General features: G+C 41.2%; 1 protein-coding gene across 1 annotated transcript; it reads right to left on the bottom strand.

Annotated features, from left to right (window-relative positions):
- Positions 1 to 25,984: 25,984 nt before the first annotated feature.
- On the bottom strand, positions 25,985 to 51,891 carry LOC147426721 (uncharacterized). The gene is made up of 3 exons (XM_086498234.1): positions 51,580 to 51,891; positions 51,311 to 51,505; positions 25,985 to 26,251 (listed from the first exon to the last, which is right to left on the bottom strand). The coding sequence occupies exons 1-3, from the start codon at positions 51,889 to 51,891 to the stop codon at positions 25,985 to 25,987; spliced, it is 774 nt and encodes a 257-aa protein (XP_086354360.1).
- Between the last annotated feature and the right edge of the window lie 20,198 nt (positions 51,892 to 72,089).

The raw sequence follows: 72,089 nt of genomic DNA, 5'->3' as shown, positions 1-72,089 counted from the left end.
AAGATTTTGGTTTCAGCAAGATAGTTTGATGATCTTGGATACACTACAATGTTTGGAAATAGTTCCCAGATAATTAGAGAATATAATTTGGTCATGCTCAAAGGCCAAATTCTGGATCATTATATTCCTTGTAAGTATCTTTTGTGAAAGAGAACTCAATCTATGTAGAGTATCTACCTTCTACTGAGTTGTGGCATAGCTAGCTTGGTCATATGAGTCAAAAGGGGATAAAGCAGCTACAGCACTTTGGCTATATCCCTATGTTAAACTATTCTAATTTAAGTTTATCTGAGCATTGCATATATGGGAAAAAAAATATGCTTACCACTTTGCCATTAGATCAAAAGTTAGAGAACCCTCTAGATTTGGTTCATAGTGATCTATGCGGGCTGATGCTACATAAGTCTCTAGGGGGGGGGAATTATATTTCTTGAACTTCATAGATGACTCTACTTGAAAGGTGTGGGATTACCCCTTGAAGAGGAAAGATGCAATCTTTAATATCTTCCATAAGTTCCTAGCTATGGTTGAGAATCAGTCATGCAAGAAGTTGAAGGCTTTGCGCATTGACAACGAGGGAGAGTACAACTCCATTGACTTCAAGAATTTCTATAGCAAAAGAAAAATTTGGAGGCAGTTTACTACACCATATACACCTACTCAGAATGGATTTGATGAGCAAATGAATAAGACTATTCACGAGAGGATCACTTCCATACTATCTAGGGCAAATTTACCTCAAGAGTTTCGGGGAGAAATTTTTATAGCAATGGTGCATATAATCAATAGATCACCTAGTACGTCACTGAACTGTAAGATTTTTCAAGAGATATGAACAAGAAAGAAGCCTAATTATGATAGATTATGTGTGTTTGAGTGTGAGACATTCTCATATGTGTCTAAAGAGCTCCAACAAAAACTGGACCCAAGTCACACAAATGCATCTTCATTGGCTATGGTGCAGATGGAGAGATGGGTTATCGTCTTTGGCACCCAGAATCTTGGAGAGTAATTCATAGCTCATGTTATCTTTAATGAATGAAAGATGCACAAAAAATCCATGAAAGAGGTTGAATATCGGAAAGTAATATTTGGGGACGTACACTCAGGTCTAGTTATGCAAATAGCTCAGTCTACTAGTGATGTACCTACCGCTAGTAATGCTCCAAAGAGAGCTCGTGATGCTCCTAAGAGTCAAGCAGTGAGAAGCTCTACGTGAGTCTCTCATGCCCCTGAGAGTTTTTAGCCACGACTAGCCTATTTGTTGATCACTGATTGTGTGGTAGGGGCTGACTATCCAAAAGTATATTCATGTGGGAAAGGAAGCCTAGGGATATGAAAGGTCATGGGAACTGGGAAGTTGAGAGTCATAAGACATTGAGCTATTGGTTTTGGAACTCTTTAAAAAGGATCCTTTTGTATTCCGTTTGCATGTCACAAGGAGAATGTGAAGTTACTTTGTGCCTTTCCGTGGTCTTTCTTTCTCTATGTGAACACTAGCAATCCTACTATTGTTTCCTTGCTAATGGAGGAGTTGGAGCGGACCTAGCTTCTCTGGTGAAGAAGAGGAGTAGGTAGCCCATCTGTGCTACTATTTTGCAACACACACACACACACACACACACACACACGCTTTGTCACAGCAGTTGACCATGATAACCTACTCATAGCCTAAAGATTTCCACAGAAAAAAAAAACTTGAAATGGTACTTATTGCTAGCCTACTATGCCATTAGCATGGCTGAATAAATACCACAAGGACATTTAGCTTGGTGGGTGTGAATTTAACTTCACTTGGTTTACTTGGGTTGATATTAACCATTATATTGGAACTTGGGCTAGCTTGTGTGTACAACCCCCTAATATCTCTCTTACCAGATTTAGTTAGTGCCCAACCTTTGGCCTCTTACCTGGGCGGCTTAAGATTTGATTGTTTCTACTAGGTTTTTTTTACATTGTCGCGGCACTTATACTGACTCACGGCCTCGTTCTCATGACCTCGCGTTATGAGGGGTTGCTTGGCACGGATTCTCTGCCTCACGCTCATGGAATCAGTCTTAGTTTTAATACCTCTTGCGCTCGTTGTGATTGATCGACGCCAAGCAGCTGCAACACCTCCACAACTGAGTATATATTTGGGAAATCTTCCCTGCCTCTTCCACTACGTAAAAGTGAGGGGTTCTTCCCTTCACTTTGACTTGGTCTCCACGGGTACTTTGGAGATAATCTCGGTGTGGTGTCTGCTCACAGGTTTTTTATATATTTTTTCTCTCAAATATTCAAATAAACCCCTGCTCTGTTGGGTGATTATAGACAGATTTTTTAAACATTAAGATTATTAAGAGAGAGGTTCTTTTGGAGTTCAGATTTTCACACATTATGAAGGGCTTCTTTGCTTCTTGTGTGGTACTGACTACATACATACTTAGTCTTTTTTTCTGTAAAAAATTGCATCCAGTCTCACATACATATGGATACTGTTCTGGGTTTTGATACTAATGATGAGTTTAAAATTGAAAGCCTGATGGTGACTGATTTTTAAGGTTGGTATACCTCTGGAACATTGGCAGAACTATACATTTGGGATTTTACTTCGTTAACGAATATGATTTGGTAAACCTCGGCACTGATAAGTACACATCATTAGGGGGGTTTTTTTGCTTGGTACTGATTACATACACTCACTCTGGTTTTCGTTGGTTGCTTGACATAAAAATGGCATCAAGTCTATGGTTATTGAATGTGGTATACTATGGTCATATGGGGAAACTGATCTAACTATGCTAATCACTGGTTGATACTCTAATTTATTATGTGATGGTTCATATTCTGGTGGGTTATGAGGAGATTCATGGAAACTTATTATGGGAAACTAATGATTTTTTTCATTAAAATCGATACTTATGGAGAGTTTGGTGTCATTGCTGGTTATGCTGCCAAATTCAGATAGTTGCAGCTGTTTATGATACATTCAATTTACAAAAAATTGGAGAAAATGGAGTTAATACTTGATGGTCTCGTCTGGTCTAACTTTATACCTTCTGCTAGATCTTGGGTGTATTTGGAATCAGCCGGATCTGGATTTCCATTATACTGATATGGTCTGATATAACTAATTGTAGCCAGGCTTTATACCTTCTGCTTGATCTTGGGTATGGTTGGAATTAGCCGGATTTGGCTCTGGTGCTGACCTAAAAAAACAACTAACCTTGCTTGGATATCTCGCTTAGATCTAGCTTATGCTTGTTGCCTGGTTGCCTCGCTTAGTTCTAGTCTTTTTGCATATGAACACTACATCTAGTTCTTAGTGATGATACTACCTTAAAAACCTCATTGGAGTTTGGCATAAATTATGAGTCTGAACAATATGGGTATAGTGGATGACTCGATTAATACCTATTGATCTAGTCCAGGTTTGATAAAACTGAAAATACAAAAATCTCTATATCTAGCAGGGGGTACTGGTCCTTTTCTCACTACATTTGGTCTTCTAATCCTACTCTCCACTTATGGATAATGATCTGGTACTTTAGATACATAAGCTTTTTATGATATTATGATTTGGGGAGACTATTTTGACTTACAAATCTGACCTTCACCTATTGCTTGGTTGTCGGGCTTAGACTGGTTGTAACCAGACTTTATACCTTCTGCTTGATACTTAGATTTTTGGCTTAATACTGGTCCTTTTTTCATTGAATCTGGTTGGAATCTTTCTAACCAACTATGGCCTAAATCTGGTTAAAGATACTTTGGGCCTGCTCACTAAAGCTTGAGTAAAAATCTATCTAAAAAAGTTTTGTTATACATTATTATTGGTTCGTTATGACATTAATTAAGGGATGACTTGAAAGCATTTTTTACATTGAGAATGTGCTTCATTTTGACTCTGGCTGACACCTTCTGGGCAGTCCAATCTAGCTGCTGTTTTGATACCAATCTCTTTATGATACTTAAAAGGGTGTTGATAGGTAAGTAGGCCTATTACTAAAGATTACTCGTGTAACTAAGGTTTTTGTTGGCTGACCTAAACCGGGTTTTTTTCATACATTGTTTAAACTGAGGAAATTACATAAGATGATATGGAGTTGTCGACTTCCTCTCACAGTAAAAGGTTATGTTAAACATATGAAGGAATTTTGGTAGGATTACTTTGTATAGGACAGTAGCTAGTCTAAATACTTTTTAAGTTTGACATGGATAACACCTGATAGGTTCTTTGAATCCTGCCATACTTAGTCAAGTCTAACATATCTGTTGTCTTGACTATATGGATGCAGGTGAGATATCTATCTTGGCTTAAAGAGGTTTAGCTTGCTACAGTAGTCCGACTTTGGAAACATTTAATGATTCAATTGGGATAGTTTTGATAACTTTGTACAAATTCATTTGGAATGAATTTTTTTTTTGTGAGAAAAATATTCTTCTATTAGTTACTGAAACTGCCCATAGGGCTACAACCACCTCTTCAAGAGAGGGCTACAACAACCATGGTGGGAGACTCTCCCAATGAAAAAACCAACATATGTACAATGGGGCAAAATCAAGAAATGGGGGGAGGTAAAAGCCACGTAGGTGGTCCATAGTGCCATCAGAGTACACCCTGGACCATGGTGTTCGATGACACAAGTCCTCCCACATATGCCCACTTCTCGGATTCTCTAAAAGCATCACTCTGCCACCTATAGGGCCTCTACTGCAACTTGTTGTAAGCGTCCCCCACCCTGAAGCTCAAAGAAAAGGGATGGAACAGTCTCTGAGCAGGCCCTGACTGAGAGGATAACCTCCAGCCGTGTGAAGGTTCCCATCCACCTGGGTGCTACTGGCTCAAGAGGCGTGAGCCACTCAACTGGAACTGCCTTTGAGATGTCCTGGCACATGCTCTGCACCCCTCTCATGCCCTGTAGAGCTGGAAACCTTGCACCTCCTCTAACAAGCCTATGAACTCTAACCAATCACCTAAAGAGCGCATTGGACCCGCTGCCATGGGACCCCAGGAAACATGAGGCCGACTACCAACCAAGTGGCCTCTCTGAGTTCTAACCATGGGGTTCCAAACAAGGGGCTGCCGTAGGCGCTCCTCCGTACATGTAGGCTGTCTCTTCTCCGAGCGTCTCCACAAGAGCTCCCAAGATCGAAGCAAACTCACAGCGAAGCGGTCCTCCAGTCTCCTACTCAAACCAACTCTGCGCATCTCTGTGAAGATCCATCGGGTCGAAGGTCGCCAGGGGCCTCCAGCCTGAGGCACCCTAGCACGAAGCCACTGTAGCAAGAACTCCTTCCATGGCTCCTCACCTGGAAGAAGTCCTCTGACTATGAACTTCCCAAGAAGGGCTCTGCTCTGCTGTGCTGGGTCAATGATCCCAAGCCCTCCCTGTGAACAAGGAAGAGTGATGACCTGCCAAGCCACTTTGGCTCGGGCTATCTGAGTTTCATCTCCTGACCAAAGGAAGTTCCTGATCAGCCTCTCTACCTAGCTGATACAAGAACTCGAGAAGATCCAGCAAGAACTGATGTACCACATAGTCGCCAACAACACCTGGTTTGCCACTACTACTCTGCCAGCCAAAGAAAGTTGTGTTGAGCTCCAGTGTAACAACTTCCTCCTGATAGACAGGAGGAGGGGAGCAATCTGTTGCTCAGGAGCAAGTCCAAACCAACCTGACAACCCAAGTACCAAACTGCAGTCCCTGGAGGAATCCACCTAAAATCCTCTCCTGGCATCCAATTGGACACTAGAGCACTACCAACCGAGAAAGCCATTGTCTTTTTCCAATTGATTAGTGCGCTCGATGCACAACAGAAGGTCTCTAGAGCTTGCTCACACCTATGAAGTTTGGCCTCCTGGCCATCTAAGTACAAGGCTGAGTCATCGGCAAACTCAGTGTCCGGTAGCTAATCTCCCCGAATAGGGAGTGCTAAGCCCCGTAGACCAACCTGCTGCGAGACCAAAAACCCGCTCATCACCTCCGCATAGAACAGAAAGAGGAAGGGGGCAAGAGGACAGCCCTGTCTGACCGAACATGTGAGCATGAAGCGATCACCTCTACCTCGTGCCAAAAGTACCTGATTGTGAGCGTGTCGGTACAAAGCTGACATCCCTCTGATCCAAGCATCTAAGAAGCCCATCCTGTGTAGAGTGCCCTCTAGAAAGTCCTAGTCAACTCTGTCGTATGCCTTCTCAAAATCAAGAAGAAGAATCACTAGGTCCTCACCATGGAGCCGTGCTAGGGCAAAAGCCTCCCAAAAAGTAAAGATGGTTTCAAGGATACTGCGTTCCTTGACAAAACCTGTATGAGTCCCATGTATAAGGCTCTCTAGTGGCTGAATCCTCAAACTCAGAGCCTTGGCAAGAATTTTGTAGGCTGAGTTGAGGATGGTGATGGGGCGCCACTATCAAATCTCATCCAAGCAGCCACCCTCCTTGGGAATGAGGTATATCAAGCCCTTAATCATACAGTAAGGCATCACTCCTGTGTGCAAAATGTACTGAAAAGCACTACAAAGATCTGGGCCAAGCAAGTCCCAGTACTCCAAGAAAAAACTGGGAGTCGGCCCATCCTCACCTGGATAGCTACCATGAGGGAGGGCCCTAAGAGCTGTGTGCAGCTCCTCAAGCTGAAGTGGTAGCTCAAGCCTCTAACGCATCTCCTTAGTCACAAGACAAGGCATTTGTGCCCAAACCTGCTCCCTGCATGCATCCTGACGCTCTGACTAGGGCTCTGTAGACAGTAACTCATGCTAAAAGTCAGTAGCAACTACACGCATATCCTCGAGCTCAGAAGCAACTGACCCATTGGGCCTACGCAACTGACTTACCTTGGCATGCGAATGCCGAGGTCCCACTGCCTCAAAGAAAGCACCAGTCACTCTGTCGCCCACCTGTGTCCATTGAGATGCCTGTTGGTGGAAAGGAAACTCGTGTCGCCTCTCCTCTGTGCTAACAAGCTCCTGTCGAGCCTGCTGTAGCTGCTCCTCCAACTAAGGACTATTTGGATGCTGCTCCTGCATCCTCTGTAACAAATCAATGCCCCATCTGAGAGGCTACTCCTCCTCTCTCGCTACAGCCCGGTGAGCCAAAGACTCCTGGAGAAAGAAACGGCTAATCTGAGCTAGTCCTGAGGCCACTTTGTCAGCAGGAGAATCCTGCCTGTCCAAGCTCTCTGTCCAAAGAGCCTCTACTCACTCTCTGAGTGCACAGTCCAACAAGACCCTCTCTGAGATGCGAAGTATCGTGCTCCCTCTCCTCTACCTGTCTGCCACTGTGAGGATCACTGGTGCATGGTCCGAGAAGGAAGTCCCTGCCAGAATGCCAACTGTCCCTCCCAAGTCATTGAAATGGTCACTAGTGTAGAAGGGATCTATCCTCAATAGATTCACTCCTCCCATTCTGCGGTCCGAACGAGAGAAGGCAAGGCTGTTTAGGGGCCTCACAAAACTAGAGTGTTTCCAAACATCCGAGACCATCAGTCATACAAAACCTCTCCCAAGCTGCCAGCTTAACCCCATGCATGGCTACCACCAATCCTGTGAGAAGGGTCCTCTAACATGTTGAAGGCCCCCCCTATGCACTAGTGTTCTACCTGCGGCGGTTGGCAGACACTCAACTATCTGTGACCAAAACTCTGCTCGAGCACTTGCCACATTGGGCGCATAGATGTTCAGGAATCCCACAAGGCAACCCTGAACCTGCATAGTAATCCACTGAGCCCTACCTGGCACAATAATCCCTCTGCCCACAATGGCCTAATGCAAAGAGTCCGCAATAGTCATACATACCCACCCCACCCTAGATGCCTCTAGGTCCAAAAGCACCTGACCAAAAAGTATCATATTATCCATGCAAGAGCTGACCACAACGTCTAATGTGGATCTCACATAGATGGTGCTCCTGAAGCATAAGAAGATCAATCTCTCCTCCCACTAGGCAACTCTGAATCTCCTGACGCAGTCGGCCCCACTGATGCTAAAATTGGGGCCCACCAAGTCCCTGCACGTTCCATGAGATGATCCTTATGGGGAGCGAGAGAGAAAATATGCTGTTGCAATAGCTAAACGGGCTATCTTCGAGGCTGGCTTGGATGGGGACTAATTCTCATCCGAGCGTCCTCTAGATAGACGTGACTGCAATGAGTGCCTGGTCCAAGCCCAAGCAGAGCGAGCCATACGCAAAGCAACCTCCTCTGTCTAGGAGTCCTCATAAATGTGTACATAGCATGGAAAGCACTGTGTATTGGCAAATAAGTAAACCACAATTTGTCTACATCCTGCTGTACCCGGAGTTGTCACCGCAAACTTGGCCAATGGCCACAAAGTCTGAAGCATGTCTGTAACTCCTAGTTCTCTCATGTGGTGAGAGAACTCTAGGACCTGTGTGTGCAACCATCCCAACACTGAGTCAAGAGTCCACTCAGTCAAGTCCCTGCCGTAAAGGGGAAAGGAGAATCCAACTATTGAGTCCAAGGCCTCTGTCCCCCTAGCTGCAAGGAACATAACATGGACCCTAAAGCAGGCTTCCTCATGGTCTATTGAGGGGTCACCGAGAAAACGAGTAAAGTCGTAGACAAAGAATTCTCATCGGCGCCGGATGTCGATGCTTGTCAGCAGACCACGAGGATAGCTGCAAGGGGAGACGTCTGTACCTGTAGAGGGGGTCACAAGAAAGGCTCTCCCTCTCTCGCCAAGTGACTTGTGGCAAAGGCGCTGCCAAGAGATCTCCTAGCAGCCAAAGGGGGCCCTGCCCCCTAGGTCGACTGTGGAACTGGAGTGTGAGGGGAGGGAGTAGGAGCAGGGGGGAGCTATGGAGAAGAGGGGCGGGGGGAGCGGCAGAGGTAGAGGGGATGGGGGAAGAGGCGGCGGGAGCAGGAGGCGGGGGGGAGGATGATGAGGAGGGGGGGAACTCTGGGGGGGAGGGGATGTCGAGGGTGAGGCTTGGGTGGGGGCTGGAGAAAGGAACTCATCCTCCTCAAGAGGAACGAACCGGTTCCCCATGGGAACCCACTGCTGCTAGGTAGGCGCCTAAGGACTACTCTGAGTGCTAGGTTGTCGTTGTGGCCCCTGCCGTCATTGACCACGGTCCTGCTGCCATCCCTCCTCCACTGGAGCCTGAGTGTCAGAGGGTGGCTCTGCATGTGTGCGTTGTGTCTCTATCTGTGGCTGCTCGCCAGCCCTTGCAGGCTGGGGCTGAGTCTGTGGTGTAGGTCAAGGTCTCCTCCATGGAAAGGCCTTCGTAAGATGGCCATCTGTCGACAAATGAAGCACTGGTTTGGGAGGCCCGAATACTACACACTCTGTCTAAACCAACCCCCACTCACCCGAGGCAGAAGAATGACCTTCGGGAGCGTGTGAGTGTCTCTGACCAAAACGCAAATTGAGGGAATGCCAACCGCCTTGGCAGCTACTGAGGCTGTCGTGCGAGGTGTCTCCAGGATAGTCCCAATGGCTGAGCCTATCCTAGACAAAAGTGGTAAGTACTCCCTCCGCAAACCCGGAAAGCAGACGGAGCTGGGAAATTCTGCCTCCTCTACTAGAACATCTGAAGTAGGTTCGAAGCCATGTCTCCACTGTCGAAAGTCGGCTCGTGCTACTCGGATGGTCAGTGGACTCATGGCGATGACCTTGGATGCCATCTCGGAGGTCTCAAACTCGATCTGATATTAACCTCGTCCGAGTATCTATACGTCCAAGATCTTCCCACCTTTGCGAGAATGCGGGCCTGGAGAAGTTCACGCAACTCTCCTCTGCTAGGTCCGGTGCCGAGAATCTTGCAGATGACAGAAGTTGCCTGCAAGCGCTCTACCTCTGTGGCAAGGCTTGCTTGCTCTGTCAGTGAAAGAGCAAGTTGAATCGTGGGCTCAGCGGGGTCCCGGGCGAGGGGGCTTTGGACGAGTCCCTCTATGGCGGAGCTGGAGCCTCCATCTGTGTCTACTGCTATGGCGAAGAAGCGGACGGAGGAAAAACCTCTGCAACCGAGCGCGCCGAGCACTGTCCAAAGAACAATGCCGCCAGAGCAGATGGCAGGGAGACTTCGGGAAAGAGGAAGGCGGGGGGGGGAGAAGCGGATAAGGCGGGCAGGGGGCTGCAGCTCAAGAGGCAGCGGGAGGGGGGTGGTGGGGTGAGAGGGCAGCGTGCGGGAAATGCAGGGCGTAGCAGGGGGGGCGGGTTGGGCTGTCACGCACGAGGGCAGCAACAGAGAGTGGGGGGACAACGATGGCGCAAGGGGGGGTGTTAGCAGTAGTGAGCTTCCTCATTTGGAATGATACTTCATTCTTGTTATGTTGTACAATTATGAATCAAAGACTGAGTTTTTTCTGTACTTATCTTTGCCTTGACATCTTTAACCAATCATCGTTTTGAACACCCTGTTCATTGGCGTGTTATTTATTTAAGTTAAACAACTACACACACCCCCAAACAATAGGCCCTCCCAAGCAACTGGGAGGACCAGGACGCTGGATTTAGATATGTTTGTGTCTGTAGGCTTTGAGTGACCCACTGTCTATAAATCCTTAACTAGTCGACAAGTGTTAGGTGGTCTCTCCTTGAATATAGATTGGATTCCTACTCACGACTATTGTAGTCTTTATGACCGAGTAGATTTTAAGTAGCAGGTTAATCCAATTCTACTTACCTATGCTTTTGCAAATTGTATTTTTGACAATTACAGGTAGATGCTACTTATATGTTGACTTTTTGGAACAAGACGACTAGCTTTACGTTTTTCTCCCAACGGCTACTCAATGACAACCATACTTATTTCAAATTGGATGACAAAGCCTTAAAACTCCTACAGGAGTAATGTCTTCCTTGAAGAATTTATTTGTTATTGTACAAACATTTCCTCCCTTTTCAGGGCCACTCTCATTTAGCCCTTCTATGCTAATGAAATTAAAAAATTCATCTTTCTGATGAGGCAGTAGGCCCATACACAATGGGCCTACTGCCAACACCCATTGGGGCGCGTACACACACAAAGACACACACTGTCACAGCAGCTGATCATGATAACCTACTCATAGTCTAAAGATTTCCATGGGGAAAAAAAAAACTTGGAAATGGTACTTATTGCTAGCCTACTATGCCATTAGCATGGCTGAATATATACCACAAAGACATTTAGCTTGGTGGGTGTGAATTTAACCTCACTTGGCTTACTTGGGTTGATATTAACCATTATATTGGAACTTGGGCTAGCTTGTGGGTACAACCCCCTAATATCTCTCTTACCAGGTTTAATTCGTGCCCAACCTTTGGCCTCTTACCTGGGCGACTTTAGATTTGATTGTTTCTACTAGGTTTTTTTAGACTCTCCGCGGCACTCATACTGAGTCACGGCCTTGTTCTGATGATCTCGCATCATGAGGGGTTGCTTGGCACGGATTCTCTACCTCATGCTCATGGAATCAGTCTTGGTTGTAATACCTCTTTCACTCATTGTGATTGATCGATGCTAGGAGGCTGCAGCACCTCCACAACAGAGTATATATTTTGGAAATCTTCCCTGCCTCTTCCACTATGTAAAGGTGAGGGGTTCTTCCCTTCACTTAGACTTGGTCTCCCCGGGTACTTTGGAGATAATCTCGGTGTGGTGTCTGCTCACAGGTTTTTTATATATTTTTTCTCTCAAAGATTCAAATAAACCCCTGCTCTGTTGGGTGATTATAGACATATTTTTTAAACATTAAGATTATTAAGAGAGAGGTTCTTTTGAAGTTCAGATTTTCACACTTATGAAGGGCTTCTTTGCTTCTTGTCTGGTACTCACTGCATACATACTTAGTCTTTTTTTTTTTTGTAAAAAATGGCATCAAGTCTCACATACATATGGATACTGTTCTAGGTTCTGATACTAATGATGAGTTTAAAATTGAAAGCCTGATTGTGACTGATTTTTAAGGTTGTTATACCTCTGGAACATTGGCAGAATTGTACATTTGGGATTTTCCTTCATTAACAAATATGGTTTGGTAAACCCCGGCACTGATAAGTACACATCATTAGAGGGATTTTTTTTTTCCTGGTACTGATTACATACACTCACTCTGGGTTTTTTGGGTTGCTTGACATAAAAATGGCATCAAGTCTATGGTTATTGAATGTGGTATAGTATGGTCATATGGGAAAACTGATCTAACTATGCTAATCAGTGGTTGATACTCTGATTTATTATGTGATGGTTCATATTCTGGTCGGTTATGAGGAGATTAATGGAAACTTATCATAAAAAATTGATGCTTTTTTGAATTAAATTCAATACTTATGGAGAGTTTGGTGGCATTGCTGGTTATGCTGCTAAATTCTGATAGTTGCAGCTATTTATGATACATTCAATTTAGAGAAAATTGGAGAAAATGGAGTTAATACTTGATGATCTGGTCTGGTCTAACTTTATACCTTCTGCTTGATCTTGGGTGTGTTTGGAATTAGCCGGATCTAGTTTTCCATTATATTGATTTTGTCTGATATAACTAATTGTAGCCAGACTTTATACCTTCTGCTTGATCTTGGGTATGGTTGGAATTAGCCGGATCTGGCTCTGGTGCTGACCTAAAAAAACAACTAACCTTGCTTGGATATCTGGCTTAGATCTGGTCTGATATAACTAATTGTAGCCAGACTTTATACCTTCTGCTTGATCTTGGGTATGGTTGGAATTAGCCGGATCTGGCTCTGGTGCTGACCTAAAAAAGCAACTAACCTTGCTTGGATATCTGGCTTAGATCTGGTCTGATATAACTAATTATAGCCAGACTTTATACCTTCTGCTTGATCTTGGGTATGGTTGGAATTAGTCGGATCTGGCTCTGGTGCTGACCTAAAAAAACAACTAACCTTGCTTGGATATCTGGCTTAGATCTGGTGTTTTACAAAACTTATCCCACTACATCTTAGTGATGTTACTACCATAAAATATATTCTGGTGTCTACTGTTTGCCTTTTGTTTGTTGCTTGGTTGCTTGGCTTAGTTTTGGTCTTTTTGCACATGAACACTATATCTAGTTCTTGGTGATGAGAATGCCTTAACAACCGCACTTGAGTTTTGGCATAAACTATGAGTCTGACCAGTATGGGTATAGTGTATGACTCGATTAATACCTATTGATTTGGTCCAGGTTTGATAAAACTGAAAATACAAAAATCTCTATATCTAGCAGGGTACTGGTCCTTTTTTCACTACATTTGGTCTTCTAATCCTACTCTCCACTTATGGATAATGATCTGGTACTTTAGATACCTAAGCTTTTTATGATATTATGATTTGGGGAGACTATTTTGACTTTCAAATCTGACCTTCACCTATTGCTTGGTTGTTGGGCTTAGATCTGGTTTTTCCATTATAGCTAGTAAATACTGATCTGTCTGGTATAACTGGTTGCAACCAGAATTTATACCTTTTGATACTTATATTGTCGGCTTAATACTGGTCCTTTTTTCACTACATCTCGTTGGAATCTTTCTGACCAACTATGGCGTAAATATGGTTAACACTAGGTTGGTAATGGAACACTTTTATGTCCTGTTAAGTGACCATTTTCCTTGAATTATGTCAAGAGTTTCAAAATGGATTTTGAGGTGCTATCTGTCTAGAAAGTTGTATTATGAGCTGAAAAAAACTCGACATTTTTTTGGAATATCAATTCCATCTTTAACCTTGTCCTTGCACAACATTTCACAACCTTAACTGTGTGAAAAAACGGGTCTTGTTTTTGGCTTTTTTCAACTTTTTGCACTTATACCACTCTAGAATTCATGTTTGTGAGGTCTATAATGCTAGAGAACTATCTTTAGTAGTCCTCAACATGTCCCGATGCTTCTAGGGAGAAATAAATGTTAAAGTTGTATGTTATGACCAAATTACAAAAATTGTCAAATCCTGTTTTTTAGCCAATTTTAGCTCTTCTATGATTTTTTTGGTGGCTTTCATGATATCCAAATGTAGTTTTGATTTTCTATGTCCCATATTGTAACATAAAACTAATATTCCTTGAGTTTTGGGGCACCTAATACCCTATTTTGCATAGTATACAGCGATGGTTGATTTTTTCAATTATAGAAGAAAACGAAACATTCTAGTATATCAAGTATAGCTTTTTCAATATTGTTAGTTTATTGTGACAACTACATGCATTTTGTAGGTAGTAACCATATCTAGTCATAAGGATCATATTTGGCTAGATATTGAATAGTTTCTATGGGATTCTACAACTCATAATGTTGAACCCAGTTTTTTCATGTTTGCTGTATTTAGCACTTCATCTTTGTCCCCAAGATTCCCCTTGGTAAGAGATGTATTATTCTTCTGACATGCTCCATGGCTCCTTATAAACCTAAAGGACAATAGTGAACTAAGAAAACATGCATATATTATTTGTATTGAGCGTGGCTATAGAAACTTTGATGATAGGTTTGGAGAATGGTAAAAATTCAACTTTTTTGTACCTATTTCTTTTGGCAAAAAAAAAAAATAGTGAATGAAAAGCAATCATATTGTTTTGATCACCAACCCATTGAAGTTAACTAGGGAATTTAACTCAAGTCCTACAAAAATCCCTAATCTTATTTTTATGCAACAAAACGTAAGAAATGACTATTTTTATGAAAATGTACTGGTTGATGACTTCGGAGGCTTGGTGTGACCAAAAGATGAGAAATTTTACAAGTTTCTTATTTTTTACATGTGTCGTAGGCCTTGAACTATAACCTCATGAAAGGATTTTACAAAATGAGTGGATCTACTATGGTTTTGGAGGTTTTTTTCAATACCCTGAAAGGACACTTTTATGTCCTGTTAGGTTACCAACCTAGTGTTAAAGATACTTCGAGCCTGCTCACTAAAGCTTGAGTAAAAATCTATCTAAAAAAATTTTGTTATACATTATTATTGGTTCGTTATGACACTAATTAAGGGATGACTTGAAACCATTTTTTACCATTGAGAATGTGCTTCATTTTGACTTTGGCTGGGCAGTCCAATCTAGCTGCTGTTTTGATACCAATCTCTTTATGATACTTAAAAGGGTGCTGATAGGTAAGCAGGCCTATTACTAAAGATTACTCGTGTAACTAAGGTTTTTGTTGGTTGACCTAAACCGGGTTTTTTTCATGCATTGCTTAAACTAAGGAAATTACATAAGATGATATGGACTTGTCGACTTCCTCTCATAGTACAAGGTTATGTTAAACATATGAAGCAATTCTGGTAGGATTACTTTGTATAGGACAATAGCTAGTCTAAATACTTTTTAAGTTTGACATGGATAACAACTGACAGGTTCTTTGAAGCCTGCTATACATAGCCAAGTCTAACATATCTGTTGTCTTGACTATATGGATGCAGGTGAGAATTCTATCTTGGTTTAAAGAGGTTTAGCTTGCTGCAGTCCGACTTTGGAAACATTTAATGATTCAATTGGGATAGTTTTGATACCTTTGTACAAATTCATTTGGAATGATACTTCATTATTATTATGTTGTACTGTTATGAATCAAAGACTGAGTTGTTTCTGTACTTATCTTTGCCTTGACATCTTTAGCCAGTTGTTGTTTTGAACATCCTGTTCATTGGTGTGTTATTTTTAAGTTAAACAGCTACACACACAAACACACACACACACACACACACACACACACACACACACACACAGGAGCCATGGCGGGTAGGCAGAGGTGGATTCTCATAGCAAAGATGAACCATACACAGAGGCGGATCTTTCACAGCAGGCAAAATTCCCGCAACTGGAGGTACTAAGTTTTAGATAGCTAATGGCTCTTGCGACAATAGAAAGCACAAAAGGAGTAGGTCTAGAAGTGTAAAAGGAAGCAAGGTGCATTGAGAAATATAGTGCATTTGAAAGAAGTGGAATAACGGTGTAAAGACGTCACAATGCCTGCGCACGAGTGAAGAGGAAGGAGTGCTCAATCCCAGATCTAGAAACAATATTGCGCATCTTCTGTAACAAGAGCCTCGATGGGTAGATCTGCTGTGAAGACCAATACATCAGAGGTAAATGGCATAACAACCGCTGGAAGAGTCTCTACAATAAGAGCATTTGAAGACTCTAGCACATTGATCTACTCTAAGTTTGCTTTGCCCTTGTTTGAATCATTAGACTTAGAAGTTTCACCGGATTGTTTATCCTTCTTGCTTTGCTGCTATTTCCTGCAATCCTTCTTCACATGCCCTTTTTTATGGCAGTGATAGCACTCGACATTACGCATAGAACCCCGAGACTTACTACGTGAGCCCCCATGTTCCTTGCTTTTGGCACGACTTTGAGTGCGACCCTCTTTCTATCACTATCAACATACACATCACCATCCTTCTTGCCGTCGAGAGATTTTGTGCGAATCTCCTTAGTAAACAGACTCCCAAGGAAGTCATTGTACACTAGACTGGTACCAGGTGCTGAGTTGCTAATCGCAGTACAGAGCGTACCCCAAGACGAGGGTAAACCGCGTAGCAAGAATATACATTTGATTTCCTCATCAAAGACCAAACCCTGAGTGGTCAACTGAGTGAAAATGATATTGAACTCATTAATGTGAGTAGAAATAGTGCCCTCTTCCTTCATATGAAGGTCAAACATCTTCTTCATCAAGAAAAACTTATTAGTGGCACTTTTGTTCTCATAACTGGAACACAACTTATCCCATACATCTCTAGCAGTCCTTTCTCCAACTATAGTAAAGTACACAGATTCGACCAAATGCAAACGGAGGGTAGATTTGGCCTTAGCATCAAGTTTCTCCCACTCAACATCTGTATACTCGCCCTCTGGCCGCTCCATGATAGGATCCAGCTGGCCTTTTTGCATAAGAACATCTTGAATCTGCTCTTTCCAGATAACAAAATTTGTCCCATCAAATTTTTGGATATTGTAAATATCCTTTTCACCACTAGATGACATGGTTGCAAGCTAAAGATAATATGGCGATAAACATTGGTAATTTTGGAAAAAATTCGACAGACTTTCCCCAGAAAAATTGACAGAATCTCAATCCAAAACTATCACAAGAGATCAGTAACGCATAAAAAGTAATGCTCTCAGAGCATAAGACAGGCGCATCAACCACTAATTGTGCATAAAAAGTCAAAAGCTGACCCAAGACTACCAACACAACGTCAAATGCACCTAGCCCTCTCTATACATGTCATATGGTGAGGCCACAAAAAAGGGGTACTCCAGCAACCTGTATCACCGAAAGGATCTCAACATTCGAGAATCCCCTAGCTCAAGAAAACCTCATACTATCGACCCTCACAAAAGGTTATGCAGACAAGAAACCAGCCCAGTCTCAGAAAGGGCATCCGAACCGAGTCTCAGAAATGGTCAGGACTGCCAGAAACAAGCCAAATCGGCTCCACAAAAGGTACATATGGCAGTTTCCGCAACTCAACGTACATCCACTGTCAACAATACTGCAAGGTGCAGTATACACACTCAAACAGGCACCAAACAAAATGTGCAAGCAGTAAACAAATCCCTGCAGGGAGTAAAACCACTCTCAAAAGAGCTCAAGCACTATCAAAAGTGCCAAAAGAATGCACATGTGCATCAAATACTCCCACTAAAATCTGTGCTGATGCTAAACACTGCAACCCGTAAGAAACCTCGATGTCCTGTATGTATGCAAGAACCTGTGAGGAGATGGATGCCTCAAAAACCAGAGACAATGTCGATGCCGAAAAGTGCTCCTAATCAGCCCATAAACACCATCTCAATAGCACATAATAGCCATAAAGCGGCTATATACCATCCCAAAATAGTCTCTGAAAAACCTGCACCTGTGTCTTGTACCTGTACCTATAGCTGTAGCAAAAGTGGAGTTGAAAAATATAACTTCTGAAGCGTAGCTCGGATGAAGCTTTTGACTGCACAAACAGATTCAAAAGGGGGGTAAAACGTCAGGACACCTGGTGGAAACGCTCTTGGAACGCTGAATTTACCGATGCCGAAATCAAAAACCTGTTTGCACTTTTGAAAGTGCGTGCACGCGAATCGAAAATGGAAAGCACAAAACCTACTCTAATACTAGTTGAAGGTGCCGCGGGAAGTGTGTGCCAGTGCAAGTGCGAGAGAGAGAGAGAGAGAGAGAGAGAGAGAGAGAGAGAGAGAGAGAGAGAGAGAGAGAGAGAGAGAGAGAGAGAGAGAGAGAGAGAGAGATGCTTTGGGTGGAGCGCACAACAACGTTATCCTATTGTTGCAGCTCCTTATTTTGTTGTATGAAAGAATAAGTGTTATACGGTTAAGTTAGTAGATGGGTTAGTAGTAAGTGGGATGTCCGGCCAGTTGACCTGAATCCCAACAGGGCCTACTTTGGAAGTAGATCAAATAAAATGGATTTAAGCTAAAAGGGACTTAACTAACCACCAATTGGAGGAGGTGAGGAAGGCCAAAATCCTATCTAGAGAAACCTTTCTTCAATCGGAGGAGGCCAATCATGCACACTTCTTTAAGGCCCTCAAAGTCAAAAGAAATAAGGGTCTGGTAAACTTGCTCACTAATGGAGATGGAAAGGAGGTTAAGGATCCAGATGAAATGGCTCGGCTAATGTTCAACCACCTTCTTTAGATCATAGGCCAACCCAAGGATTTCTCCCAAGAGGTGGTGGGTGCCAGATTGACTCTCCTTGGGAGTTTCAAAAGAACAATCTCCCTCTCTGAATCCAACCATTTGGAGAAGGCACTCATCGAGGACGAATGCTCCCTAGCATTACAAGCCCTAGGCAAAAAATGTCCCCTTGCTGGGATGGATTAACTATTGAAATTTGCAAAGAATTTTGGGATGATCTTAAGTACCCAATCATGTGAATGGCCAATCAAGCCTTGCTTGATGGGGTGCTGGACCTGAGCATTAAAAGAGGCATCATCAAGCCCATCCCTAAACAAGTATAATGTTCCCATTTGAAGCATTGGTACCCCATAACGATGATGCCAGTTGCCTATAATATTTTTTACAAATCTATAGCCCTCTGGCTCTCCCCTCTCTTGGACAAAGTCCTCACTCCTCACCAGCATGGATTCATAAAGGGAAGGTCAATATATAACAACATTCTAGCAGCAATGGTTGGTATTGAATATGCTTCTATCACTAAGAAAGAGTCTGTCCTGTTGCAATTGTATCTGGATAAGCCCTATGATAGGATCACATGGTACTTCATTGAAGATGTGATGAAGTCTCTAGGATTTGGGCCCCGTATGTGCCGATTGGTAAGCACTCTTTGTGTTGGGATCTAGTCGCAACTCCTTTTCAATGAAAGGATTGTGGGGCCTTTGAGGTAAAAAGATCTATTAAGCAGAGTTGCCCCCTTGCCCCTATAATGTTTTCCATTGGATCCCATCCATTGGTAACATTAGTCAAAGATAGTGCGGCTAAAGGGGAGATTCAAGGACTAACTCTACCTAGAAATTACCAAGTTTTGGCTAAGCTCTTTGCGGATGACTCCCTGCTCTTTCTCAAAGCATGCCCTCAGGTCATTAGGAAGGCTCTTGAAATTGTGCAAACGTATGTCTTAACATCAAGGTGAAAGTGTAGCATTGAAAATCCGAGGTTGATCTCTCTACCCAAAAATGACTCATTTCGTCCTTCAATATGGACAGGGGAGATTGTAACTAAAGGGAGCATCTTTCAGCACCTCCTTTGGGGGTTGGTGTAACCCACAAGTAAAGATTCCTATGGGTGATGAAGAAGGTGAAGAGAAAGATGCAAAGGTGGGAGTATGTGCTCCTCCCCTTTTCAAGTAGAATTAAGTTTATCAATTCCTTCTTGCCCCCTTATATAGCCTTCAATGGGTCATTGCTTAAGTTGGCTAGGTGCAAATGGAAAGAGTCCTTAAAAACAATTAAGAGATTCCTTTCAAAGAACAACACTAAAGACTCAACGACCTGGTAGTGGGCTAAATGGGAGACCGTTGCCAGACCTATGGAGCAAGGTGGTCTCAAGATTCTTAATCCTAGCACTCAAATGGAAGCTCTGTGCACCAATCTTGTGGTTGCACTCACAAAATAGGACTAGTCTTGGGCCATTAGGGCTAAAAATATGATTGATAACTCTAAGATACACTCGAAAGGTGGTCTGTGGAAAGGGCTTGAAGTGCACGGCAAGCTGCTTGCCCCTTGATGGGCCGTTCTTAAACTTGAGGGTATAACATGCGAGCTCACTTGGAAATGCAACAAGGCTACGTAGTCCTTTTAATGGGGAGAATTGTTTAGGTACTTTTTAATTCCATAACTCACTAGTCCCCTTGGCTCTCCAAGGCTAGAAGCATCCAACTGACGCCTTTCTGGAGAGACGTTTCCATGAAAATTAATAGCAAAAGTATTAAACATCTTGGTCAACTCTAGCATTATAGCAATTGTAATTGGAAAGGAATGGACCATCTGGCTCTTCAATTTAATCTGAATAGGACATAAAGATTACTGATCAATAGAAATCTAGAACAGATTAACAAGTTGTGTTTACTGGACTGTGAATCCAAGTTCGGGTGGAAAGCTTGGCAGTGGCCTAAGAATAGACACTTCCTTAAACCTCAAACCAAGGAAGTGTACTATACACATATATTTGAAGGTTTGGTTCTCACCGCTTAATAAGCAATGGGGCAATCATTGGTCGGAGTCAAGATGGGAGACGGTTGTAAACAATATTTGGCGCCCACCATGGCTGCATAGGATGAAGGTTTTCATGTGGAAGATTCTATGGGGAGTCATTCCAAATGGGGTGAAGGTGTTTACCAGGGAAATTGGTCCAGACAGATGCCCACAATGCATATTAGCTACAGAATATCTCACTCACCTATTCAAGGATTGCAGAACAATTTGCGGCCTAATGGGAAAACTCTGCAAATCGGTACAAAAAAACTTGGAAAATAGGATTATTCAAGAATGACCTTTTCTTGGGAGGGAAGCTGTTCAAGAGTCAAGCGCTACTCATAGTCATACAAATTGTGAGATACCGCTTTTTCCGTCATGTTTGGAAGGCAAGGAATGGTCGGATATTTGAGAGCACACTGGAAACAACTAAATTCACGAAGATAATTCAAGAAAGTAGGGAGACGGTCATTGCCTTCTAGAAATAGATCAACTCAGATGGGTGAAACAAGGCCTCAGGTGCCGTTATGACTGACTCTCTTGGGTAAACGGGTGGACTCGTCTCTTTCCATGGGGTGGCTCCTCTATCAACCAATGCAAATATGACCCAGGGAATCTATCATGGCTCGACATGAGGATGACATGAACTTGTACTTTTTTCTCTATATTAATATAATCTACTCACAATTGTAACATTTAATGGCCTAGTAACTTGTGTGTAGAGGAAAATAGCATGAACATAGTGAGCATTTCATTAGAATAGATTCCTAATGAGAATAACAAGAGTGCTTGGGTGGAGAGAGAAACAAAAAGCGTAACACCTAGTTAGATAGCATGAACAATACTTCAAAAGAGAGAGAAATTAAGCAATTGACAATAGTTGAGGACCGGATTTCCCCCTCCAAAAGGCTTTGTATTATGGTTTCTCCCATCAAGAGAGACATTTTACAATAAAATTCTTTGTGTTCCTTCAATACTAGCTAGTGCTATGAAGATAGAAACTTCAACCAATAGGCACAACACTTATTAAACACAACATCAATTTCCTCACGGTCTCATATCCAAGACCTCACACACCTTCGAAGATAGTGAGAGCTAGCGGGGTATGAGGGTCGATTGAGAGGAAGAACGAGTATTCTTACAAGAAAGATATACATCTCCTCACATAATCACTCTTATTAGCATAGCTTAGCTTAGTAATTAACATGGTAGAGGAGATGAGCATGCATTGAAGCTTGGCTCTTGGTTGGATTTGAATCACAAAGCCAAGAGTTGTTGGTGTAGGTCTCCCTTCTGAGAAGCTTGAAGTAGGTGGTAAGCTTTCCATTAAAGCTTGCGAAGGAAGGAGAGAGTCTTCTTGATTCACACATAGATTGTGTGAGTGTGTAAGTCAATAATGCCCTTGAAAAATCAGCCCCCTCTCTCTCTTGGTCGACCCCTCTTGCTATTTGCTCATCCTCACACCTCATTGGACCTCCATAGGCCTAGCCAATGGAAATTAAGCAACATAAGTGATAGTCTTCTGACACGTGTCCCCCTTTCCCATTTTGTGAGAAGCTTTAGGTAATTAATTTTGGAGCCCTTTGCCTCGTGGCCAATAGGAATTAGGCAAGCCATTGGGTCATTGAATGCTCATTGGACCCCTTGGGAGACTGCCCAATAGTCTTCTAGAGAGCTTAATTATTATTGGTTATTTTATTATGTGTTTTTAAATTAATTAAACTAGATTTACTCTAGTCTAATTCTCATTGGTCCACCTCCAAGGCCATCCAATAGGAATTGAGTACACCTTATAGGCATCTGGGCTAGGGAGCTGACATGTGTCCCTCATTCCCTTTGTGTAAGGGATCTTGTGTGTGTGTGTGTGAGTTTCTCTCTCATCTCCTACTTATAGGGCTCGCCCCCTCCTATGTAGGGATGGTTGAAGACTTTTGGGACACACACAAAGCATCCAATTTCCCTAAGCTTTGTCCTTTGAACACAACCTTTGAATTTTGGAACCTTAGCATTTTGGAAGTCTTAATGGGCTCAACCTAGGGTCTTTTAAGCCCATTGTTGCACATTGCTCTTTTGGAGATGGCCCCCCCTTTGGATTCCTATTTTCCCTCCTTTGGATCCCTAGCTTAACCAATATTTTAGCTTTTTCTCCTCTGGCACTTTCCCATATTAAATGATCAGTTTAACATGAGAAAATCATTTAGGAGAATTAGATATTAGTTTTTATGACAACAATTGTGAGTTCTACACCTTGCTCAAAAATAATAAATTTGGGGGCGGGGGGGTGTCTGTCATCATATTTAGCCATTTTTAGAACGCGAAGATTGCATGAGATTCCTCATGGAAAGATGCATTAGAAAATACCAAGATGTATAATTTTTAGATTTTAGTGACGGTTATTTAATCGAGAAAATTAAAAATTTTAAGTGTTTTAAGAGATTAGAGACACTTAAGGCCCAATAATGGTACACCTTTTAACAAATCACAAGAGGACATAAGCAAGATTACAAACATATTCTAAAATTTTTGTCTTTAAATTGGAGGGAGTGTATGTTTCCCTTTTTTTTCTTGCAAAACTCACAATTGTGAGTGGATAGTATCAAGAACATCAGAAATATACACCAACCTCGAGCTCAGACCGAGCCTTCAGGGTCAAAGGATTACAAGTTTTCTGCTGACAGAGAAACCACAATTACTCCTAGGCTTTACTTATTCTGTTTAGCCAATGAGACCATAAATTTGGCACAAAGGGCCTCAGCATGGGATACGGGGTTAAGAATGCCAAGCCCTCCTTGGTCTACCGGGCGAGCAACTACCTCCCATCTAACCCACTGCCATGGCCGAGAGGTTTTCCTGTTGTTCTTCCAAAGAAACCTTTTCACTAGTTTTAAGAATTCTTTCCAGTTACACTTAGCCATCTTGAGCATGGGGCTGAGGAAAGGAATATACGGGATCATAAAAGCATTAATCACTATAATCCGGCTTTGGAAGGGGAGGAGAACCAACTCCCATCTTCTCATTTTTGAGATTATTTTTCAAGTACCCATTGAAATCTTTGCCTGTGGGTTATGTCCACCCCTACAAGGGCTCCCAGGTGTCTGAATACACTCCCTTTTGAGATAATCTCTTCTGTCTAGACTGCAGGGTCAAAAGAGTCGTTCTTCGACAGGGAGATAAGTCTTGATGTCTCTATATTGCACTTGGATCCCGAGGCCATGACAAATGTTTGCACAATCTCCAGAGATCTCCTGACAACCTGAGGGCACGCCTTCAAGAATAGGAGTGAGTCATCTGCGAACATTTTGGCCAGTAGCTGGTCGTTGCCCGGTAATACCAGACCTTGAATCTCTCCCCGTGCAGCACTGGCTTTGAGCATCGTAATGCGACTCGGTGGCAAAAAGCAAGGGGGCCAGGGGACATCCTTGCTTAATAGACCTTTTAACCTCAAAAGAGCCCACAATTCTGTCTCATTAAATAAGAGCTGTGATTGGCTGCCAACGCCTAGTGTGTGTATGAGGCGACAAAGGCAAGGCCCAAAGCCAAGATCTCCCATGACTTCTTCTATGTAGGACCATTCTATTCTATCATAGGCTTTGTCAAGGTCCAGCTGCAACAAGATGCACTCTTGCTTGGAGAAGGATGCATACTCTATTCCTACCAGTGTTGCCAAGATATTGTCATATATAGATCTCCCTTTAATGAACCTCTGTTGTTGGGGAGAAATGATCCGACTTAGGAGGGGGGCAAGTCTGAGAGCTATCGCCTTGGCAATAATTTTGTATGCTACTGACATCATTGTAATGGGACGCCAATGTTTAAGTTTTGAGCAGTAGATCTGTTTGGGGATGGGCTTGATAAGCCCTCTCTTAACACTTGCATCCAATGACTCTTCGGAAACATCTTGATTGGCCATCTGTGTGATTGGACCCTTGAGATCATCCAAAAATTCACTGAAGACTTTAGTTGTCAGTCCATCCCAACCGGGGGACTTTTCATTGCAAAGAGCTTTTAGTGCCGCTGAGCATTCCTCCTTAGAGAAGGCCATTTCCATGCAGTTGGCTTCCTCCTGGGGAACCTTTTCAACACTCCCACGTAAAGATGCTCGAGCTTCTTCCACTTCCTGAGATTGGGTCTCTGGCTAGCCGATAATCTAGCTGAGATAATTGAGCATAATTCCAGCCATCTCATTTTGGTTTTGAATTGTATTCCCTTTCTCATCATCGAGCACTTGCATGCGGCCTCAACTCTTCCTCGCTTTCAGAGCCCTAAAAAATGTGCTTGGTTAGAAGGCTTTGGTTGAAGGAAAGTTTCCCTAGAGAGCAATCTCGCCTTCTTGATTTCCTCCAGCTGTTTGTTGGCCAGGTGAGATTTAGCTTCAATCAATCGCTTGTGCTCATCCTCGGTAGCCAGTCTAGCAGCCTTCCTGGAGGCTAATTGTGCTACCTCCTCTGTGAGATGTTTGGTATGTGCCTCATTGGATTTTTTAACCCGAGGACCCGAAGTTTTGATAGCTTTTTGTACACACCGAACAAATAGATTCCAAGCACTAGGTTTATTCATCCTCATATCTTTCTTGATCTTTCCCAATGCTTTCTTCGTGATGCTTCTGAAGAGAGGGTCTTTGAACAGGTGTGTCCCTGTAACCAGAAGCTTTTTCTCCCCTCTCGGGGATTGCTCCCCCCCCCCCCCCCCCCTCTCCCCAACCCCCATCTTTCTTGAGTTGTTGTAAGTGTAATGGCATGTGATCGGAGAGGCTTTTTGTTGAGATTACCTTCATCCCTGACGTCGATAAGATCCAGTCAGCTTGATGAGAGCATTAGCACCTGTCCAGCCGGGAGGCAGTGCGGGCATACTGAAGGCTTGTGTAGGTGAATCCAGGCATGCTATTCCATGGGCTCACTTCCCACAAGTCAATCATGGCCCACTTCTCACATAAGCTCAGCCATTTAGACTTTTCTGAGCCAGCCAGTATATTGGCGGAGCCTATTGTGTCCTTGCTTTTCTTGATCATATTGAAATCTCCAACCATCATCCACTCCCCTTCGATCGGAGTATCCTTGAGCTGCATCCGCAGTTTAGCTCTATCCTTTGTGTTGCAAGGGCCGTAAACAGTTACTATGGTGATAGGTTGATCGTCCCATCTGATTCTAACACCAAGGACTCTTCCAGAGGGGTGGTTTAGAACCATCTTTGGCTCCAAATCTCTGTCAACAAAATGAACAAGACACCACTGAAACCATCACTTCCTTCCCCATAAAAGATAAGTTTTTTTTCCTACAGCCCGTTTTCTCTTGCTACGAGCATCCAAATGGTGCTCTTGGATGGCCCAGCAATTGACTACCTTCTCTTTCTTCACTTCTTCCCAGAAGAGAGTGCCCTTGTTCCGGGTTTTTAATCCCTTCACGTTCCAAGATAGAATAGGGAGAGTATCCATCGTTGGGAAAGGGAGACAAATTCTTCTGCCTCCAGGAACTCTTCAACAGAGTTCTCATTCAGGTTGTCCTCTTCCATTGGCTCCTCTTCTGCTGGAACATGCATGGTATCCAGCTTGGAAGTGAAAAGGTCCTCTTGATTCGTCTTCCCCAAAACTTTGAATAAGGTGTCATATAGGAAAGGAGGCTTTGGGACATCCGCCGGGAGACCTTTCATTTGTCCCAAGGCCCTAGCCTACGCTTTGAACCGTATGTAACATCAAGTTGACGTATGTTTCCCTATTGAAGCATGTCTCACAATCGACTCTTTTACAACAGGTCAATGTGATGTTGCATTGCTAGTCTTCCTTTGAGTAAGGCGTATATATATATATATATATATATATAGCGTGAGTGTATATACATACTAAAATAAAAACCAAAAAATTACACTAAACTTGTGCTCACAACAAGTCACAGATGCAACGAGTACCATCATGACTGAGTCCATGAACCATGGCTTTTTACGGGAAGCCACAAACCCATACAACTAGATACATAAAGCCGATAACGACCATTTAGGTTGCCACCACTGCTGACCCTCTCCCACATAGCAAACATTGCAAGTATCATTAGATTTTGACATTTTCGAGCTTCACAGCATTGAAACTTGAAAGATTTGTGTTGTAAGCTTGTTCCAAGCATGAGTTTGTAAGGTTTTTTTTTTTTTTGGGCAGCAATACGAGCATTCCCACTCGTGCTGAAAAAGATGTACATAAGCGTTACTAGGGTTGCTTGGTAGCACTTGAACTCGTGCTTGTTCCAAGTATGAGTTTGTAAGCTTATGTCAATTATGAATTTGCTTGGTAGATTGTAACTTGTAAAACAAGACTATCTTTCGTTGTCTTTTTTAAAAATAAGTACTCGAAGCAAAGTCCTTCCAAAGAGTGTGCAAGAGGAGATGTAACCATTGGAAACTGACAATAGCAACGCGCTAAAAAGGTATAAAAAATGTAAGAGGCAGGCCGGAGGAATTTTGTTTGTTTTGGTTGCATTGAAAATCAACCTCAAGCCCAGTTATCAATAAATTTCAGCCGTGCTCAGTTTGTACATTTCGTTATTTTTTTCAATAAAACAAATCTCATATCACAAGAAGATTTAGAAATTTTTTCATGTAGGAAAAGGGAGCCTTTTTCAATGTTTTTCATACAATGCATAACATCATGAGCTTCTGCTCGGGAGGCACCACATACCTAGCTAGGTATGCCGTGCCTCCCTCACAAAAGCTCATGATGTTGAGGTAAGTCATAATGTGGGAATTATTGTGAGAATCTGTCCAAAACTTCTTGTGATATATCAAGTTGTCCTCTTTGATTATATGGACATTGGGATTATCGATACTTCAGCTTCTATGTCAATTAGTCGTTGGTTCTATCTCAAGTGTGGGTACCCACAAATATGTCGTCCAACTTTTGATAATTTTGGTTGATCAAAGTTTGATCTTTGGATTCCAACTTTAACAAGATAACAACTAAGGCAGAGAGAGAGAGAGAGAGAGAGAGAGAGAGAGAGAGAGAGAGAGAGACTTGAGAAACAACAAGCTACATTGTTTCAAATGGACATGATGGCAAAAAAATTAGTGTACATGTGAAAATTAGTACAAAATTAAAAGTTGTCATGTATTTGTGAAAAATATTGAGAGAGTGACAGATAGCGTAACGATGAGATCGTTAAATAGGTCCCTATATGTATTTGGAATAGCACACCAAAGCATTGGGTTTGGGATTCAAGTCATCTCTAGCAGGATTCCATGTTCTAGAACGGCTTTTGATACACATACGTCATTGTCTAAACAACAACCCCCCCCCCCCCCCCCCCCCCCCCCCCCCCTCCCCTCTCTCTCTCTCTCTCTCTCTCTCTCACTCTCATGGGTGTGTGTGAGGATGTAGTGAAGCTTCCTTTATTCTCTATCAAGATATTTCACCCAATAAGCTACGAATCTTTTCCTTGCGCGCTCCATATGTGTTATCTGTTGGGCTCGAGGATGTGTTAACAGGCTTTACCACCGCATATTCTTCCTTGTTGTTTGTCATCGATTCAAGGTGCTATATGGGCTACATCCTACACGTATGGAACTAGCTTGTGGCAAGCGGTCGAATAAGGAAAGGGCATGTGTATGGTTGATTTGTTTGCTAGATTATTGCAAAAGGCTCATTTAAAATTGTCGATGTCGAGGTGTGCACGATGAGGAATGGAAACCCGGGCACTAGGCAAGGGTGGTTCACATGAGGCAAAGGAGAATAGGCTCCAAATATCTGTCGGCAGCTTGTGAGGTTCACACATCGCAATGGAAGATGCAAAAGCTCTGACACGTGTAGATGGTTACACAGACTATGCACTACAATCATACTGGATGGGGGAGCATATGAATCCCTGCAAGCAAGTTGCTGCCAGCTTTTTGAGTGGCAGCCTTGCATTTCTGAGGGGGGTGGTCCGAAAGAAGTTGGGGCAAGGTGGAAGGTTTTTCCTCCAACCATGACAAGCCAAGTGGCACCCCGCCATATTTATCTTCCTTTTGCCACTTCCTCTCAACCCACCCTTAGGTCACCTTTTGGGTATCTGTTGATTAAAAGGGCATCAGGCTGTTACATAAAGGTATTCCTAATGGCTTCAAAAAAAATTAAAAGCTATTCTTAATTCAAAGATTTCCTCAATAATAACAAAAATGATGTGTTAGTCTATAGCATGCAACGACTAGCAATGCACGAATATAACATTGCAAAAGAGAGAGAGAGAGAAGAAAATGCTAAAAGGAAAATAAAAGAGAAGAGAAACACAAATATACAAAGTTAAATTGATGGCCTCTTTCTATGGACACAAAAGTCTTTTGACTTTCCATCATATATCTTTTAACTTTCCACCTTCACCTGTGTTTTCATTTTCTAAACTCACCCTTCACTTAGGCACTTAATATGTTTTGAAATAATTTTTATTTTTCCAAGATTGGGAAGATCTAATAGCTATAAGAGACGATGTGAAATGCTATAAGTGAATGTGAATAGCCATACGGTTTTGCATAGGCCAATCATATTATTTTTGTGTGGAAACACAAGCATTAGGTTTGTTTCTAGCTTGGGAAAGAAGCTTGTTTTTACAAAGAGGGTGGGGATGGGTACAGTGGTGTAATGACGATTGTGGATAGGGACGTGGAACCTAAGGTGGTGCTGAACCATCCATCTTGGAGAGCTTTGGGAGTTAAGATCAAGTGGGGGGGCAAACATTTTACCATTGTCAATATATATGGGCCCTACGTGGCAAAGGAAAGAGCAAGACTATAGGATGACTTGAAAGACGTACACGTGGAAGGGGAATGGCTTATGATGGGAGACTTCAATATGGTGGAGAAAAGAAAGGATAAAACAGGCTCATTGAGCATGCTTGTGGGCTTAGAGAGATCTCAATGGCAAAGATTGTGTGAGAAGTGGGCTTAAATGGACTTGTGGGAGGTGGGTCCATGGAATAGCACGCCAAGATTCACATATACCAGCCTGCAATATGGTGGCACTACATCTCGTCTGAATAGATGCTATTGCTTCCCTCAAGCCAATTGGTGGATGCCATTGCTTGATTTGAGGGTGGAAACATCACAAAGCCTATCGAATCACCTACCGTTAAGCATGACATTCCAGTAAACCAAGGTAGAAGGTCACTGCCCTCAAGGCTCGAAGAAGCTATTGACAACATGGATGCATCTCTTTATAGACCCTCTCTTCAAAAGCCTGGTAATAAAAGCTATAAGGAAACTCTATAAAGATGTCGATTTAGTAAGCCCAAAGCTCTGGGATATCTTCTCCAAGAATATACAAAAAGCAATCAAGACGGTAGGCCCTAGAAGGAAGAAACACCGCGAGGAGCAATTAAAGAAACTCGCAGATGAAGTAGAGCTATTAACCATCAAAAAACAAGAAGGGTCGGCTTTTTAATCCGAGCACAAAAGGTGATTGGAAGAAAAAGGCGACCTAATTGATCAACAACTAGAGGAGGTGAAGAAGCTGTCTAGAGAAACTTTTCTCCAGCCAAAGGAGGCTAATCAATCTCACTTTTTTGGACCCCTCAAAGTCAAGAGAAATCAAGAGATCGTCCCAACGGGGAAGGGAAGGAGATTAAGGACGCAAACAAAATGTCTCATATGATGCTTAACCACTTGCAACAGATTATTGGGTAGCCTGACTCTCATTCCCCGAAAGTGGATGGAGCCAGAGGTGTTCTTTTGAGAAGCTGAAAAAAATGGTTTTTCAGGAAGACGCCAACATATTGAAGAAGGCATTCTCTGAGGAAGAATGGACTCACGCATTGCAAGCGTTGGGCAAAGATAAGTCTCCTAGGTGGGATGACATGAATACAGAATTATTCATAGAATTATGGGAGGAGCTTAAGTCCTCGATTACAAAAATGGTTATCCAAGCTCTGGTCAATGGTGCTCTAGACTTGAGCGTCAAAAGAGGGCTTTTCAAACCAATTCCTAAACAAGTTTTCTACTCCCAATTAAAGCACTGGCACCCAATAACCATGATGTTAGTGGCCTACAAGATAATCACCAAAACGGTTTCTCTCAAGCTCGCTCCTATTCTCGACAAGTTCATCACACCTCACCAACCTGGATTTATTGAAGGAATGTCTATCTACGACAACATTCTGATAGCAATGATCAGCATAGAGTATGCATCATTCACTAAGCAAAAGTGTATATTACCTTAATCGGATTTAGATAAAGCATATGATAGGATCACATGGTCTTTTATCAAAGATGTCATGAAATCACTGGGCTTTGAGTAGAGGATGTGTCGGTTGGTTAGCACATTGGGTTGTGGTAGCCAATTTGAGCTATTATTTAATGAGCGGATTGTGGGGGCTTTTGGGGTAAAGAGATCTATTAAGCAAGCATGTCCACTAGCTCCCTTGTTGTTTGCCATTTGGATCTCATCCCCTGGTGACAATGCTTGAAGATAGAGCTACAAGAGGGGAGATCCAAGGGCTATCCCTTCCCAATAACAACCAAATTTTGGCGAAGTTGTCGGCGGATGATTCACTACTCTTTCTCAAAGATTTTCTTCAAGTGACAAGGAAGGCTCTAGATATTTTGCAAATGTATGCAATTGCGTCAGGGTCGAAGTGCAATATCAAAAAATCTAGATTGATCTCCCTTCGTAAGATAAATCGTTCAATCCAAAAATGTGGTCCGGGGAGATTGGAAGGGTATTTAGGCACCTGGAAGCCCCTCTAGGGGTGGATATAACGCACAAGCAAAGATTCTCATGGGTATTGGATAAGATAAGGAGAAAGTTGCAAAGGTGGGAGTATGTTCTCCTCCCGTTTGAGAGGAGATTGAAAGTGATCAACTTGTTTATGCTCCCTTACTTATCACAGTGAAGAGATTCATTTGGAAAAACAACCAATAAAGACTCTCTTCCTTGGCAATGGGCGAAGCTAGGAGGCCATAGCGAGGCTGATGGAGCAAGGTAGCCTCAAAATATTAAACCCTAGTACTCACGTGGAGGCCTAGTGTGCCAAGTTTGTGGCTGCAATCACGAAGCAAGAACTAGCCTGGGCTGTGATGACTAAAGCCATGATAGACATTGCTAAATTGTACTCACAAGGTGACCAATGGAAAGGGCTAGATCTACACGACAAGTTACTTGCCCCTTGGTGGGATAACTTGAAGCTTGGGGGCTTAAGTGGCGAGTTGGCTCAAAAGTGCAAGAAAGCGGCGGAGGCCTTGGAATGGGGAGAGGTAACTAGATACTTCACAACTTGATGTCTCATTGGTCCCCTTGGTTTTCTAAGGCGGGAAGCATCTTATCGAACCCTTCCTGGAGGAAGGTGGCCAGAAAGATGAACAACAATGGACTCAATCATCTAGGCCAATTTTGGGACTTTAGTAGCAGGGGCTAGAAAGATTTCGACCAAGTAGCCTCCCAGTTCTTGCTCAATGAGACAAAGAAATTGCTGGCCAATAGAGTTTTAGAATGGCTGAACAGATGTTTCCTGCTGTCTGGCGAATCTAGGTTTGATTGGAAATCTTGGCAGTGGCCTATATATAGACATTTCCATAAGCCACACACCAGGGAGGTGTACAACAACCTCATGGCTTTGTTAAATTGGTTCTACCCCCTGAACAAACAATGGGACAAGCAATGTCCATATACAAGATGTGTGACAGTTGATGAGAACATCTGGTGGCCAAAATGGCCACTTAGGATGAAGGTCTTTATTTGGAAAGTGCTCTGGGGGGGCCTACAAACTAGGGTGAAGGTCCTAGATAGAGGGATTGGGCCTGATAGATGTCCACAATGCAGGTCTGCAAGTGAGAACCTCCCCCACTTGTTCAAGGTTTTTTCGAGGATATGTGGCATGGCAGGGAAGATTTTCAAGTGGATTCAAAAGACATGGAAGATTAAGTTATGCAAGAACGATCTTTTTTTGGGGGGGAAGATGATCGGGATCTAACCACTACTCATCAGTACGCAAATTGTCAGGTTCTACTACTTTAAGCACGTATGACTTTTCGAGAACTGCACTGAAACATCAAGGTTTACAGAGATTGTGCAAGAAAGCGAGGTAGCAATTATTGCCATTGGGAAAACGAGAAATTGTGAAGAGTGGGACAAGGTTGTAACTACAACATGGTAAAAGTAAGAGGCGGTTTTTAAGCCAGTCAAGTTTTGCACCACTACCATGGGGTGGTCCCGGTATTAGCCAATGTACTAATCTTGTTGGGAGACATCATGGCTCGTAATGAGCATGACTAGTATTTGTAATTCTTTTGGGTAGCTAATATAATCTACTCACAATCATGAGTTTTGCAAAAACAAAGTTTGCTTCTAGCTTTTGCCGACTGATATTTAAGGACCTCATAACAACTTGTTACTATGGAATCTAGCAATTTTGAGTCAAACGGGTTGGAATGTTTCATACAGTAAGCAATACTCATTAGGGCACATGGTGTCATACAATATGCCTCTCCCTCTCTTGCCAACAATAGAGCTAATAACACAAAAGACAACATTTCGTAGAGTAAGGTCTTTATAATCACAAAAATTCAATGTGAAAGGGGTAAAGGAAGAGAAACAAAGCCAAAGTTATTAGACCTAGGGTAGAGGATAGTGGAGACATCTAGTTGTAAGGGGTAGTGTTCGGGAAAAGTGTGACTCAGCTGGGGCTTGGGCTGGTTGAAAAATCAAAATGGCCGACTGAAAGAAGGGGAAGAAGGAGAAAATTTTCTTGGAAAATTTAAGAAAATAGAGCGAAATTGCAAAAAATGCCAATTATTTTGAAAAAATTCCTCTTTGAATCTACCCATAAGGGAATTTTATATGTTTGTGAAATTGATTTTTCTCGAACATTAAGGTGGGGGGGGGGGGGAGGGGGGTTGTTTTGCATATCTATTCCTTTTTGAAATGTGAGGAATGTGTTAGATTCCTCATGACAAGACAAAATAGATGTGCCAAGTTCAATATTTTTTATTTTATCTCATCGCTCTATTGGAGAAAATTCAACTTTCCAGGCTTCTTGAGAGATTAGAGATAATTGTTGGCGAACAGTCATAGCACACTTTTCAACCAATCATTGAAGGGACTGTTGCTTTCGAAGCACCTTGATAGTGCTTAGAGTATAGGAAATAGGATAGAGTAGACACATATTGATAGAGACTCAATGTGTATGTTCTTCATTAGAATAGTCTCTAAATAGGCTTAGAGGTTTACATCAATTGGCTCGAGAAGATGCATCCTCTTCTCATTGGTCCAACTCATCTAATCACATGTCTAGAAGGCTTTCCCATGGAAGCCACAAGTTGGGATTACCCCAACAATTGCCTCCTTAAGCCAAACTTGGAGCCTTTTATAGAGTGATTGTACATCTCATGGCCCATGGTCGTCATATTATAATGTACTCCTAGGCTATTGATTCATCTACTTGATACACCATTACGGTTCGATTTGATTCATCACCATGGTTCAATGTCCCATGATACATCATAGCGGGTCTCATTTGGATTCATCACTATCGTTCACAAGTGAGATTTATAAGTAGCTTAACTAGTAGGCCTAGGTAGCACTACATCTTTTCATATAATTGATCCATTCATTAGTGAAGAGGGTTGCTTGAAGGCCTCCTCTTCACGTCTGTTTTCATGGTTCTTGTTGTCGTCTTCATTTACGTGTTGAGGTTGATATTTTGATTCTTAATTTTTGTTGGTCCGTTTGGTCAAGGTTTTCAAAACTCCATCCCATTTTTAGCATTAAAAACACTCATACATATCATATGGTTGTGTTGTTTTGTGTGCATGCGGCGGTCTTATCCCATGCATAAGCATGAGTAGTGCTTGTAAGTTGTAGTCCCATGTGCTTACAAAATGGAGATGAATTGAATCTTAGGTGCGCAATTATTACTGCATGGACAAGTTGTAAAGGGATGATCATGGAGGTTCATCCATATCATCACTCATGATCTTGTTTTCTCAATTAGAATGGAATTTTGAAAAAGAATACGTTGCCATTTTTGTTTTTGCTCCAACACGGGCACAAGTGCGCTCTTCACATGTGCCACATATTTAAACCCCTCTACTTCCAAAACGTTTGACAACTCATATTCAAGCAACTAGACTTGGTCTGATTGTCACAATTGCAACAGCCAACACAATTTAAATCCCCCCTATTGTGCCCAATATCTCCCGATTGTTGTTTTCGTGTTGCTCGAGCAGCATTTGATATAATGCTAGTGGACCTCCCCCTTTATCATCCGTCATTCACGACCATCATCAATGCGAGTTGGGGCGATTGTGATGTTGCTTGCTATTGATGAATGGTGGTGATGCTCTACCCCTTTCACCCATCATTAATCAATCTAGATGGCTCCTTCATCAACCCACCCTTTTGTTCTTGGGGCGGTCTCTTATGTTGTAATAAGCCGTGCACATTGAATTCTACATGAAATTATGGAATCTTTTCATGTATGAGTTGTAGGTCTAGTGTATGTTGTGCATTGCATATGGATTAAAGCATTCAAATTTGGCTATAGTCTCATTCCAACTATCCTCTATGTTGAAGTAGTCTACTTCCAAAGGATTTAGGAATTGTGGTAGCTCATCTAAGGGCTTCATTATATTTCAAGTAGAAGTAGTATATAAGATGCCAAAGTGATTCAATAGACTTGTTCTAGGCTTTGGCTCAAGTTTGTAAGCACAATAGAGAACATAGATCAATGATAAGTTGGTTGATGCAAACTCTTGCACTAGAAAAAAGTGGTAGTATATTGTAACAAGTATTAATGGATGTGCAGGTTCTGAAAATCATATGAAAAATGGATATGCAGGTTCTGAAAATCATATGAAAAATGGATGTGCAGGTTCTGAAAATCATATGACCTATGGATAAGCTAATGTATGATTAGGGATTGGGGAAGTTGCAAATTCTTGGGGACGTGTGCATTGCCTTTGTTTCAAATCTCTTTCTGCCTATTTTTCTCTCCATGCATGAACATTGTAGGTAGTGCTAGGTCTCTCTCTTCATCTTTATCTATCTAGCACTGCAACAATGGAGACATGGACCTAATTGCTAGCTCATTCTCCCATGGTGACAAAGAGAGAACCTCATCGTTTCTTTGTAATTTGTCACTCTTTTTCACCCCACCTTAGGGGTATAGTTCACCCATACTTAGGATGAAGAAAAGGTTCCTTGTTATGGTGTTATATAGTGATGAGGAACACCCTAGCCTACCCAAAACCTTCATTTCATAGTTTCTAACATTTTTTTCCATGGTAAACCTTATTGTTATTGCATGCAAGTCTTGTAGATGCCAAGTCCTATATAATTTCTTATATAAAAACTATTGAGTACACATCGTTGCATACCATATGACCGATTGGTACCATGCATGCTTACTTTGTTGTGTACAAGTGTTCTAGTGATAACATTGGAGTAGAGAAGGAGGTGTGCCCCCCTCAACAATATGGAAGAGACAATGGCCGGAAGAACAGTGGAAGGAAGTCATGGAGAACATCTGAAAGTGGCCGCAATGTATGAAGATATTTTTGTGGAAGGTGATGTAGGGTGCTCTACCGATGGGCATAAAGATCCAAGAAATAGGAATTCGGTGCAATCCATGCTTGGGGTGTAGGATAGCTAGTGAAAATTTGGCCCACCTATTCATGGAATGCTAGGTAATTAAAGGCCTGGCAAGGAAAATTTGCAAGTCGGTCCAAAGGACTTGGAAGATGGGGTTCTTCAAGACTGATCTATTCCTTGGTGGCAAGAAGATGGGAAGTCCCACTCTCCTTATTTGCACTCAAACTATCATATACTTGTTCTGTCACCATGTATGGTGGGCAAGGAACCGTCGTGTGTTTGAAGGAGACCTTGATGTGGCAAGGTTCTCAGAGATTATACAAGAAAGCAGAGTTATGATCTATACGCTTGAAAGAAAGCAAGGCTAGGAGACTGGTATAGGGATTCCCATATATGCCATGTTGTCAACCTATGATAGGTAAAAGCCTAGATCTATACTTCACCTACTTTCTAAAGCCGGTTATGATTAGCCTTCGTGAGAGGCGGTAGACATCCCATTTGTAATCTTCTGTACCTCAAGGCTCGGCGTGAGCTTAAGGTTGTTTTGTGATGTTTATACTATGCTTAATACAATTCACTCAATTGTGAGTTTTGAAAAAAAAAAAAGAAATGGAGGTCTTGGCTCTCCTTGTCATCTACATTACACATGATAGAAATCATGACTTCAACGTAGCATGCAAGATTCAATTTATTGTCATGGATGTATCTCTACTATAGATAATGGGGGGAGGGATTTCACTCCCCCCTCCCGGCCACTATCATCAACAACTCACTCTAGCAAGCTCTGGCAAGTGTGCCCTGCCACTTGATAACACACACAAATGGAGGCTTCGTAAACACACGCACACACACACGCACGGAGAGAGAGAGAGAGAGAGAGAGAGAGAGAGAGAGAGAGAGAGAGAGAGAGAGAGAGAGAGAGAGAGAGAGAGAGAGAGAGAGAAGACTCATAAAGGCCTGATCATTGCTATTGCAATCATGGAGGCCTCTTGAGTATTGTTGTAGTCATACACAAGAGAGAGATTTGAAATTTGCCACTTTTAACAACTCCTATGCACAATCCCTACCATGGCTCTCTTTTTGACACTGCACTAGACCCCTCCGTTACTTGACTTGACTGACGTGCACAAGCCACGTGTAACTACTCCTAGGGCTAGCCGTTAGAGAGAGAGAGAGAGAGAGAGAGAGAGAGAGAGAGAGAGAGAGAGAGAGAGAGAGAGAGAGAGAGAGAGAGAGAGAGAGAGAGAGAGAGAGAACACTCTTCTAGATGAAATGGGAAAATCCCACAACTTTGGGACTGATTTCAATGCTTATGGATTCCTATTTCCCATTTGATTTGGAAATTTCATTTAATTTGGGGATGTTATAGATAAGTTTTTTGTTGAGCACTTGTGCTACATTAGACAAATAGATAGGTTCTCAATAAAATGATGGTGTTGAGAAACATCTTTTTTTGTCCTAGCCATAGTTTTATTTTCATGTTGGTGTTAATTAATACTTTATAAAATCATACATAGACATGAATAACAAGAAAAACAGTATATGAAAATGAAATGTTATTTAGTTTCTCCTATATTTAGTTTCTCCTGTTAAGCTAGCTTGTGCTTTCTCCACAACAATAAAATTACCATTTTTTAAAATTTTGGATCCACATAGATGATTATATAAAATTGACCTATGAAAGATAATGCATTAGAGAACTTATTCATTTTATTGATTGAAAAACAATGCTTGAATGAACAATCAAGTCTCTAAATCTTGTTACATGTCATGATTAACTGTGAAAAAATGTATAGATGAGAGTGATTACTTTGCAATACTTTGAAATGTCTGGGTTGCAATCTTAAAGAATCTAATGAAATATGTGGGGCAAGGCTGACAAGCTCTTAAGTATTTTGAAGAGATGTGCCATGAGGACATTCTTGTAATTGAGATGGCCTATGCTTGTATCCTTAGACCCTATGTTGGGATTGGGCCCATTGAATGGGGAAGCATGTCCATGATGAGACTTCTAGTCAAGGTTATCTTTATGCTCTTTGATGTCAAGGGTAGGTATCCTAGAGAAGCTTCCTTCTTGAAGGGATGTCTTGTATGATTCTTTAATAATAGAGCTTCCTTCTTGTAGAGTTGTCCCTTATGATTCTTATATTAAAAAATACTTCTATTGGGCCAGGTCAACAAGATCTTGACTATTTTGAATATGCCCCATGAGAACATCCTTGTAATTGAGACGATGTATGCTTGTATTCTTAGAGCCAATGTTAGGACTGGGATTATCAAAGGGGGGAAATCATGATATATCCATGTTGAGATTTCTAGGAAAGGTTTTTGTTTTGGCTGTGGTGATGTGATCAACAAGATAGCTAATCCACAATTGTGTTTTAATGTAAATTTTTCTCATCCTATGTTTGGTGGTGAATATGTATGTTGAATGTGGTAATCAAAACTAGTTACAAATGGTGCTTTTTTAAATTACATTTCACTCTAATAAGAGAGTGCTTAAGCTTACATTCCCTCAAGCATAGACATGCATTCGAGCTCATTTAATTCTTTGGTAATTGAAGGAATGTACAATCCAATGTAGACTTTTCTCATGCCACAATGCTATTTTAAGATATTATTGTTGGTTTGGTGCTCTCATAAATAAATCATGAGCCACTTTTCTAAATCCTAATAGGTACCACCTTACATTGGTGCTTAAGGGGGATCTTGAAACTGGGGCAAGGTTGTTTTGGTCCATGGCAATTTGTGCCTCTTTTACCTCAACTTATGTAGGTGCAAGGCTCACCTCAATAGGTAGCCGTGGTTGGTATGTCCTACAGATTGCTTCTCTTGTGGCTGCATCTTGGGGATTTCCTTGGAACTCTTTGAATTTCATATTTTGCTTCAATCTACTTGCAGCCCTTCAGAGGCATGTTGATGGTAGTGGGGCAGGGTCATGGGCATGTTGGTACCCTGGAAGGTTTGTGGGTGATGGAGACTATGATCCCACCCCTTCTCAACATTATTTACAATATTCTTATTACATCGGATTTATGGGTTGTGTTTGGGATTAATTGTATTTAAGGTTGTGGCTCTTTATAAAAGTGAGCTGGTCAAACTCTGATGTAGCTATTATGGTTGTCTATTTGGAAGCCATGGCTCGTTTTATGAGTAGGGTTGTAACGTTTTGGCTTTCTGAAGTCTGATATGCTTTAGGGACACCATGGCTCTTTTTGAGCATGGATTTTAATGTATTCTTTTTATTAAGGTAATATATATATATAACACTCACAAGTACTGCAAATAAAAGAGCATTAAATTATAGTTTTATAGAAATGCTATTTTAGAAAAGTGAGTTCTCTCTTGGTGCGATATAAGAGTCTGAGTGCGATGGCTCTTCTTCCTTATCACTCTTGCTGCAAGGTCTCTGAGTGATCTCATTACCTCACCTTGGGTGTGGGAGTGAGAGACAGAAATATCTCTTATAACAGGTGGAGGACATGAAGGCTATCATAGCGGAAATTCCACCAACTCTTATTAAAAATAAATTGGCCATGCAAGCTAAGCTTACACGTGTATTTGGATTTAGTAGGAGAGCCCCGAATAGGTACGAGTTGATTTAGTGACTTTAGGGATCGCAAATTCTTGGGCATGGAGGAGCATTTGAAATACCTCTTACCTAGCCAAGGGATTCTGCTAGGTTAGATTCAAAGAAGTCTCCGATGTCTTAAAGATCCCGGATAAAGGTCCCCTTATATTTAACAGGACTACTGTATGTGTGGTGCCATGGGAGCTTCATCTGGTATGGGTCGACAAATGGTGGCTTGAGCTAAATATAACTTGGCTAATGAAAAACTTGAGGAAATCAAGAAGGCAAGTTTTTTCTCCAAGGAGACTTTTTTACAATCAGAAGCCTCTAATCAAACACATTTTTTTAGGGTTTTGAAAGTCAAGAAGAGTCAGGGCCACATCCACTTGCTCTATGATGAGAATGGGAATGCAGAACTAAGATGAGATGGTTGGTCTAATGTTGAACTATCTAAGCTAGATTATTCGCTAGCTAGAGACCCAATCCCAGGAAGTGGATGAAGCCATAGAAACTTTTCTTGAGAGTGTTGAGAAGAAGATTCCTCAATTGGAAGTCAACCTCCTGGAAGTGGCATTCTATGAAGACAAATGTTCACTAGCATTGCAAGATCTTGGCAAGGAAAAGTCCCCCAGTTGGGATGGGATGACAATTGAATTCTTTAGGAGAATTTTGGGATGATCTCAAGGGCTCAGCCATGCGGGTAGTTAACAAAGCCATTATCAAAGGGTCATTGGTGGATACAAATGTGAAGAGAGGGATTATCAAGCCCTTCCCCGAACATATCTGCTGCTCTCGAGTCTCAAGTAAAGCATTGGTGACGGATTACTAGGATGGCAATAGCTTACAAAATTATTTCCAAGTAGGTCGCCCTCATACTAGCCCCCCTACTAAATAGGATCATCTATCCCTATCAACATGGATTCATTAGAGGAAGATCCATTGGGCATCAAATATGCAACCTCCACCAAAAAAGAGTGCATTCTAATACAACTTGACCTTGACAAGGCTTATGACAGAATAACATGGTCATATATAGAAGATGTCATGGAAGCTCTAGGCTTCGAGCCTCGCCTATGTCACCTCATTTGTACATTGGGCGCTGGCATCCAGTTAGAGCGCTTATTTAATGATATAATTGTGGGCTCCTTTGAGTTCAATAGGTCTATTAATAAGGTTGCCCCTTGGCCTCCCTGATTTTCTCCATCAGTTCACATCCTCTCATCATGATCTAGTGTTGCACAAGGGGAGTTACAAGGCTTGGTAATGACCAGCTCCTGGCAAAACTGTTTGCAGATGATTCACCCCTCTTCTTGAAGGCATGCCCCCAGGTTATTAGGAAATCTCTAGAGATTGCAGAATAATTTTCCGTGGCCTCGGGTTCCAAGTGTAATATAGAGAAGTTGAGGTTGATCTCCATGTCGAAAAAGGACTCCTTCGACCCTTCTGACTGGATAGGGGAGATTGTCTCAAAAGGGAATATCTTCAAGCACTTGGGAGCCCCCTTGGGGGTGGATGTAACTCACAAACTATTTCATTGGGTCCTTGAAAAAATTAGAACAAAAATGAGAAGGTGGGAGTATGCTCTTCTCCCATTCTAGAGCCTGATTAAAGCGATTAATTCATTTATACTCCCCTATATTTCCTTCACCAGCCCACTTCTCAAGATGGCTAAGTGTCACTTGAAAGAGTTCCTAAAACCAGTAAAAATATTTTTATTGGAAAACAACACAAAAACCTCCAAACCATGGCATGGGCCAATTGGGAGTCAGTCGCTCGACTAGTCGACCAAGGAGGTCTCAAAATTCTAAAACCAATTGCCCATGATGACACCCAATGCACCAAATTTATGGTCTCTTTGGTTAAATAGGACCAAGTTGGGGCTATCATGACCAAGGATATGTTAGATGCAACTAAACTTGGTTTGAAAGGTGGTGAGTGGAAAGGAGTAGAGTTTCACAATATACTCTTAGCCTTGACGTGGTCTAGCCTTGGTCTGGGTGGCATCTCAAGGGAGTTGGTAAGGAAGTGCAAAAGAGAAGCTGGGGTTTTGAAGTGAGGGGAAGAAACCAGATACTTCAAGAACTTTATCTTGCACTGGTCCCCCTGGCTTTCTAAAGTTTTAGGACCACCACAAAGCCCCTATTGGATAGAAACTGCAAAGAAAGTTAGTAATAAGGGCTTCAATTGGCTTGTTCACTTTTGGGATAGTAATAGTAAGAACTAGAAAACCATTGAATCTCTGGAAACCAGTATCAACTAGTTGACTATGAGATATTGTTAATCAACAGAGTGATAAAAAAGCTTGACAATGTTTTATGGCCAATTTGTGAATCAAGGATTGAGTGGAATGCCTAGAGATGGCCCAAAAGTAGCCTTTTTGGAAACCCCATTCTAAAGGCATATACCATGCTTTAAAACACAAGAATAATTGGTCTAGCCCCCTCCAAAAATTATGGAAGAGATAATGGCCAAGAGAACGGTGGGAGGAAGTCATGGAGAACATCTAGAAGCCAAATTGGCCGCAGTTTATGAAAATATTCTTGTGGAAGGTGATGTGGAGTGCTCTACCGACGGGCGTAAAAGATCCAAGAAAGAGGGATTGGGTCTGATTGATGCTTGGGGTGCAGGATATCTAGTGAAAGTCTGGCCCACTCCTCCTTGTTCACATCATTGGAGGTAACAAGTAGGATGCGGATGTGTTGGCCAATAAAAGGGCTCATGGAGAAAGAGAGATGGAGACAGAGGAAGAGAATGATAGCGAGAAGGGTCAAGATAAGATAGATGGAGTGTCTCCATTCACCAAGATGTTTTTTTTGAGCGAGCCAATATACACACAAACCATGACATTATAATGTTTGCCAGGTATTTTCAGATAGGTAATTTTGAAGAAATGTTTGAACTGCAAGGTACACTATCTTGTTACCTTGGATCAAAGAAAACACCCACTTTTATAGTATCTAGAAGTAACTACAAAACAAGAACATAAAAAACCTATGGTTCTCCTAATGATGAATAAGGAGACACATCTCACAAATAAAGTCACCCAATAACCAAAATTCATGCACAATGGAGTTGGATATTCCAAAGAAACTTGATTTCACATTTGTACATGCCAACAAAGGGTTTACAATTTGTTGCACTATTGTAAACAATAAAGTCACCCAATAACCAAAATTCATCCACAATGGAGTTGGATATTCCAAAGAAACAACAAAGGGTTTTATAAATTTTTGCACTATGGTAAACATTAAACAATATAACCCAAATTGTAGCCACCAAAATCATAACAACCACTAAAAATTGCATAACAACTTCTACCCCACAAAAGAGCTTGAAAATCCCAACTTTCACTGGAATACTGTGGTGGATAAAGTAACGCTTCCAAAATCCATACATAGGGAACTCTAGTAAGACAAATAAGCAAGATTCTACAAGAGTATTTTTTTTTAAATCTCTACTTATTCTAACCCTACTATAAATTGAAAACACTATCTCAGATAGTTCTATAATGCGCCAACCACCAATAGCATGAAAATCACTAAAATGTCCATAGACAAAGTGATACATCATGTACTTGCATGGAATCGTCAACCACGAAGAGCTTGGAAGAACTCAAGTGCAACTTGGTGAATAGCTCATGTGCTATTGACTCCAAGCTTAGCTCTTGCAAATATACAAAATATAAGTGCTTGCAACAAGGAACTAACACCAAATTATTGCTTCTCTTTATGAATCCATTCATAGGTGCATCAAGAAAACTCTTCCATATAAAAACTCTTCCATTTCAAGATGGACGACTAATCCATTTGGAGCTTGGAAGACTTAGTTTCTGCAAGCATGTATGCACTTTTTCCATATCATAGTTCCAAAGTAGACTGACAATTTCTACTTGGTGCTTGAGAGACGTCGTCAACACAAACATGATTCTAAGCATGCACACTACTTAAATTTGTCAAGAAAAAGAGAATTAGTCTTATAAGATAGAAACATTGATCATTTAAAAGAAACATGTACATTTGCTACTCTAATGTAGCATTGTAAGCATTGACAAGGTTCATACTATCCTTCAGATGTATTCCTTGCACCCATCTAGCATCTTCAAAAGGATAATTTTTCAACTTAATAAGATATCATCGGATAATCTTACCATGTCGTAGTACCTTGTCTTCATGCTGAAGGATAGCTTTAGATTGTAGCACCTCTTCTTGGTCTTCAATTTTTGGGGCGTCTTCAATAATTGGTTATGTTGGTGGCTCTCCTTTGTAGGGCTTAAGTAGGCTCACATAAAAAACATTGTGTATGAGCCAATGGTTGTGAAACTTGAGTTGATAAGCCATGTCATTGATTGGCTCCAAGATTTGAAAAGGACCAAGTATCTTTTTGCTAGTTTAGCATAATACTTTTGATGGCCCGTAGGACTTTTGCCCGTCGTTTTCTTCAATGGGGCCTTGGGAAACTTAAGTAAGATCCAATCATTTTCTTTGAACGTTAAGGCCCTTCTGTGCTTATCAACAACATCATTTTGCCTTTGTTGAGAAATGGATATAGCCACTGATAGCCGTTTTTCGGCTATTCAAAATTGTCATAGTGAGCTACCTCACCCTACCAAATTCACCCAAACACTATGGCTATCCCTACCATTTCAATGTACATAGGCGTGTGTGAGTTAGGGGACTTTTCCCATATTTTCTTAAAAACCCTCAATTAGCTAGTCACTGGGTTAGTTGAGCCAAAAAAATAAAAATGTAATTCAAAAAAGGTATATTATGGCCTTTCTGTGTAAATATTTCATTATATATATGGCCTAAATATAGGGATTTTTATACTTATTTTGATATTTTATTTAAATATTTATACCTAGGCGTGTGTTTTATTAAACTTATGTATGCCTTCTTTCATCCTCTTTCACCATAAGTGTATTTTTTGCCAATGTGTACATACTCTAACCTCATATTTTTCTTTTATACAAATCACCCCCATATTTTCATCCTCACCTTCGTGAAAACAAAAAAAATGATTTCTGCTTTCTTAGTCATGTTTATTATATTATTCTCATTTACTTGCATACCTTTTCCTCTTTCACCCAAAATAATACAAAGAGGGACCATATCATATGATTCCAATATCTTTCCATATCCATAATTTCTTCATATTTTTTAAATTATTTTTACTCATTATTCTAACACCATGTGCTCATTGAGCTAAAATCCATGAATAGTCCATACACTAGTCCCACCATGTATATATTGCTTTATTCACGAATAATCCTCCTCCATGCATGTGTAAAGGGAAACTTGGATGATTTGTATTATGATATGACAGAGGAGGGGCTCACTCTTGGATACATTGTACAAATTCAACAAAGGAGGGGGCCACTAAAAGACTTTTGCAGGCATTAAAAACAGGCTTTTTGGTGAGAATTTTGGCACCTATCTCCGCTCAGAATTTGAAGAAGTAATACACAGAGAAAATGTAGCCCACGATCTGAATAACCACCTCACATTTTTTCATGATTTTTGGAGCTACCAGCGGTGAGATATGATTTTTTGAGTAGACCCCAGTGTGCCCACTTTTCTCACAAAGTAATCCATAGTCTTCTCTCACCTCTTTTCCCACTTCCACACACATATACTCATTCCTCTCCATCCCTCACTAAAACCTTCAACTTTCATGGCTTACTTCATCTTCTTCACCATTTCCATCTCTCCTTACTCAATAGCTCAAAAGATTATCATCTCTACACACATATACCTTAATTTCTCTCTCTAGAATCAAATTCATATTACCATAACCTCTTCATCCTTTCATAAAAAGAAAAAAAATCAGCAAATAACCAAGCTCAAGCCCTGCAAAAGGAGGAGCTTGATCATGGAGAATTCAACTTCCCCATGGTCACAAGAAGTGCATCGACAAACTTCTACAACCGCTTCATTCACTGGAGGAGAAGGTGGAAAATTTCATTTACATCTTGTGGTTTCCACCAAATTGTGTATATTCTGATCCTTCTCTTACTTTTTATCATTGTATAAATCATATAATGCACCTTGAGTGCATATGCCATGTAATTTTACCCCATCCTACTAACTTCAAACTACTAACACTAAGTGCTAACCCTTTTTTTGTAAATTGCACCCACTCTACTCTACTGTGGAGTAGGCAACCTCACACAAAAATCACTCACCTCTCTAGAATCTTCTCTATTTCACCTCAAATTTTCTATCTTCTTGAGCCCACATCCATGTGACTGAAGAGACAAGAGAGCCCTACTCTCATAAGAACATATAAAGAATTTCATAAACATGGTTTTCTATGAAAATGTTGATTAGGTATAATCCTAATTAGGGATCTCCTCACCTATAAATAGAGCCCTTCTCCGTTTGTAAATGGCAGGATCCCTACACTATTGCTCACTACTTTGAGCGTGCCATTCACCATCTTAGTTTTAGGGATCAGTGAGAGTGAGCTCCTATGCACCATTACATGTGGTGTATAGGAAAGCTTCTTTGAGCTAGTTGTAACATTGCAAGGGAGTGAGTGATTCATAACTTCCAATCAAAGTTGTACCTACTCTTGCGCATCACTTTAATCAATAAGTTGGGTGCAAATCGCGGGTCAAAGCTCTCTTGAGTCTCTCCAATTTACGCTTGGCAATCTCATCTCGTTTGGTTTAAGGTGACACGTTTTCATTTTGAGATTCTTTTGTAGTATCTGCTTGTATGTGACTCAAGAGCTCTTGTGTTTGTTTTTGTTGCTTGGGAAAACATTATAAGAGGGTTGTATGGTGAGAGGTCTCCCATAACCCTAAGATAATGTATAGATTGCAACATCATCAAACTTAATCGTGTCTCTTGACTCTCCTCCAAGCTGTTCATACACCCACGTCAATCATTAAAATTGAAGCTAAAATTCTTGTACAAAGATCTCTTTTTGTGTGTGTGTGTGTGTGTGTGTGTGTGTGTGTATTTGTAGCATTTAAATTAGTGATAGTGTACCCTTCCTTCTCGCTTGTATTGCTAAGGGATTCTCCTCTTTTGCGTCCTAGTTCGCTCTCTAACTAGGTAGTGCCCCTATCTTGTTTGGGTTTGGCTGTGGGTTGGTTGTTGTGTTGTGCTTGTGGTTGCCCCCAACCCCAATTGAGCAGCACGGGGGCCTTGAGGAGTGTTTAGAGGTCGCCTCTCTTGCTGCCCACCCCGGATCGCCTCAATTTTTGTGCCCCCACGGAGGACGGCTTGTGTATGTTTTGTGTAGGCTCAACCTTTAGCATAATCAAGTAGCTTGCATGAATCACGAGAATTTGTATGATCCTTTTATTCCCATTCCAAGGCAAAAGGTGCACATAATTGTTAGTACTAAGTTACAATTTCAATGAGTAATTCATAGAATTACTAAGTTACAATTTCAACGAGTACTAAGTTATAATTGTTAGTACTAAGTTACAATTTCAACGAGTAATTTGTAGAATTTTGGGCCCTTGTAGGTTGGCCGAGATAAACGCTTTAATAAATCCTTTTATTTTGCCTCTTATTAGGTACAACCTTAGTTTGGACGTCTATATTTTTGTTTTGTTTTAAGAATTAAGTCATGCATAGACCATGGACAATGGCCTAGGAATAGAGGTTTTCCCCTTCCATTTCACTCCACACATTAGAGTAAACATTGCAATTAGTAGAAAAATCCATTTTCAACAACGTATGGTGTATATGTTTGGTGCCCAAAGAGTAGGAGAAATTCTTGCGTCACCAAACCCTGTCATCCTACCTCTAATTGATTATCATAGGTCATTTGATGTGAATATTTTTATTTTGTTGTAGAATAGATTGCAATTTAGAAAATATTATTGAAAAAACAAAACGTGCGTCACTTTGGAATCAATTCAATGGAGAGACAACGCCAAATGTCTGGATATCCTCTTTTCTTTGGAGAGCCTGGAGAGGATGCAGAATTATTTTTGGCGAATTTCAAGATGTCTTGCCGTGTCAAGAGGATAGCACTACAAGAGGTTGTGTGCTCTTGTGACGCTGTTAGCGACAGAAATACACTGGGTTTTTATAACCCCCGGCGTCGCTAAAACCGTCGCTACGAGCGTCGCTACGAGAGCGTCGCTATATGCGTCGCTATAAGCGTCGCTATATACGTCGCTATAAGCGTCTCTATATAGAGACTCTCATAGCGACGCTTATAGCGACGGTTATAGCGACGTTTACACAGAAGACTATAGCGACGCTCATAGCGACGCTACAGAGCCATAAATAGCGATGCTTATAGCGACGCCCGAGAGAATTTTTTTTTGGTGGCAGGGCATTGAATGCCCTGCCACCCATCAACCATATTGTACTTGATTCACTTTTTAAAAAAAGTGCAAGGGTAGATAATAGACCCAAAATAGTCACCCACAAGACGCATTGTTTGCAAAATTGACAATTGTACACATCATAGGCAAAATGAATTGATTGGCAAATGTAATAATGACAATTGTACAACATCATAGGCATAAAGAATTGATTGGCAAAAGGAACTGCGGTGACAAATGTAATAATATACATGGTTCAAAAAGACGTATAAAATCCGTCTCATGATACATAAGCTATGAGAAACCCTAAACTAATGCTATCTAGCTACGGCTAAACTGACGTCGTCTAGTCAGACGTCTCATCGCGTCCAAGCGGCGTATCTGTCGGATTCTGCAAAAAAAGACAATAAGACAGCTTTCAGTAGGTATAAACATATAACGACATTTATAAAATAATACAAAAAATAAAAAAGAGTAAACCCTAATACTAACCATGCCGCCGCAAGAACTGAGAATGTCCATCAGGGCGTTTAAGCCCTTCCTGCCTGCGTACTCGTGCTCGTACGGTGTGGGATCACGTCCTGTCATCGACCACTGTCAAAACATACAAAGATTTCATTATGTTAGAATTAAAAAACTCATAAACCCTAAACTATCGAACATAAAGAGCAATGTGAAAACACTTACAAAATCGGCCTCAAATGATGCCCATCCACCGCTCCCCAAGTGGTGCGAGCTCCCTGCCTCTACTCGCGCTCTGGCTGCATCCTTTTGTTGCTTCCACTTGTCGGGATTCTCGCGCGCTGCTTTCTTCGCATTCTTCCAATCTTCTTTGGCTAGCCAATCTGGCCTGTTCCACCCATTCTTGATTTCTTTTTGCACTTCGGAATGATTGTGTTTGCAGTATTCGCGCATTCGAATCTTGATCAGGTCTTCATTGAAGCGCTGATCCCGTGTTGGAACGGGAAACTCATCATGAAGTATGCTGATGACTCTGTTTTTTAAATCACTTGGTACTTCACTCCATTTGTTTAGTATGTAGTGTCTAAACAGCTGAGAGCAAAGACCATGCATGCGCGAGATCACCTTCTTGCCGTCATCATCCATGATGATGCCGCCGCTGAAGTTGATGGAGTAAGACAAGCCCTCTGGCCGGTGACGCGTGAACCTGGATGTCCCAGCAGGGGTCTCTAACGGCGTGTCGATGGGGGTACGGACGTCAGGTGTCTCCACCGGCGTCTGGGCCCCGAAGCGAGGAGTGTCGAGTGGGGTGGCTCTTGGCGGAGTAGGTAGAGGTGTGTAGCTTCTAGGAACAGTTAGCCGTGCAAAACCTGGCGTAGATGGCGATGTTGTGGCTAGTGTGGGGGCGGGCAAAGAAGGGGAGGGTAAAGAGCCTCGTCGAACATGAGGCGGTGTGGAGGCATCGGTGGCGGAATCCCCACAACAACCGCCACCGCCACCACTAGAGTACCGGTGTCTAGACGAGTGTGAAGCTCGTCTCGTCGACGCTGAAGCTTCGGAGCGCGCCGAATGCTCCGAAAGAGAGGGAGATACGGATGGAGTAGGAACGCGCGATGATGCGCCAGAGCGATGACGCTCCACGTACCACTGTCCTGCTGCGGTGACAAAGAAGAAAGAAATTCCTCATCATCCATACCTGCATTAAACACACGAATATTTAAACTTAATATTGAATGAATAGAGTAGACAATGACGCAAAGACCATTAAAAACAATGACGTAATGACGCATATAAATACAATGATGCAATGAATTGAGTGATAGAAGAGGCAAGTCGAAAACTCAGAATTTTCAATCAAAAGATGTGAGCGCGAGTAAAAAAGAGCGTTATACACCATGGAAGGTACTTAGAGAGCCAAAGCTTTTACAACACGGAGCAAAATTGTTCAAATACAATATTTGTGGCTTTAAGAGATCTCTCTCTCATCCTCGCATAACTCAGAATAACTTCCTATATCTATATAGAGCTCTCCGTTTAAACACATATCCTCTGTTTCATTTTGTAGCTCCTCTGCATGCACCCCATATAGAGTAGTAGCATCTTGATGCTCGTCTGGCACCACCGCAGCGGCTTCTGATTGAGCATCTTCTCTGATCTCCTCCATTGATGGCGTTGTGATTGGCACATGGTAGCCTTCATACGTCCTTGCACTACGAGGGGCTACCTCTATGACGTACCACCGGTTTGATGTAAACTTTGTAGGATGAAATATTACCTGCCAGAGCCACATAACTTACATGAGAGCTTTCAAGCACATAACTTGTAAAAGGGGGATGTTAACTATTTACATACTTACTTGTTCACAATGCTCGGGTAGTACGAAAATGTATCTTAGGTCAGTCCATTTCTTAGTAGAATCCACCTCAAGAAAACCAGACTCTCCTCTACGCACAGTAGCGTTGCGACCCTCCATGATTATCTTGAACCATTGCACGTCGAACAAGTCGACAAAAAATCCTCTGTAATCGATCCTCAAAATCTCTTGCAGCGTGCCGAAGTAAGTGAGTTCCGCCACCACAGGATCTGCATCAGAGGAACGTCGTCGACTAGACTGTTCAAATTTTGCCATGATTCCACAATCTTGAGTAAAACGCTTTTTGTCGATTCGTTCCACCCTAAAATGTCGACCTTTACACCATGCTGCTGTGTATGACTTATACTACAACGAACAAAGATTATGAGTGGCCGTTCAAACGTTTATAAATAAAGTCACTTGCTAGTCGTACATTGCAAACTAACCTTGGTCGCGCAACCCCGAGAGTACTCCCACTCTTCCTCAGTCACTTCGTCACCGCATTGTTGTGCGCTTTTCAATTGGTTGTGCAACCATCTTAAGCTCATGAAGGTTGGTAGGCTCTCCAGAGCCACTGGATAGTGCATCGGTGGTCGTCTTCCCCGTCTCCACTCGATTCGTGCCCTTTGTCGCTGTTGCTTTGCATCCTCATATTGTGAAATCCACTTTTGCATTACTGGATTGTGAAGCATGCAAAATCGGTTGATTTTAGCCTCTAGATCTTCCGTCATCTTCTTCTCAACATCGAGATTGCACATGACAATCCCAGATATGCGCTCATCATCTATGGTTCGCCATAGCGTGTCCCGGGCTTTATCAAATCCGTCTAGCCACTCTCCAATGTACACTAGGGACTCTGATACCAACCAACCTTCTGCCATGCTACCCTCCGGACGTGCCTTTTGACGCACATATCCCTTAAGCGTTTTCATGAAAAGTTCTAAGAAGAACATCCATCTCGAATGAACTGTGCCAGCTATTTCCACCTCATCAACTATGTGAACAAGAAGATGCACCTGAATGGTTAGCATTGTAGTAGGAAAATGTTTCTCAAACATGCACACAAGCTCCACAGCATTTAGTTTGGCGAATGGTATGGAGTCTACGTTGATCTCCTTTTGTGAGATCCATTGCACCAGCTTTGCAAGTTTGTAGATTGTGTTACGGATGTCGAGAGACAAACATCCCTCAATGGCAACCGGTAAAATAAACTGTAAAGTATGTGCAGCAATGATATTAAAGTCCACATTTTATGCAATGATATTAAAGTCCACTATGAACGTACCTGACACATTTTATGCCAATCGTGTGACTTCAAACCGGTAAGCTTTCCTTCTTTAGTAAAACACGTTCGGAGCGAGTGCATTACGCCAGTGGGGGTCCGCAAAGATCGAATGGTCTCTTTTACTTTGCGTTCTTGGGCTCCTGTGAAAATCCATGGTGCTTTAGGGAGTTTTATCGATCCATCAGACGCTGTTTGCGGCCAATATTGCTCCATACGATCCACATTTCTAAGGTCAACTCTGGCTCCCAAAGTATCTTTCTTGCCGGTCAGATGGTCCCATAGTAGATTACCCACATTCTTGAATATGTGCATTGGATCGAGAAAGTGATTGATCATGAGTCGGGGCCAGTATGGTAACTCGTACCATAGAGATAGTCTCTTCATCCCTGGAGGCAATCCGTCATCGCACATCTCCTTCTGCTCTAACCATGCTTGTGCAGACATCCTTGGTGGCTCTCTTCCCAAAAAGCCGTCATGTAACACATGATTCTCTGGAAGATACGCTTGATGACCTTCGTAGATTTGCTTCTTCAGTGATGGTGCCCTACGTGCATTCAGTCTAGGTCCACATGTGACACATGCTCTGTATCCGCTTGTTTGAAGCCCTGCATGTATACACATGATAATAGATCAACTATGGGACAAAACAAGATTTACAGTGTCTGAGTGAGGAGTGTCAAAAGATCACCTGAGCATTCTGTTAGCCCGGGATATTCAGGCATGGTCCACATTATAATGCCTCTGATCAAAGCATTCCGTCGTCCTGTGTGTCGGCTCATATCCACCACCTCTATGCCAATCCACAATTGTTGTAGCTCTTCCAATAGTGGACGAAGATACACATCCATATTCCCCACTTTATATCGCCCTAGCACAATCAAGCTTAGCCATAGGTGCCCCTTCTTCGTAGTCAACCACGGGGGAATGTTGTAGTTGACGATGACAATGGGACATACACTGTAAGATGTTGATCTTTGACCAAATGGATTTACGCCATCCATAGAGCCTAAGCGCAAATTTCGAGCTTCCTTGGAAAAATCCGACCATGTTCCATCTATATGTTTCCAGGCTACGCAATCTGCAGGAATTCATAGCACACCATCCGAAGATTTATTCTCCTCATGCCATGATGCTAGGGCGGCCATGGACTTCGGCCATGGACTTACATTCGAAGAAATGCTTGATGCGAGGAAGCAGAGGGAAATGTCGCAAAACCTGTTGTGGAATTTTTGTCCCGTGGAGATCTACTCGATATCTTTCGGAATCACATTTCGGACACTTCTCCATGTCTATGTATTCCCCTCTGAAAAGAATGCAGTCATTAGGACAAGCGTGGATAGAATTGTAATCCATCCCCAAGTTTCGCAAAATCTTTCTTGCTTCATCTCGGGAATCTGGCATCACATTGTCAGCTGGTAGTATGTGCTCTTTCAACAATCTACACAACATAAAAATATGATACAGTCGTGTAAAAATCTATCAGATCATTATACATTTAGAGTTTTATTAAAGTAAACTAATTGTAATAGATCACCTGAAAAGCGCTGTGACGCTAGTGTCACTCCATCCAAACTTTGCCTGCATGTTGAGAAGAACTAGGAGTGCTTTCAATCTAGACATACGTGCTCCATTATACAATGGCGTATCGGCTTCACTTTTCATCATAGATAAGCCTTTCTGAATCCATGATCGTCTCGATCATTTCATCAATCTCGGGCTCAAACATTGCCTCGTTGGGAATGTGCTCTGCATGATCATCCCCCGAGCTGTCAGAGGCTACATCTTGTGGCCTCACATATGTTGCTTGACCAAAGCGCCTGCGAACACGTCTATTGGGTTGCAAGATTGCTGCTTGTTGGCCAGCGTCAGAGTCCGACGAGTTATAATTGGAAACAACTCAATCTATAATAGATGGATCGAACTCGCCAAATTCGCGAACGTGCTGCAAAGAAACATGTCTTGTCCATCGCACAACATGCTTGCATTGATTACAAGGACATAAGACCCTCGTTGAGAGATAGGTGTTTCGGTTGGACGGTCCCACATCCTCGTCACTACTCATAATGAGGATAAAAAACTTATAACCTGGACAACAAATTTAATATTCTATTGGCATTCTTCGTCTTATCTCTCTCTCTCTCTCTCTCTCTCTCTCTCTCTCTACCTCACATTCTCTAGTCATGTCCAATCCCCGCACACCTCGGTCTAGAGGTGCACGGAGATCAGAACCACCGGGTTATAATCTCATCTTTATTGGTCAATACCTATATTTGTGGGTACAAGAAATCTACACACCCACGTCTACATGATACTGCATGTAGTGGACAAAACCCCTTTGCCTCTTCTCTAGTTGTAGCACTTCACAGCATCTTAACATCTTTTCACAGTAGATCTTTTCACTGTTCGTCTAACTCTAAACCCTAAACCGTAAGTAATTCTTGCATGGACTCGATCTAACGTAAATAAGCGTAAATCTAAATAAACGTAAATCTAACTAAAAATAAACCTAAATCTAATTTAACGTAAGTCTACATCTAACCTAATCTTTAACGTCTTTTGGGATAGTTTTCTACGACGTTAAAACTCTCTTCTTCTTGTGTGTGTGTGTGTGTGTGGGTAAACCTAAATAAACCTAAGTCTAATCTAATATAACATAAATCTAAATCTAAGGTAAATTATGTTATATTAAAAACAAAGAACTAAACTAACAGGGATTATAAGGGCCTTAAAACTGATTTAACACATAATTTTTCACATAACTCGGCAAGAGTTGGCATTCTCATCACTAAAGATGTGAGAGTTAACTTCCGGCGGTGACGCTGCCTCATCTCCATCCACATCTGACGACAGCAATTGGCCCTTTAGACTGTTCTTGCTCTTGTTACTAACTTTGAAGTTGCTGTTGAATGACTAGAGGTTGTCTAGATGGTCATTGTGTCGGGGATGTAGTGACTCTTGCCGCCTTGAAGATCCACCTTCTTCCCTATCTTCTGAAGACATTTCACCAGTACTTTTGGATCGACGGAGCCCACCATGAGTGAAGGCAGCAATACCCTATATTCCATTGAGGGCTTTCTTCACCCGCTTCATGCAGGCATCGCAGTCTATGGAGACCTAAATCTAATCTAATATAATGTAAATCTAAATCTAGCGTAAATAAACGTAAATCTAGTTAAAAATAAACCTAAATCTAATTTAATGTAAGTCTACATATAACCTAATCTTTAACGTCTTTTAAGATAGTTTCCTACGACGTTATAACTCTCTTCTTCTTGTGTGTGTGCGCGTGTGTGGATGTGTGTGCCAATAAAAAGAGATAAATGGTATAACCTTTCTATCACCCATGCCAAGTATGATAGATTGATTATGCCATTTCCCTCTTGAATAATAGGTCTTGAGTTCAACTCCTCGTCGGCTAGATCTTTAGGTCTTTTAATTTTAATTAGTTTCCTACGACGTTAAATTAGTTTCTCTCTCTTTCTCTCTCAATGTGTGTGCGTTTTTTTGGATCGTATGCATGTTTTCTCTCTCTTTTCCTCTCTCAATGTGTGCGTTTTTTGTTTATGCATGTTCTCTCTCTCTTTTCCTCTCTCAATGCGTGCGTTTTTTGTTTATGCATGCTCTCTCTCTCTTTTCCTCTCTCAATGTGTGTGTGCATTCTTTGTTTATGTATGTGTGTGTGCGTTTTTGTTTTTGTTTGTACTCTCTCTCTCTCTCTCTCTCTCTTTGCATACATACAAGGCATTGATTCAAAAGAAGAGAAGAAGATGGGAAGTAAAGCAACAAGAATTTCAAGTCCAAGAAAAAGCACATGCATGTGGAAGATTTTGGAGAAACTTGAGAGGCAAGCGGATTGAGAATTTTGGTAACTTGAGTCTAGTGGATATGTACACACATTGTAGGCAATTATATGAGTAAGAAAATACTGAAAAAATGCCATTTTATGGTTCACTCCCATGTATGCCGTCTTTTTTTACTATTGAGGATGTATGCGGTGGGCTTGAAAAGTTGGCCACTCGCAAAGCGGGAGATCTTCAAGGTGTCAAGCCGGAGATGATCAAATGGACGGGAGATTTTACCCATGAGTGGATGTGTGATATGTTCAACCTTGCACTTCAACATGGTATGCCTTATGATTGGAGTACTAATTGGGTTAAGCCTTTGTATAAAGGAGGGGATGTAAAGAATGTAAGCAACTACCGGACTATAATGATTGGGTCTCTTATGACAAAGTTGTTTGGGTGCATAATGGAAATGAAATTGAGTGATTGGGATGAAGAGAAGGACAAGCGTGCAAAGGGACAAGCGGGTTTTCGTCGATGCCATAGCACCATTGATCATCTTGTCACTCTTCGTGTTCTCATGGAGGAAAGTCGGTTGAAAGGCAAGCGATTGTATTGTTGTTTTGTGGACTTTAAGAAAGCCTTTGATATGATTCCACGTAACAATTTGTGGAGAAGGATGGAAGAACTCCAAGTGCCAAGTGAGTTTATGCTTGTGGTTTCTCGAATCTATGAGAAGGTGATTTGTCAATTGCGCATGGGAAGAGAAATTTCAGAAATTTTTGTAAGCACTATTGGGGTTAAACAAGGATGTCCATTGTCACCAACTCTCTTTGGTCTATGCATCGATCAATTGGAACAAACGGTACTTGACTTTATGCAAGAAGAAGGCATTGAAGAGGTCACTATTTGCAATGCGGTAATCATGCTTTTGTTGTATGCGGATGATGTAGTGCTTCTAGCACACACTTTAGCAGATGCACAAAAGCTTATGGTTGTCCTTGAGAACTTTTGCTTGCATAGTGGGCTGATTGTAAATGAATCCAAAACAAAGGTTATGCTTGTGAAAACCAACCATAAGGAGAAGCCATGCATTGTGTACAACAACGAGACACTTGAAGTTGTTGAGAGCTTTAAGTACCTTGGCCTTGAGGTTCCATCCAATCACAAGTGGCATGAATGTGCTATGCGTCGTTTGGAAGCGGGAAAGAGAGCATATTATGCATTTGAGAACATGTGTAATGCGGGAAACATCAAGTGTTGGGTTCTCAAGAAGTATCTTTTTGATGCATTGGTGACACCGGTTCTTCTTTATGGAGTTGAAGTGTGGGGCGGGAGCATCTCAAAGTCTACTTGGAAAGAGTTTGAGAATGTCCAAAAGCGTTTTCTTACAAACTTTCTCCAAGTTAAGACACAAACACCATATATGCTCCTACTTCTTGAGTCGGGATCTCTTCCAATTGAGGTTATGGGCATGGAAAGGGTTGTGGAGTACATGATAAAGATGCGTCAAAACCCCTCACATCGACTTCCTACAATTGCATGGGAAGCAAGCAAAAAAGTTCAAAAGACGCATAAAAGCAAGATCTTGAGCACGGGATGGATGCAAGACATAAAGAAGTGGTTTGGGAGATGGGATGCATTACACTTGCTACATGATGCTTTAATTGACTCTCAAGTGAATGAAGCTTTTCTACAACGCCAATGTATTACGGCCTGGGAGAAATCCGGTGGGTCACGCTTCATACATTACACCACCTATATTGCCCCCAACTACAAAACCATGTTCTTCGCTGAGAGAGGAAACCGTACTCACACTTACATGCTTGAGCCTATTCCCTTGTCCGCGATACGCACTATCGCAGCAATTCGACTTAGCTCCCATTTCCTTCGATGCGAGATAGGGCGTTGGGGCAATGGAGAAGAGTCAAATCGATTGTGCACATTATGCTCACTTCAAGTTCGAGAGTCTGAGTACCACACACTACTAGAGTGCTCAGCTTTTGATCACATCCGAACTTGCTTCTCTCACATTTTCAGCCATAACTTAGACCTACACACTTTCCTCTCCCAGCCAAAGTGTGGGCTCTCCATTGCGACTCTCATCACTACAATTTTGGAGCATCGAGAGTCATTCATCAGCCATACACATACTACATCACATGTAACTTTGGTCCCATAGGTCATATTTGACCTCCGAGGACGATAATAAAATCTATCTATCTATCTATCTATCTCTCTCTCTCAAAAACACTATGTGTGTGTGTATGTGTGTGTGAGAGAGAGAGAGAGAGGGAGAGATAAAGAGGGGAAGGGAACATGAGAATGAGGAGAGGGAAGGAGCATACCTGGCTCTCCTTCCTCTCCTCGTGTGTGTGTGTGTGTGTGTGGAGAAGAAAAAGAGAGAGAGAGAGAGAGAGAGAGAGAGAGAGAGAGAGAGAGAGAGAGAGAGAGAGAGAGGGAGAGCGTTACCTGCTCCTTGCTTGAGGGCGCCGAAAAACTCAGATCTGAGATCTGAGTTTTTGGGCGTGCTCGGTTATTTTTTTAGCCCAGCCGGCGTCGCTATGAGCGTCACAAATTTCTTTGTAAATTTGCGACGCTCATAGCGACGCCGGGAATTTTTTTTTTGAGCGTCGCTGTGTGAGCGTCGCTAATATGAATAGCCTCTTGTAGTGTAGTAATTGATCAAGAACGTGTAGAAATGTTTGAGGTGGTCCTTAGGAAAGATGCTAACACTTGGTTTGACTCTTTGCTTGAGGAATTTAAGGCGAATTACACAGAAGTTTTGAATCATTTCAAGAAATACTTCTTTGATCCCCAAAACACTCAAAAACTATGGCAAGACATTGTTTCTCATAAGCAAAAAGACTTAGATGACTACTGCTTGTACAAGCAAGAGTTTCTACGTCTTTGGGCTGTATGGGTGAGAAATGTTGCTAACCCTGGTGATGGTGCAGAGTTCCTAAAGAAGGAGAGGTTCATAGCCGGACTCTTTCCTGACCTTAAGGTAAAAGTTGAGGCGGGTGCACCTGCTACCTTTGATGCAGCTGAAACTAGGGCTACTGAGAAATATAGAAAACTCAAGTGCTTAACGCTAGGTTGGTAACCTAACAGGACATAAAAGTGTCCTTTCAGGGTTTTGAAAAAAACCTCAAAAACCATAGTAGATCCACTCATTTTGTAAAATCCTTTCATGAGGTTATAGTTCAAGGCCTATTACACATGGAAAAAATAAGAAACTTGTAAAATTTCTCATCTTTTGGTCACACCAAGCCTCCAAAGTTGATGGACCAGTACATTTTCGTCAAAACAATCATTTCTCACGTTTTGTTGCATAAAAATAAGATTAGGGATTTTTGTAGGACTTGAGATAAATTCCCTAGTTAACTTCAATGGGTTGGTGATCAGAACATATGATTGCTTCTCACTCACTATTTTTTGTTTTGCTAAAAGAAATAGGTACAAAAAAGTTGAATTTGTACGATTCTGCAAACCTATCATCCAAGTTTCTATAGCCACACTCAATATAAATAATATATGCATGTTTTCTTCGTTCCCTATTGTCCTTTAGGTTCATAAGGAGCCATGGAGCATGTCAAAAGAATAATACATCTCTTACCAAGGGGAATCTTGGGGACAAAGATGAAGTGCTAAATACAGCAAACATGAAAAAACTGGGTTCAACATTATGAGTTGTAGAATCCCATAGAAACTATTCAATATCTAGCGAAATTTGATCCTTATGACTAGATATGGTTACTACCTACAAAATGCATGTAGTTGTCACAAGAAACTAACAATATTGAAAAAGATATACTTGATATAATAGAATGTTTTGTTTTCTTCTATACTTGAAAAAATCAACCACCGTTGTCTACTATGAAAAATAGGGTATTAGGTGCCCCAAAACTCAAGGAATATTAGCTTTATGTTAGAATAAGCGACATAGAAAATCAAAACTGCATTTGGATATCATGAAAGCCACCAAAAAAATCATAGAAGAGCTAAAATTGGCTAAAAAACAGGATTTGACAATTTTTGTAATTTGGTCATAACTTACAACTTTAACATTTATTTCTCCCTAAAAGCATCAGGACATGTTGAGGACTACTAAACATAGTTCTCTAGCATTATAGACCTCACAAACATGAATTCTAGAGTGGTATAGTTGCAAAAAGTTGAAAAAAGACAAAAACAGGACCGGTTTTTTCACACAGTTTAGGTTGTGAAATGTTGTGCAAGGACAAGGTAAAAGATGGAATTGATATTCTAAAAAAATGTCGAGTTTTTTTCAGCTCACGAGACAACTTTCTAGACAGATAGCACCTCAAGATCCATTTTGAAACTCTTGACATAATTCAAGGAAAATGGTCACTTAACAGGACATAAAAGTGTCCTAGGACATAAAAGTGTCCCATTACCAACCTAGTGTTAAGGGGGGAGGTTCCAATAGAAGGTCTTAGACCCAAAGTTAAGTCACAAGCATCAACATCTAGGGAGCTTCCTGAGGTAACGGTGGAAGTGATTGAGAAGTTAAATGAATCTTTAAGCAGCCTGTCAATTCACCTTGCACAAGCTGTAGGTTCAAAGGGACAAGCAAAGAAGTCTGAAGAGAGAGATTCATGACCTAGGAGATTCTTGCAATGTTGGAATTGTGGTGAGTCTGGACATGGGATGTATAATTGTCCTTGGCCCCGTGGGGAGCCAAGGAGACCTAACTTGAATTACCCAGTGAATGCAGGTGAAGGAACTAGTCAGCAATCATGGCTTCTACAAAGGCCAAATGGAGCAAGGCCACCTCCATAAGGAGTGGAAGGAGTTCCACCTTTGCTAGACCCAAATGTGCATGTGGTAGAGGTGACAAATTCAAGAGAGGTTGACATGGAAGCAAATGGCATTAAGCGTGGCCGAGGGAAAGGTAAGGAGAAAGAAGGAGTTACATCACAAAGTGACAATGGACGAGAAAAGAAGGCAAAGGAGACCAAGGAAGCTAAGAGGACTCGACGTCGTATCAACCTCCAAGACTTCCCTCTTGGACATGGAATGGCTCCATACAACTTGTTGGAAGACATGAGAGGTAAGGGTCCTGATATCACATGGCCTTAGTTTCTTGCATTATGTCCACAAGTTAGGAGGGATTTAACAAAGGCAGTTAGCACGAGGAGAAAGGTAAAAGAGAGTGTGCCTGTTGTAAAAACATGGTGTTTTAAGAATTCTTTGGAAAGTCCATTAGGGTTTTTATTGATGATTTTTGCATTTATAGCTCAAAATCATTGCATCTACAAAGGGTAGAAGAAGGTTTGAAGAAGCTCTACGACATGGGAGGTCAACTCAACCCCGACAAGTGTCACATAGGTGAGGATGAAGTGATCTTGCTTGGTCACAAGGTTTCCTATAAAGGCATTGAGGTGGATCCTTCAAAGGCAAAGGCTCTTATTAAGCTCCCATCACCCAAGAATCTCAAAGAGGTCATCTCATTCATTCAAAAGGTGAAGTATATGTCACGCTTTATTCACTTAGCTTCGGAGTTTCTTCATCCTTTGCAAAAGTTGACACAACAAGTAGAATTTGCATGGTATGATGAGCTTGAAGATTACTTTTGTAACATTAAAGTCATTTTGTCCGAGCTACCAACACTCCTGCCTCCTTGTTGGGAGTACACATTCTTTGTTAGCTCTAGTGTTGGAAGGGAAACAATTGGTGTTGTGTTGCTACAACAAGATCCCCATAGTACCAGGATGTGACCCATCTACTTTGCTAGTAGGGTCATGAATGCTTTGGAGAGAGGCTACACAGAAGTAAAACTCATGATGCTTTATCTCATGTTTGCGGGGTGAGAAAGTTTAGATCCTACCTGCTACCAAACCTTTTGTAATTCTCACTGCAAAAAATTTGTTCCCTTGGGTGTCATCTCAAATGAATCTTAGTACTAGGATCTCAAAGTGGATTATGGAGTTGCAAGAGTTCCAATACTCTTTCAAGGTAGAAGATAGTGTGCGTGCACAATTGACAGGGATTCTCACTTATAGGGTACATGAGAAGGAAATTAAGGTGCCTCAAGTAAAGACCCTACCATTGCCACCACCAAAAAGTATTCCTAATGCTTTTACCTTGTTCTTTGATGGAGCTTTTCAACGAGCCACAGGAAAAGCAGGGGGAGGGCTAGTGTTGCTCAACCCAAGTGGAGAGGTGGTCATGAAAGAGAAGGTAAATCTACTAGGTTCAACTAGCAACAATGAAGCAGAATACGACAAACTACTTCATGGTTTAAAGATATGCATTGGCCAAGGTATAGAACGTCTCATGGTAAAGGGAGATGCACTTCTCATTGTGAAGCAGATTTTAGGCATTTTGGCATGCAAGAATGAAAACCTAAGGACAAAAGTTCATGCCATTCGTAGGTTGTTTAATCAGTTTGAAGAAGTGCAACTATATCATATTCCTAGGAGACAAAATGAAGATGCCGATTTACTTGCACAACAAGCAGTTACATGTGTTGAGAAAGAAGTGCAGGTCATCATGATGGCAACTGCTGTGAAGCAACCAAGATACCAGGGATTGGAATCATTGACTCCCATTATTGGCTACATTTTGGAGGGTGAGTTTCCACAAGACTTCACGAAGGCTCAGAAGAGGAGACTCATGAAGAAGGCAAGCGCGTATCTCTTCCTAGAAGGATCCCTCTAGCAAAGAGGGAAGGATCAAGTGTGCATAAGAGTACCAACTATTGAGGAAATCCTAGCCATTCTAAAAGGTTTGCATGAAGAAACATGTGGTGGTCATTTTGCCCAAGAATTAACTGTGAAGAAGATTTTGCTTGCGGGGTATGTTTGGCCAAGTCTGCATGTGGATGTCCAACATTGGTGTAAAAGTTGTCACAATTGTCAGGTAAATGGGAATAGAAGATTGGTTTATGGTCCAAGGCAAATCGTGCTTTCAAATGGATCCTTTGAAAAGTGGGGTATTGATGCTATGGGTCCTTTGCCTAGGACAAAAAATGGTAAACTCTACATTCTAGTGGCTGTAGACTATATGACTAGGTGGGTGGAAGCACAAAGTGTGGCAAAGGTAAACGAGAGGACAGTGAGCAAATTCGTCTACACTCACATTTGTTGTAGATTTGGCACACCTTTGGAGATTGTTTCTGATAATGGTCCAGGGTTTAGGAAGGGCTTGCTCATAGAAGTATGTGAAGAACTTCACATTCTACATCGTCACAGTACACCCTACTATCCCCAGTCAAATGGTCTGGTAGAAAAAGCTAATGGTGTCATTGCAGGAATCATTAGAAAGATGGTGAGAAACAAGACAAAGTTTTGGGATGACTTCTTGAATGGTGCCTTGTGGGCGTATTGAACCACATGTAGGGAAGCCACGGATGATGGTAGTAGCCATGATTTCATTTCCACACGATTGGCACAACAACTATCACTCTTTGAAATCTCATCACCTCACAAGGTCAAAACTGTTTTTAATAATCAACGCTTTAATTGTAAAACTCAAGTCATTGTTGAAGTTTGCATTGGTGAATTCACACAAGCACGTACATTTTTGGTAGCACCATTGCATGGTCTTGACATGATTTTGGGAATACCATTTCGTCATGAATTTGACCTGTCGATTAATTATAAAACACGTACAATGTATCTCACTCACAATAATAAAAATTTCTCCATCCAAGAAACACTGGCACATCAAAAATTTCCACTCCTCTCTCACACTCAAGCCAAACGAGAAATTCGAAAACAGGGAAAAACATATCTAGTATTGGTAAATCAAATTTCTGCTGAAACTGAAACTTCACGTAACTCCACACACGATGAATTTCTCTCACAATTTAAAGATTGTTTCATGCATGATCTGCCACCTGGAATTCCACCATGATGCCCAGAAGACCACAAAATTGACATTATACTGGGTAGTGAACCTCCTTGTAGAGCACCTTATCGTGTAAATCCAACTGCACACAGGGAGATACAGACTCAAATTAGTGATTTACTTGACCGAGGCCTAATCCGACCTAGTAGTTCACCATACGAAGCTCCAGTACTTCTTGTCAAGAAGAAAAATGAAACCTTTTGTATGTGTATCGACTACAGAGCTTTAAACAAGATCACCATTAAGAATAGGTTTCCTATTCCTAGAGTGGATAATCTATTAGACAAACTAAAAGGGGCAAAAATCTTCAGCAAAATTGACCTCAAATCAGGGTACCATCAAGTTAAAATGTTTGAACATGATGTCTACAAAACTGCTTTTAAAACACAAACTGGACACTATGAATTCCTTGTCATGCCATTTGGTTTTACCAATGCACCAGCCACCTTTACATGCATGATGAATAGAGTTTTCATTGACCATCAAGATTTTGTGATTGTATTTTTTGATGACATTTTGGTATTCAGTAAATTTGAAGAAGAGAATAAACAACATTTAACACGTGTATTTAATCTGCTTGCACAAAATCACTTGTATTTGAATCCTGAAAAGAGTTCATTTTTCCAATTTGAAATTGAATATTTGGGATATATTGTATCGAGTAAGAGAATACATGTCGATCCAAAGAAAATTGAAGCCATTCGATCATGGCCTAAACCCAAAAATTTGCACGAGCTACGTTCTTTTATTGGTCTTTGTAGTTATTACAAGAAATTTGTTCGTAATTTTGCTTACAAATCACATTATTTGACTCTCTTGTTGAAGAAAATACGCTTATGAATGGACTGATTTGCAAGAAAGCTCATTTAATGCACTTAAACATGCTTTGACTAATACACATGTATTATAATTGCCTGATTTTGAAAGACCATTCTTTGTGGTAGTCACTGATGCTAGTGGAAAAGGTATCGGTGCAGTCCTCATGCAAGATAACCATCCAATTGCTTTTGAAAGTCGTAAATTCAAACCGTGTGAAGCAAAGTTCAGTACTTATGATAAAGAGTTGACTGCTGTGGTACATGCATTGAAAATTTGGAAATGTAATGGGTACTGACTTGATCATTAAAACTGATCAACAAAGTATCAAATATTTACTTTCTCAACCCTTAATAGATGATAGACATATTAAGTGGGCCGCTTTTATTCAAAGTTTTCAGCCCAACATTCAATACCAACCTCGTAAAGAAAACGTTGTAGTTGACGCCTTGAGTAGAAGACCCTCTCTTAATCATCTATCAACCATTACGTGAACTTCATTTGACACCATGTCTGACACTTATGCACATGATGATGACTTCAAAACGGCATGGTTGCACATGCTTGATAATTCTGTACACACATTCCTCGAATACACTATTCAAGAAAACTTCCTTTATTTCAAACAAAAATTGTGTGTGACTAAACCTTTCCGTACATTAATTGTTGAAGAATTGCACAAACCACCTTATGCTGAACATAGAGGATTCGCTGCAAATTTTCAAAATTTATGTCGTGATTTTTATTGGCCTACTATGAGAATGGATGTTAAACAGTATGTTTCAACTTGTTTGATTTGTCAAAATATCAAAGTAGCTTACAGATAAGAAATTGAGACTTTTACACCATCTCCCCATTCCTGAAAGACCTTGGGAACATATTTCAATGGATTTTGTTACTAGTTTCCCACTCACAATGCACAAACATGACATGATATGGACTATTATTGACCGTTTCTCTAAACAAGCATATTTCATTCCTTGTAAAAAAACACTCACAGCACATCAAGCTGCACTTTTGTTTCTTAAGACTGTTTTCCCACATCATGGTTTGCCTAAAGTAATTATTTCTGATCAAGACTCAAAATTTTGTAGTGCTTTTTAGACTAGTTTGTTTGACAATCTTGGCACTACACTTGACTTCACTTCTGCATTTCATCCTGAATCTAATGGTCAAACAGAAGTCACCAACCGCACTATTATTGACTTGTTAAAGGCTTATGTTTCTTCTCAACCTAAGAAATGGGATGATTACCTACATATTTTGCAATTTGCATAAAACAACACCACTCACACTACCACCGGTAAGTCTCCATTTGAAATTGTATATGGTCACTCTCTTCCTACTCCTGCTTCACATCTTTCTAATGTTGTGCCTGCCGCCGCTGATGATTTCACTGACTTCCATGATATTTATGCAAGTGTGCATTCTTCCATTAAACATTCACAAGAACTTTACACCAAGCATGCTAACAAGCACCGCAAGGCACACCAATTCAAAGAAGGTGATCATGTTTTACTTCACATCGAAAAACGAAGGATCAAAAGTGTTGATACCAATGTCTTTGTTAAGCTTGCTCCTCGATTTTATGGACCTTTCAAAATTTCAGCTGTCATTAATGATGTTTCTTTCCATTTAGAACTACCTGCACATTCGCACATTCACAATGCCTTTCACATTAGCCTTTTATGCCCATTCCGAGGACCCCTACCTACACACCACATTTATGAAGACCCACCTTCACTTGTAGCCCAAGAAGAGCAACTCATCCTTGATAAAATAGTTGATCATGAGACCACCACTACACGCATTGGAATGGTTTAAAACCGTTATCTTTTGACTTTCAAGGGCCACCCTAGAGAGGATGCCAAATGGATGCCTGAAAAGTGTTTTTGCAACTTTCCCGACCTTCTCCACACTTTCTATCACTCACGGTCCAGTTGATTTCTCTATTGAGCAACTGAGGACAGTTGCTATCCCTGGTGGGAGGGATGTTATGAGACTGGGTACCCTCCTGTTGTAGTGGTTAGCTGCAATTGGGATAGCTGGCGTAATGGTTAATTATGTGATGTCTATTTATTTTACTAATTGAGTTGATGATGATTTTGTAGAGTGGAATGCGGGGAGTTGATGAAGAGGCGACGACAATTACTCTTGGCCATTTTATATTTGCATAGTATTTTAGAATAGCATTTCAATAAGCCACTATGGCTCTGTAAATAGTTGTACTGGGAACTCCCCTTATAGGTCATGCAAGAACTAATGAGCTTCACTCATTTACAAAAGTGAAGTGGTTGTAAAAGAGGCGCCTCAATTTTTGGCACCTTAAACTCAAAAATAATATATTAAATACCAACTCCACAAGAGAGGTGCTGTGGAGTTTGGGGCTAGATTTAGGCCTTTCTCTTGCAGATTCTCTTCTCTACTCTCTTATGATATGGTTATTTGCTCTATACTATCTAATCTAGTCTCCATCCCTTACACATCTCTTACACTCTCTTACAAGCATGTCTATGTCAATTCTATGTTTACTGTGAGTGTGTGTGTGTGTGTGTGTGTGTGTGTGTCATAGTCTAGGTGTGAGTGTGTGTGCTTGGAGATTGGAAGAAGAGGTGGACAGGTTGATGGTGATGCTTGGGAGCTTTTGTTAAATAGTTTAAGCGGTCGATCTCTCCCTCTTCTCCCAACACATGAGGTGTGTGGCTATGGAGTCCTTGAGAAGCCAAAGAGAGTTCTTGAGGTGTGTGGCTATGGAATCCTTGAGCTTCTCCTTGCTCATGTGACTTGATTAACACTAATCAATACTTAATTCTCTAACACTATGCCTCTCTCATACTCTCTTGTGATTATGTATGATGCTTGATTAGCTTGATTGTAACTAATTAGTGGTTTATCCTACTCTAATTTTGTGTGAATTCCCTCTATTCTTTGTGTGATTATGTAGGTTTGATTTGATTATGGATGCTCAATAGATCGATGTATGTGCGCTTGTGATTAGTGTGTAGCATGATGGTATTAGTGATGTGTGCATCATTGCAATTATTAGTGTGTGCGATTTGGTTGGTTTGAAATGAAGGACATTCGAGATTACCAATCATTATGGCTTAGCTCATCCATGGGCCAAGAAGCTCATCTCGTAAAGTCATGGTTTGTGTTGCCATGATTAGATCATTAATTGGGTGAGTGTTTCCATGCCTAGCTGAGTAGATCATCACTCCAGAGACTGAAAATTATTGTTGGTCATTGGAGCTATGCTATGATGGTAACTCCAACACACACACACTCTCTCTCTCTCTCTCTCTGTAGCTGTGTAGCTATGGTTGTCTTATCCTTCAAGCCTTCAGCTCTTGCACCCACCATAGATCTCAACAACTGGTATTGAGATACATACATGGTTAGCATTTCCTAATCACTCTTTTAATCCTCCCTATTAAGTGCTAGTAGCAATGATCTACATTATCATGATGTGAACCTCATATATTTTGGGCACCTTCATTGTGAGCCACTATCCTCGTTTATGAGAGAAACACACAATTAGTAGAAACTACTTTGTGCATTAGCTCACATTTAAATTTAGGGTTGCATTGTATTAATACTACTAAATTGGAGGCTGCAAATACATGTTTCGAGGCTTTTCAATTAGAGGCCTTGATAAAGAATTGAAGAAACACACATATGTGTGTGTAGAGCACTTGCTGAGAGCTTCCCATAGCACACCTTTGAGTCAAATCAACCAAGGATTACCGCTTTGATTGCCCAATCAAATTGACATATCTGAAGCATCAACTCTAGTTTTTTTTGCAACAACTAAAATGATTTGTATGTATGATGGAGAAGCAATTAATCCTCCCCCTGTTTGCAGCCTTGATCCTCAAAAAAAAGTTACCCCCCCCCCCCCTTTTTTTTTTCTCACTTGAAAGCCTTTTCCAAACCACTGCATCCAAAACTATCCTTGGCTCACAAAAGGCACCAAGCTCCTTAGGACCCGTTCCCATGCAGAGAATAGAGCACAACCTACCTAGAGAGCACCTTGAGCAACTAAAGTAAAAGCTTCAAGCATCTCAAGACCTCAGTTTTAGAGTCTCCATTTTTTTAAGGCCTTCATTTTTTTAAAATCAAATTATTATCTTCTTCAATTTTGAGCCTCAAAGGAGAACCAAGTCAAGCTTCAAAGAGATCAAGGAGTTCAAAGCTTTCATCATAAACTTTGAGCTTTGAGGCACATAAAAGGCAACATAAGCATGGATTCAAATAAATTTTCTTCAATTTTCCTCTCTAAATCCTTGTATCCATGGCATAGCCACTCTCTTGAACTGCATGCACTGATTTTCACATATGGGAAAATTTACTCAAGTGCACTATTTTTTAGTTTATAGCATTGAGTGTGTCTATAAGAGTGGTCTTTTTAGGGGTATGACCCAGTGAATGAGATCATCACTCCTTAAGTGTTGAGAGTCATTGATTGGCCTCTTCACAATTGTACGTTCAGGGAAAGAAGTTCTCAATCTACTAAACGGTACTAGATAAGTCCAAATTACCAAGTTGCTTACAATCACTATTGGACATGATAGACTACGTGGTAGGATTTTTTTGGCATATATTGCTAGTCACAACGTGTGCAACATGGCCTTGGAGCTCATGAAGTTTGGTTTAGCTAGTGTGGAGCAAGGTTCATGAGGTTCCGTCTCACTCATGTCACTGAGTGTTGAGAGTTACCTCCATATAAAAGTACATTGCATACTTGATGGGTGTCATATATCTTGATACCACTATATGAGACATATATCCATATGTGGAGAAATGATTTGTTGGGGCTGACGTTGGCGCCTATTTCTCTAATTATGGTTCACAAAAGAGTCCCTCGATACTGGTCAAATCCATTTATTAGACCATTTTGAGCAGTCGTACCAAGAACAATTTTAGTGGCCAAAAATTGTGGGATACCAAGTAAGACTTGTTAATGCTACAAGTACTATTAAACAACATTATCGAATGGTTGTTTGCACAGATGGATGGAGCTAGGGAGGTGCCAATAGAGGAGGAACACTTAGATCCACAATCCAACCTAGATGATAACTCTATTGTTGAAATACTTGTTAACAAGTTTGGACAATACTTTAAGGGTGATGAATCCAATGCGACCATTCCAATCACTAATAAGGGATTAACTATGAAGGTAATCCTTAATGGTGGTGCTAGGGTTAGCATTGTAACTAAAAATTGATGGGAATCTATGGGAAGACCTCACTGTGGGACTACAAACATAGTGGTAAAGATGGCCAATGGGACTATTGTTAAACCGATTGGGATTCTAGAATATCTCAAGATCAAGGTCTTTGGACACAAAATAAGGTATACCTTCATTGTTATGGACTTTTCCAAGCACACTATATCATCTGAAATCATCTTAGGACGTCCTTTCATGAGGGAAGCAAAAATGGTGCATGACTGGTCTAAAAACCATGTCTACTTGCAATTCCAAGACTCTGTCATTCAAGTTGATCTTGTAATTGGTCGAGCACACCCTCTAGGAAACAAATTTATAATTGATCATAGATATGATAGAACAATTCACTCGGCCCCATTGCAGTATTGTTACACATGTAAAAAGGACACTGATGTTGGGAAAGATTCCCCTTATACGGATGTTCTGCCTGGGATGATTGAGTCTGACAATGTGGATTGAGTCCACCTAGCAGCAACCATAGACACTTGGAAAAATAGGGGGACGACATGGGTAACACCTAAGGGGGATAAATGGTCACAACTTGTACCTTTAAATGTGATAGGAGCCATGTATATAGCTTCTGAAGACCTATCAGATGAAGGCTTGACTAACATTGGAACTAGTAGCGTCTCAAAAGACTATAACCAACACAATTTGGAGGTAGAATCATCAATTGAAATCGACTCTAAGGATGAAGAATTTAAGTTAAATCTTGGTGCAAATGTGGGGACAAACCATTCAGGGCCCAGTGGTACCGGAGATGACAATCTATTTGGGAGAGGAGAAGGCACGAGTAGCAATTCATCTAGTGACTCTTCACTGGAGATCGGGTGTAATAAAAAATTAGACAAGAGGAGTAAGAGATATAAGAGGCAAAGATATCGAGAAAATGTGCATGCTAGAATAAATGAAAAGAAATCTATTGCAGAATGGCTTAATTATATAGGGGCATGTGATGCTCATCAGAAGTTGGTAGATAAGTAGGGTGATACCTTCAAAGAATCATGTGGTGTAGTTCACAACCCATTGACATTGCAAAGATAGAAGCTACATAGAAACCAAAGTTGAGCCGTACTATAAGGAGATGACAAAATCAAGAGCTAAACAACAAAAGGAAGTAGAAGACAAGTCACAGTCCACACAGCAATAAGACCCCACAGAATTACACCTTGTACCCGATCATTTCACATCCTGCACCACGGAGGAGCGTAAGGTTGTGTATACAAAGGCCCAGATAATACCTATCAATGGAAGCAATGGAGTCTATGATTGCCCCAGCAATAGTTAAGGAAATAGAGTTAATAGAACTAGGTGAGGAGTCCAAACCTGCCCAAGATCTGACAGAGACTGAGGAGCATGTACTTAAAGAACTTCTCAAGGAATTCAAGGATATATTTGCTTGGACATATCATGATATGAAAGGTGTTCCACCTTCCGTGGTGCAACACACAATCCCCATGAATAGCATGTCTAAATTAGTTCAGCAACGACCCTACCTAATGAATCCTAAATATGCAATGATAGCTCAAGAAGAGATTGAAAAGTTTGTGAAATGCATATTCATATACCCTATTGAGCACTCAGAATGGGTTTCTCCAATAGTGATTGTGCCAAAAGAGAATGGTAAACTCAGAGTGTGCATGGATCTCAAGAAGGTCAATGCCGCCACTAGGAGGGACCATTACCCCTTGCCATATTCAAAACATGTGCTTGAAAGAGTTGCAGGAAAGGAAGCTTATAACTTTTTAGATGGGTACTATAGATACAATCAAGTCATAATTGCACTAGAGGACCAAGCTAAAACGGTTTTTATAACTGAATTTGGAGTGTTCGCATTTGGTGTTATGGGTTTTGGCTTAACCAATGCCCCTGTTATCTTTCAAAGTTTTATAAACACTGCTTTTAGAGAATATTTGAGGGAGTTTTGCGAAGCTTTCTTAGATGACCTTTGTGTTTATTCTTCTTAGAAAGAACATCTGTCATGTTTACAAAAAGTGTTTGAAAAGTGAAGATTGTATTGCATCTCATTAAACCCTTTAAATGCCAATTTTGGGTTAAATGTGGAGTCATTTTAGAGCACATAGTGTCCAGAAATGGGATTTCCACAGATGAGAGCAAAATTAAAACCATTTTCAATTTTCCACCACCTATATACTATAAAGCAATTCAAAGGATTGTGGGCAATGTTGGTTATTATCGGTGGTTTATTTTAAACTTTTCCCGAGATAGCTCGCCCATTGTACAAATTTGAGTTCCACTGGACTGTGGAGTGTGACCATGAATATGAGTTACTAAAAAAGACCTTAATTAGTGCTCCCATTCTATGAGTGTCCGATTGGAATGTAATTTTCCATGTGCATATTGATGCATCAAACTTTGCTATTGGGTGTGTTCTAGCTCAACCAGGAGAATATAAATTAGTCTACCTCATTAGCTTTGCAAGTCGTCAATTAAATGATGCTGAGAGAAACTACACTACTACAAAGCGGGAAGGTTTACCTATGATTTACGCAATGAAGAGATTTTGCTACTACCTTCTTGCCAGCAAGTTTTTTTTTTCCTATGTGGATCACCAAGCATTGTTGTATCTAGTAAATAAACCTTGTTCCATGGAAGAATTACACAATGGTTATTAATTCTTCTTGAGTTTGATTTTACCATTGTGGTAAGATTCGGTAAAAGACATGTCATGGAAAATCATCTGTATCGCATACCCAATGGTGAAGCCCCTACTGAAATCGATGATGAATTACCCGATACTTCCCTGTTCCTAGTCGAGACCATGCCTGAATGGAATGAGAAGATTG

Source organism: Adiantum capillus-veneris, chromosome 24 (genome assembly GCF_014529385.1).
Source record: "Adiantum capillus-veneris isolate H3 chromosome 24, ASM1452938v2, whole genome shotgun sequence".
Lineage (NCBI taxonomy): Eukaryota > Viridiplantae > Streptophyta > Polypodiopsida > Polypodiales > Pteridaceae > Adiantum > Adiantum capillus-veneris.
This window is presented reverse-complemented; position numbering and strand designations above follow the sequence as displayed.

Bases quoted from the DNA above. Each gene is read 5' to 3' on its own strand.
- LOC147426721 (XM_086498234.1), bottom strand. From the start codon at position 51,891: ATGCACATATTCAAGAATGTGGGTAATCTACTATGGGACCATCTGACC. The intron at 51,506-51,579 runs GTACGTTCATAG...CATACTTTACAG, and splicing joins ATTGGCATAAAATGTGTCAG to TTTATTTTACCGGTTGCCAT. The intron at 26,252-51,310 runs GTGCATCTTCTT...TTCAAAGCGTAG, and splicing joins CTACAATGCTAACCATTCAG to GCTAGGGCCTTGGGACAAAT.